Source organism: Cebidichthys violaceus, unplaced genomic scaffold (assembly GCF_023349555.1).
Source record: "Cebidichthys violaceus isolate CVI_PGR_0920_01 unplaced genomic scaffold, fCebVio1.0.p SCAF_4, whole genome shotgun sequence".
Classification (NCBI taxonomy): Eukaryota; Metazoa; Chordata; class Actinopteri; order Perciformes; family Stichaeidae; genus Cebidichthys; species Cebidichthys violaceus.
In genome coordinates this window covers 2,823,918-2,895,572 of record NW_027176594.1, presented here as the reverse complement: position 1 = coordinate 2,895,572, position 71,655 = coordinate 2,823,918, and the positions used below count along the sequence as shown (strand labels likewise).

General features: G+C 43.0%; 4 protein-coding genes across 6 annotated transcripts in view; 2 read left to right on the top strand and 2 right to left on the bottom strand.

Annotated features, from left to right (window-relative positions):
- Nucleotides 1–400, bottom strand: part of cyp4v2a (cytochrome P450, family 4, subfamily V, member 2a) — a 7,006-nt gene extending 6,606 nt beyond the window's left edge. The window contains exons 1-2 of the mRNA XM_068727104.1: nt 159–400; nt 1–9 (exon numbers count right to left, since the gene is read on the bottom strand). The exon at nt 1–9 is cut by the window's left edge and continues 104 nt beyond it. Of these exons, the coding sequence (XP_068583205.1) occupies nt 1–9; nt 159–351 (202 nt within the window). The 5' untranslated portion in view covers nt 352–400. The remainder of the gene's footprint in view (nt 10–158) is intronic.
- An 869-nt stretch (nt 401–1,269) lies between these two features.
- tlr3 (toll-like receptor 3) lies at nt 1,270–5,912 on the bottom strand. 3 transcript variants are annotated; one of them, XM_068727407.1, is made up of 6 exons: nt 5,742–5,912; nt 5,473–5,608; nt 4,327–4,791; nt 4,011–4,205; nt 2,010–3,862; nt 1,270–1,831 (listed from the first exon to the last, which is right to left on the bottom strand). In XM_068727407.1, exons 3-6 carry the CDS (start codon nt 4,777–4,779, stop codon nt 1,600–1,602), a joined length of 2,733 nt encoding a protein of 910 aa, XP_068583508.1. In that variant the 5' UTR covers nt 4,780–4,791; nt 5,473–5,608; nt 5,742–5,912; the 3' UTR covers nt 1,270–1,599. The 3 variants fall into 3 exon arrangements, with proteins under 3 accessions (XP_068583508.1, XP_068583507.1, XP_068583509.1); XM_068727406.1 differs by having other exon boundaries at nt 5,473–5,912; XM_068727408.1 differs by lacking the exon at nt 5,473–5,608.
- A 22,952-nt stretch (nt 5,913–28,864) lies between these two features.
- sorbs2a (sorbin and SH3 domain containing 2a) lies at nt 28,865–70,513 on the top strand. Its single transcript, XM_068727405.1, has 24 exons — nt 28,865–29,389; nt 39,997–40,052; nt 42,897–42,923; nt 43,047–43,171; nt 43,414–44,064; nt 46,767–46,887; nt 47,911–48,086; nt 49,583–49,649; nt 50,545–50,595; nt 50,725–50,938; nt 51,044–51,158; nt 54,134–54,205; nt 55,827–55,883; nt 56,629–56,678; nt 57,533–57,708; nt 58,091–59,902; nt 61,046–61,125; nt 61,439–61,536; nt 61,884–61,998; nt 62,093–62,221; nt 62,714–62,908; nt 67,964–68,001; nt 68,124–68,230; nt 68,675–70,513. Exons 2-24 carry the CDS (start codon nt 40,043–40,045, stop codon nt 68,734–68,736), a joined length of 4,548 nt encoding a protein of 1,515 aa, XP_068583506.1. The 5' UTR covers nt 28,865–29,389; nt 39,997–40,042; the 3' UTR covers nt 68,737–70,513.
- Nucleotides 62,915–65,254, top strand: LOC137885230 (WAS/WASL-interacting protein family member 3-like). Its single transcript, XM_068727410.1, has one exon. The coding sequence runs from the start codon at nt 63,334–63,336 to the stop codon at nt 64,405–64,407; it is 1,074 nt and encodes a 357-aa protein (XP_068583511.1). The 5' UTR covers nt 62,915–63,333; the 3' UTR covers nt 64,408–65,254.
- Nucleotides 70,514–71,655: the final 1,142 nt, after the last annotated feature.

The window sequence follows — 71,655 nt, the reverse complement described above, 5'->3', positions numbered from 1 at the left end:
GAAAGAATTCTGAAACGAAGGAAAAAAAAATCTGCATATACAGTATTTATACTGCATTGAGTAGGCAATTACGTCATCAGTTATGTCAGTCAATTAAAGGTATTGTGCCATATCAGCCAATGGGGCCTCCAGCAGCTGCATGTCGATTGCTTTCTTACCACCTGCATTGGTTTTGAACTGCAGTGCATTTCCTATGAAGGGATACGTCCCGGGCGCCTCCGGAATGGGCTTCATCGCAAACCATTTGTGCAGGTAAGCGCTGAGCAGCCTGTAGGTGAGGTAGGTCAGAGTAGCAATGAAGATGCTGATTCCAAGTAACGGTATCGAGTAACTGCCGAGCAGTACTGCCATCTTGTTTAGCTGTGTGTACGCACGGTGTATGTGTGTGTTTTAAATAGCAGTACCAGGCTGTGAAGGTGTTGACGTGCCTTTGCCCCTCCTTTTCTCTGCAGTCAACCCTCCATCTGCTCACTGGGTTAAAGTTGGCCCACATGGTTATTTATTGCTGTTCACATGCCTATAAAAAAAGAATTGTGCGACACTGAACATGGGAGATAGGAGGTAGATAAACATGAGTATAAAATGGGGAGAAGAAAAAAAACAACAGATTAAGATGGTAAATGTTGACACAAATTATGTAATAAAGATGTTAATTATTTATCTGACTGACCTTGATCAAGACCTGATTGGTTAATAAATGACAAACAAGATAACTGGCACATAAGGCTGATTAAAAAATATTTTACTGTGGTAAAAATGTATGTATATAATAATGCTAGTGTGGAAGCTTTAGATTTGTCCTGTGCCACTCTGTTGTGTGGTGATTGAAAGGTCTATGTGTATTTTAATGCTATTCGCTTTAATCCATTCTGACCTGTGTGTGTGTGTGTGTGTGTGTGTGTGTGTGTGTGTGTGTGTGCGCGTGTGTGTGCTCCTTGACACGACACTGAGACAGTGTCAGTTTGAAGCCTTGGTGAAACAAAAAGCACATAAAAAAAGTAAAAGCCTTGTCTTTACGAGACAACACATTTTGGAGATTTGTTTTCTGCGTTTTTAGAAAATAAATCTTTTTTCCAAGATTGATAAATGCAATACTATTATTACATGAAAGATATTCTTTCAGCTAAATTATACATTTAAAGTTGTGCCATCACATAACGTGATCAAGATATATAACTTCAAATATCTTCTTTATTTAATTACTTTAGGGTTAGACTTTTCAATGTAAGGGCCAACGTTTTAGCGATTGAGGGGTAAAATCATTAAAACTTGCACTTGCAATATTTTTTTATTTCTAAACATGTTACAATGTACATTACAAAATGTATAATGTAAATTACTAAATAAGGATTGTCAAAATATGACTGTTCAGCTGGACTTTGTTTAAAACATTGGAGAACATGATGATTTCTCTAGCAAACAATAAATATACAAAAAGCCCACTGTGTATGCAGGCACACATACACAACACCACCTGTCGCTCGTTATCATTTATACAATAAGACTGAGTGCGTATTTACAGCACAATATTCACACAAACATCATTGGTCAATATTATTATTACAGAGTGAATTTCCAATAACTACAAATGAAACACATTCACTCCTGCAATCGATTAGTCATGCCAAGTGCCATGAGGAGCTTCTGGTGAAAGGCCGGCACCCTCTCCTTATGGACGGGCCAGTCCAGGACGCAGCATGAACGCAACATGCCCCTACGGAGGAAGAGTGAGCGGGACAACTTGTAGTCGTGGACGTCCTGCAGGAAGACCAGAACCACCGAGTCCCTGCTGTCTTCAATGACCTGGTGAAGTGCATGATGGGCTTGAAATCTGGATAAGAAAAGAGACGAGGGCAGGAGTGCAAAGAGACAATTGTGAGAACTCAGTATGCAACCCAGACAAAATATACGACACATCACAAAATTCTAAATTACATTATTAGAATTTTACTCAAACTTATGTAGAATCTAGAATAACATATAAATCAAGTAGCGTAAGTTTGATTTACCTCCTACACCAGGGATCTCTGAGAAGAGATTCAGTGACGACAAACAAGATCTTTCTGGACTTTTTCATATTATCCACGATGGATTCAAGCTTTAACATGCCGGGGACAAAATCTCGATCCTCCAAGCAAAACCTGCACGTGTCATTCTCTAAGGGGACCATCCTTCTCTCCACCCAGCTACCGTCTTTCTCCGCGTGGATGACGTAAGCGTCGTACTCAAATTCCCTGCCCTCTTCAACTTTGGCGTCGCTGAATCCTAATGTGCGATTTATCAATATGTTCCAATAAAACTGGATCCTCCAGCCGTGGAACCGCACCAGAAGCGCCGTTACCATCAGCATGATGACGGCAGTGCTGCTCAGTATGTAAAGAGCCTGAAATGGGGTCATGTCTTTGCAGGAGAGGGTGTCAAAATCCATGACAGAGCGGTTAAAGTAAGCTAGTGGGGTATTGCACAAATACTGGTCCCTGAGACCCGGCACGCTTGCCACATGTGTGTTGTTCAACCATGTCACGAACCACAGCATGCTCTCACACGTGCAGTCAAATGGATTTTTGTCCATGAGAAGCAGGCTGAGGTTGCTCATAGGAGTTTGGAACACTTCGGGCCTCACAGCCGTGAGCAGATTCTTCTGTAAATTCAAGACCTGCAGTGAGCTCAGATCATCAAAAATGGAGTCCTTAAGACTATTAAGGAGGTTGTTGGCCAGACTGATTACGCGGAGGTTACTCAACCCTCTCAGAGCTTCTGCAGGGATCTCATCCAGCCCGTTACTATCCATCTGTAAGGTCATCAACCTCTGTGTGTCTTTGAGATACAACACTGGCCCACCGAGGTTGCCGCTCTTCCACAAGCGGGCTAAGTTATTGTGTTGGAGCTTCAGCACTTTCAGGTTCACAAGCCCCTCCAGCATATTCTCTCTTAAGTTAGCAATGTTGTTGTTGCTGAGATCCAGAACGGTGAGGTTGGGCAGGGGACTGAATGGAGAGGGATCCATGTTCACTGCTTCAGCTTTGAGACTTCTTTCCAAAGTCAGGACCCTCAGATTGGGCACATTCACAAAGGATGTGGAGGTTAGATCGACTGTCTGGTGGTTATTGGACATGTAAATCTCTTCAACTTGGCCCAGGCCTTCAAACTCTTTGCCAGTGAGCTTTTGCTTGATAAAGTTGAAATCCAGAAGAAGAGTGGTAAGGTTTCTCAAAACGGAGAAGCTTCGAGGATTAATCTGTGCTATAGCTGTCCCTGTTAGATTTAGCTTTCTGAGAGGCGATCCCGCAAGTGAGACTAATGTCTTGTTGGTGATGTTTCTGAGCGAGGTGTAAACACTCCAGCTCATATCGAGTTCCTGAAGACTTGTCAAGCCTGTAAATGTGTGCTCTGTAATTTCATGAATGGCAGTTCTCTGCAATATCAAACTCTCCAGGTCACTCAGTGGTTGGAAGGAGAAATCGTCGATAATCGGGGCGGGGTGACCTTTTTTAGTCACCAGAGCTTTTGTCAATTGGAGTCTTTTCAAACTTTTGAGCCCTTGAAATGCTTCCTTGGTCAGGTGTTTGATGTTGTTGTCTGCCAAAATTAGAGTCTGAAGTCTGGACAGCCCCTTAAATGCGCCTTCAATTTTGCTCATGCCGTTATGGGACAGATCCAGAAAGGTTAGATTTGTTTTCTGTAGCCCTGTAAAGGTTGTGTTTGTGAGCGTGACCAGCTCCGTCTTCCGAAGAAACAGGGCATCGATGGCTGTCCCTGACAACTCCGAGCAGAGTTTAGGAATAACAAGCGTGCCCATTTTACTTCCATCCATGATTAAAGTACGTAGGCCTGAAATGGGCTTAAAGCAACCAGGCTCCAACTGCAACAAAACATAACACAGAGGTCTTGCGGTGAGACAAAAAAAGGGAAACAAAACAGACAACTGAAATCTTCAAATACTACTTCCTTACACTGATTCCAATTTTGAAAACACCATTTCATTTCCCATTTCTTGGTAAGTTTCCTACCGTTTTCAGCGGCACGTATGACATGTTGAGGACTTGCAGAAAGGACGAATTGCTAAGAAACAAGAAGTCCTCTTTCTTCAGGGTGGTGAAGTCATTGGATGCCAGATCGAGGCTCACGAGGCTGGGCAGCTGAGGCTGGGAGCTGAGCTTGGCTGACTTCAGCTTGTTCATGGACACATCAAGAACTTTCAGGCTCTGTGAACATTAAAAGGAGAATACAAATGTAATACATGAGAGGCATATCGAACAACTGTGAGGAAAATGAGCCAGCTATTACTCCAGCTATTACCGACCCAACTCATCAGTGTAACTGTACCTGTAGTGCAGATAAGGGCTCCCCTACAAGCTGCAGCTTATTACTAGCCATAATCAACCATGTTAGATTGGTGCAGTGGCTCACGTCCACCTTCTTCAGCACATGCACTTGATTGTGTTCCATGTTCAGTGTCTGCAGCAGAGGCAGTGTCTGGCACAAACCCTGTTCCAGCGTAGTGATACTGTTGTAGCCGACGTCGAGGTGGAGGAGGCCTGGGTATGGGGTGAGTGACACAGGGGGAATCTTCCTCAGTCTGTTGTGAGACACATCCAGGCTGGTGATGCTCTTGGGAAGGTCCGGAGGGACCGCACTGAGGCTGAGGTGGCTGCAGTCAGCTCTGCCGTCTTGCACATGGCAAGAGGTCTTCTTCTGGGAGGCCACGCAATTGCGAGGTCCCGTCATGACATAGCACATGATGATCACCGCCAGGAGAAGGGAACGTGGGGCATGCATTGTTTCAAAAACCTTGAAAAACAAAAGAAAGATTAAAATATGCATAAGCCTTAGCCTTTTTCTTTCTGGGCAATTTGGGGGCAGCACAACAAGAATAGCAAAGATATAATATAATCTTAGAAAGATAATTTGGCAAACAAAGGAAATATAAGGAGTATATTTCCTTTTTCTCTTTTAGCTCGTTTTAGCTTTGTCTGTCTTCTGTTTGGTGCTGAGCAGTTATTATACAGAGAGGGGTTTTTTTAGAACTTTTTCCACAACATGCCTGCTGCTACTGAGAGTGACTCAAAACAGGAAAGCTGCGGGCCATAAATAATAAAACAAGGAGCTAAAAGATGCAGAAACGCTTCAGAGAGGACAAGGGGAACTGAGTCGGGTCAGGCGATGATTCGCTGTTCATCAGTAACAACATCTTTCACATCATGCATTTGATCTTTTGTTAATATAAAAATGCTGAGTGGTGCCGCTTTAACAGACACATTTGTCATCATTGTGTGACTCAATATTGAGGAAAAAGTTTCCACAGAAATCTCTCTTCTAAAGACATACAGCAAGCTATATTATCATTACTATCGCAGTACACGAATATGATTTATTTCTATGACTGCATAATCATAGCACTGAGCGTTACCTTGACACGTCACCATTTAAGTCTGGCTAATGTTTTGGATATAAAACCGGCAGAGTTCTTACCAGATTGTGCCTTTTACATGTCAGACTTCATCGACTTGAAACCCAAGGCGTTCACTTCCAGCACCACAGTCTCGTTTGCTCGGGAGCGCAGACGAGACTATTGGAGCTTGTAGTCAACACACTGCAGCCATAAAGTCTGACAACACGGAAAAGAGCAACTGGCAGCTCCGGTTTCACTTCCACATCGCCTAGAGATACTGTAGAATTGAACTGTTTCATGCATGAGGATAAACAGAAATACTGGGAAGTTGAACAACATTCATACTCACTTCCTTAAAGCCAGACGAGATCCAGCCTAATTAAAATGATGAAACATCCGAAGTGTCTGATGCAATAGACTGAATAGTGCTCTGAACATCAGCAAGGGTTTGGTAAGGCGTGGTGTAAACAGGCTAAATTGTGGTTAGGCACAGTAGAACGAACAGCCAGACTACCGGAGAAGAAAAACGTGTTCTGTACCGTAATATATATATGTGTTTGTGTGTAAAAAAAAAAAAAAAAAGGGCACGTTGTTTCCAATTGCCTGTAAAAATCTTGCAAAGATGTTTATGACTGTGTTTTTACTATGAGTAATACATCAATTTATTTGTAAACAGTCGTCTCATTATGAGGTGACATTTAAGGATTTCGCGGTGAAGACTCAACGCTGAATGGGACAAATACCGTAAATGTAAGAGTAGACATGCACGATAATTAATGTGGAGGAGCGAAACTGGCTGCAGGTTTGCTGTAAATAGCAAACCTGCAGCCAGTTTCGCATAGCTCTAAAGCCTCTGAACATGTGAATCTGCCTAGGTGACGCACCTCCGTCATTAGAGTGTGTATTTCTGCTGTGTTATATGATATACCACCAGCACCAGTTTCCAGAATACATATGATAAATAGATAGATAGATAGATCTATCTATCTATTTATCACGGTCGCGGTCTATGTGTCAGACTTCCGGCCAGGTGCATACTGACAAGAATTAATTTGCCTTCTATCTGTCACGTGTCACCTTATTGAAGATCAGTTTACTTTGGTGTTGTCATTTCACGCACTCCTTTAGACCAACTTCTAAGTCGAAGGAAACAGTCATCGTTCAAGTCACATGATGATGTTTAATTCTTCGTTTTATTACATTATATAACGTTAAATACCCCCATTCAGAACATCAGAGAAGTGAAACTCAAGGGAGATAAACTGGACAAAAACACAACAGGGTTAAGTTGAAACTACCACTAGAGGGCAGCAAATTCATTTTATTGTGCTGCTCAACATCCCTGCAATAGACACTGAAGGCCATTCATGATGCTTCTTACTTGAATAGCATGTTTCATATATTTCAAGTTTTGTAACGAAAAGATACACCTTTTTTAATACAATACATAATGTAGTAGCATATGATCTGATATGTTGTTGCTTACTTGGAACAAGCTTCTCTGCTTTTTCTCCTCTGTTGCAGCGTGGCAAATTAATTATTATAGGTATTTGTAGGATTTGGAATTATACGTAACTTTTCGGTGATTCTTACTTTATTTGGAAATGCACAACAAGAAGCAGCTTCTTCCCAGTCTGAGCTTTGGCCAGAGTCAACTATATATATGCAATATATATATATACGTATATATATGTATATATATACGTATATATATATATATATTCGTATATATATATATATATGCTCTGAATATCTCATTTAGCACCTATTTCCCCTAAGAAATACATTGCAAGTAAATGGAGTGATACTAATTTATCGAGCAGTATCACAACAGTTCTAGGCAGCAAGTGGTGTATTATTGAGATGGTCCAAACACCAATAAATCTGAAGATAACCAATAGCCATACCCATTTGGAAAGGTCAGCAGTAATGTAAAAGCAGAAATGACCTTCTGCTCATGCTAAATGAATCATGAACTGGAACCACAGTTGATCAACAAACTGCACTCCTGAAAGCCAAAGCAATTACCTTCTTGTAATTGATGGGTAAGTGATGTGTCATTGCATCCTTCAGGCTGTCTTTTCAGTTGAAGGGAAATTCACTTCAAACAGAAATACTTATTTTTTTCATAGTGCATGCTTTAATATCCTGTTCAAAGTTCATTCACTGAGCATGCCATTCACTGAAATATCCTCGATGTCATTTAAAATCTTTAATCATATCATACCAACAGCCACTGTGAACCAAAGTGTGTTAATTAGCTTGACATCAGCTGTCGCACAACAGAGCCTTTATCCCATCAGTCCCAAGAATGCCATTAATCCAAACCAGCACTGGCACCATACAAAGCCACACTGTGTCAAAGTGCTGTTCAAACCAATTATCTATTTCACCAATATCCTTGATGAGCTTTGATTAAAAGTCTATCTATATGTGCAGCTTTTCTTAAATTCATTGTTCACATCTTATCACATTCTGTACATAGTGTTTTTTTTAAAGCCTCCTCTAAGCTAGCATAATGACTCAAGGAATGAGCCGCTCTGTCTGTCCGCTACTTTGGTCCAGACGGAAATATCTCAAAAACCATAGGATGGATTGCCATGAAATCTGGTACAGTCATTCATGCTCCCGAGAGGATGACTCCTAACGCCTTTGGTGATCCCCCATGTTTTCTTCTAGGACGACTGTGAGTGTAACATTTGTCCTTCAGGGGGTTTTGCAACCACCCACCTTGGTGCAGCCCATGTTCGAAAATTCGAGCAAAGTGACGTCTTAAAAAGCCCCTACGGCAGATATAACACGATAAAGCTCATGGGGTGAGGAGGTGGAGGAAACATGATGAACTGCTTTCTTTTTTTGATGGAGAAAATGTGATGCAATTATTGTTATGCATGCTGGTTGCCCACCTCATGACGTTAACATTTTTCTTCGTCCCTGCCCCTCAGACACTTCTTAGTCTTTTCTTATACATGACCAAAATCTAACACTTATATTAAATCATGCTGGATATTATAATATAACAATATACCATATTTGTGATTGTTTCCTGGATTGTACGTGTCATAGAATTTCCTGCACACTATCTCTGACATGTGCCTATTTAAAAATGAGTAGTAGCAACCTGTGTTTAGTGTCTTAACTCCTGTTTTGACATAGCATGTGAGCTTATTTCTGTTTACCCCTGCACACTCTGTTTGCTAATAGATTATTGATTATGTGGAGATTTATGGAGAGAGAACGCTGACTCTGTGGCCTTTTAATTTCAGCACATTTTCTCTCTTAGGAAACTGGATTAATACTGTGGATGAATACAATTGTGTTGCATATCTTTGTTTGTGATTCTTCAATATGCAATGCAGGAAACCGTACATTGCCCCAAGAAAGGAGTTCTCCATTCACCCTCCATAGATACACAAACACAGACCTGCATGCACTTTTATATCCTCTCTCTTTTCCTCTTCATCCTCTCCTCAGATTATTAGAGCAGGTCCGTCCTGGGATAGACCTCAGGCCACCTGATTGGTTTAGCCCGGTGTTAAGCCAAGGCAGCTTACAGGGCTTTGTGCCAATGGCTGGATTGCTGAAGACCGTAAAAAGTGGAGAGCGCTAGCACTGTGGTGGTGGAGGAGGTGGACAAGTTAGTAATGTGATAAAAAGAGACGTCAATTTCAGGGGCTAAATTGTGTGCACTGTCAACATCTCATTAGGGGAAGGAGGTAAACACTGGCATAAAAGCTGACAGGAATTAGATGCACATCAGATTCTCTCAGGAGAAACACAACCTACCGGAATGAGGGATTAAAAGTAAGGCGAAACACCCCTACTGTGCTGTGGACTGAGTGACAGGCATTGCTGTACATGTTTCACTTCAGCCCCAGAGTGGCTAGTGCGCGTCATGCGTACGTGTGATTGAATGCACTCATGCAAGAGGGATAACTGGGGGAGGCAGCGGCTCCATCAATGGGAGTGTGTGTGCCGCATTCTTCATCTCATCGGCTCGGGCAAATCTCCTCTGCTTCATTTGCAGACTGAATCTCTGGAGTGTTGGAATGCCTCGAAACCAAAGGTGAGTTTGCCCTCTTGGCTCTTCACTGTTGTACATGGTGGATATTAACCTATGTTATGTAACTCTCTGCATTACCTCACAAGGTAATGTCATTATCAACTCAAATCCTCTCTTCACACTGTTAAACACTCTCACATTGTGTGCCTGTAAGTTTATGTGTGTATTTACCCCATAAACCTCATGGATGTTAATGGTGTTAATTGCAGTCTCACAGCAGTGCATTGTAATGGTCTGACGTAATGGGCATCTGCTGTATATGAGCAGCTCAAGTGAAAAAAACAAAAACTAGAGCAAGGAGTTCTAAAAAAAAAAAAAAAGCTGGGGAGCAGTGGTAATTTAAGTCTTGTTAGTTTGACTGTGCACTGATATTTGAATAAAAGGGGGGTTAAATGCCTTGATTCGTCTTCATCACATGTGTGACGAGGAGATTTTAGATGTTGAGTAGGGAAAAAAGGTACACGCACATACAAGGAGCGAGCAGGCAGTAGCATCAATGTTGTAGTATGTTCTCTCTGCCCTCTGCAGAAAAAAAAGACACTGCAGCATATCTCCCCCTCCCCAGTTTGCTGAACAATGATGTTTGGAGGTCAGACGCCCAGCTCTGCTACTGGTGTCAGCCACTGACACACAGCTTGTGTGGTTGTTACACCTCAGAGGAAGGGAGGGGCGAATGTGCATTTTAACTTCAATCCAATGCTTGAGAGAACACAGAACAGAACAGGATATGGACGTATTACGCTTGGTGTTCCTTATCAGATTTAGTCTTTTGTTAAGGACATGAACACACACATTACGGAGATGACTCCACTATGTGTCACACGGCACACAAGATGACAATGTGTAAGAGTCCGGAGAATGAGCATTCACTGACATTTTACTGTGAACAGATGTAGCATTCTAAGGAATTGTGGAAGCCTTTATTCCTGATTGTGATCAATGAAACCCACATGGAGGACTAACTACGCTACGGAAAATGATAGAATGTCTTCACATCAGTGAAAACATACACTGTCAGCTGCAACTGTTGTGCAATTATCGACACGTCATTGTGTCCTTTTTTTTTTATTTATTTGAGCATTAGCTGATGGTATGTGCTTCTCATCACTGACTAGTGCTCACAAAGTGCTGACTCAGGTCTCTTCCCACTATAAGTGGTCCCCAGGGGTGACAGGATATCAATACTGAACTGGAATCAGCAGCGTGGATCTACTACTGTGCTGTTAACTCTCTGCAGTGCAGCTCTGTAAAATGCAAGGGGAGACAATTCAGTGTGTGGGGAGCGCGGCTGGAAATATGGCAGATACAGTGAAAACCTCATTGGGGCTGTAACTCTTTGCAGTCGTTCAATTAGGTAAACCAGTGTAGCCCATAAAGAATCTTTACAATTCCCTTTTCTCTCTCAGCAATAGTTAAAAGAAATAACATGTATTACATTTTTACAATTATACGAAATATAAAGAGGTAAGGAAATCTTTGCATTAAGCTATAACCACCAAATTAGACATATCAACTGTTTCATCGCTAAGCCTTTTTGTGAAGATGTACTGCATGACATGTATATGTGTATGTGGACATATACAGGACCCAGAGATTTCGGCCACTTGGGGGCAGCAGAAACAAGCCGTAAACACAACATTAACACATAATCATCTTATAAAGTTGAAATGGCTGATATCCTAGCAAACAGTTGACTATTTACACAAGAGATGCAGAGTAACAGCTCTGGGCACTCAGCAAATGTTAGTTTAATGGTCCCTCTTTTTTTAGCTCTGTTTTGGTCTCCTAAATTTGCTAAATATCTGGCTCTTAAGCTAAATGTTCCGCTATGTTCATTAGCTATAGTCGCTAACCACACTTTAAAAGTACACAGGATTAAGGAGCATTTATAGTGCCTTGGCTCTCATCATGGCGACGTCTGAGCCAGTGGCTTGCAGCTAATGGTGCTATAAGCGCTAACAGTGCAGAATATGGCAAAAGTGTTTACCCGAGGGGTAACTCAAGGGTGAATGCTACGCTTCCGCGGCAAGCTGAAACCGGCATATGAGGCCGCACAGAGTGGTGGCTGTGAGCTTGCCAGGCACGCTCACATGCACGAACATGCACTAACAGCACACCAATCCCGTCAGGCTATGTAAACAAAGCAAGGAGAAATTTGAATTACAACACACACAGAGGGAGAGTTATTTCATTCTCTCCTCAGGTAGACATTACTCCATATCTTTACGCAGCAAATAGTTGATTGCTTTTATATTGATGCTTTAATCCGGCTTATAGCACCTTTGATAAATATTAAAGGAACAATAGTTGGGTGTGTATGTACACACCCATTTGATGTGTATGTATCAAATTAAAACCAACATACTGTTGGTTTTAATTTGAACCATTGAGAGACAACACATTTTCATTATCATATTTACTCAATTTTAGTTTCTTACAACATCTTCCTAGGGCTTTATGATGAGATCTAATTCGTGCCTGCAGTTTACAGACAGTGCCTTGAGCACTGTCCCCCTGTTTTGCAGAGACATCTTGTGTGAAGCGTTGCCACTGCGAGACCATGTGCTGAAGGCTGCGAAACAAGTGGCCTATTCAGAGGGAGATTACACCCTTCTAACACCAAACTGATTGCATGGAAGGCAGGCAGAGAGAGCTTTGTGCCAGCACCTTAAGCTTTGGCTTCAACAATCTGGCAGTACCAACAACCCTGTCAGTGATAGTTAGCAGATGGGACTTAATGCCTTCTTGATTTAAAAAAAGCCATACGGTTTGAGGGAATGTTTGAGGTGCAATGGTTCCTTTGAACATACAAATATCATAATTAGAAGAACTTCTGCAGACCGGCATCATTTCTCATTTCATCAAGAACAGTATTAGCTGTCTTTCATCTTCCTCATTCAGGACTGTCGTTACGTTGCACAACGCTCAGACATAGTGTTTTAATTACCACTGGCTGCAGATGATTTCACATTTTTTCACGTGATTTGTACGTGCTGTTTAATTATCACCACTGTCCAACAGAGCACGGTATCTTCAATGAAACAAACAAAGAAATAAACCAAATAGAAAAGAAAAGTCGATGTGACCAAACCAAATATAGCAATAAGATACTATTTGATAGGATTTAATAGATTTTAGAGTTGAAGTAGGTTTCAGCTGGTAAATAAATAAAAAAACATTCATGCAATTTTTCCTCCGTCCACTAATAAGTTCATCCCCCTTTGGCTAAATACACAAATATTTCCCTGGGTCATGTGGTTAAAACTGATTTAGCGATTTAGGTCTCTTTTGATGTAGCGGAGCAGCGCTGCTACCAAAGAAGGAAGAGGGAGATTCATGGGTCACATTCCTCATCCTAAAAAATTCTCAGCCTGAGATCGCTTTGCCCCGCTGCATGCAACACGTTCAGCAGGACAATTTGTGACTTGTACATTTCCAATTTTCCCATTTCCTGTTTGTGCTAAAGCTGTGACACAACATACTGGAACTTAGAAGTGAAAGGTCGATGATAGCTTTGCCACTGTGATAGCAGCATTTTCTCTGCTGCACATAGAAGAAATAAAACGAAAACAGTACAGCGTTATTTTTAACTCGAGCCCATTTTTTCAATCACGTTTTAAACTATTGTGCATTCATTGTTTTTTCTCTGAATCAAATCAAATGAACTTATTTGCACCACCATGTACACAATTACGTACCACTATTGTATGTTTGGCCTGGATTAATCTCCTCTTGTTGCCTCCTAATGAATGTCCCTTCTCTCCTCTCTGGCGATGCAGGTCTGATAGGATTAATAGAGCCATTACTTAATTACAAGCCAGAGAAAAAGCTGAAAATCTATGAAGAGGATTTACAGCTTTTACAATAAATCAAGGATAGAATTCTGAAGCAAATCTTTTCTTCTTTTTTTTTGGATAAATTATTTCCCCTAACAGGCTCATTAGCAAGTAGATGATGGAAACAGTGAATGCGGTTGATTCTGCCAACTCTGTACGAGCAAATGCAGCTGGTTTCTCTGCTGCTGATATGGAACATCACAATAATTACTCAGTATGTGAACATGGGTGGTCGCAGAAATGGGCAGAAATATATTAATATATATGCAGCTGTTCATCACAAAGCTTTTGTTAAAATCTGGTAAATAATTCTTTTCTAGAGATTATTTGTCAGGACTTTACAGGACATTTTCAGTGACGATGTAGCTGGTATGACTCTCTAGGAAACACTCATATGTTCAATTCAATTCAATTCAATTTATTTTTCTATAACCCAAAATCACAAATTACAAATTTGCCTCAGAGGGCTTCAGATGTTCCTCTCTATGTAAGTCTGACTTCAAAGACATGCTGTCTATGGCTATAATTTACTTATGAAATAATTTCTTACATGCTTATTGTAGAAGTGATGCGTCAACTTTTGCAACTAAACCAAACTGCAAATCATTTTCCAGGACAACTCACATTTTTCCAGTACATTTTACTTTTTTTTTTACTTTTGTTCAATTGTTTTCAAATTATTTTTTGTTAAGAACCGTGTTTAATGGTGCATCATGTACCTTTAAAGATTGAAACCTTGGGCCAAGATAGTTTGGGTTATTACTGTAACTGTATTCATGCGTGGAAGTCCTGCTGTGATTTAATGGAAACATACCTAGTGTGTCTCTCAGCCCGTTTCTCAATGCATTCTGGGATAGGCTATAGGAGTAGTAATAGAATATCAAAAATGTGAGAACTGGATGGATAGATCAATTGAGATGGTACCTATGATGTCCTCTATGCTTCAGAACTACATGAAACTCCATCTACTCTAAAGATAGAATTGTGTTTTGATGGTGAATGAATATCCTAGAATTTGACTTAGCAGCACAAATTCAGCTAAAATAGCAGGAAGTAACACCTGAACATCTCAAGTGAGACATCAAGCACACAGACTCTGTGCTCTGCCTTCCCTCCAAGATAAACAAGCATGGTATCTCACAGAATACAATGATCACAATGTTTGTCTTGCTACACTTGTGAGTGTTTTGTTTTGTTGTGTGGTGTCACTAGTGTGGAAGCTTTACCCACAAAGTGAAAGAGCATCCCCACCTCAAAAACAAAATCAGAATTTGGGTCTATTCAGCTATTTATGATGGCATAATAGGATGGCACAATGTTCATGTAGAATTTATGTATTGTGGATTGTTCTGTTGTAACCTTTTAGAGGCTGAATTACATTTTCATTCACAGCTTCTGCTCCATGATGCCTTGAAACATTATCGTTGGCGATGCACCATTAACTCAGGTGAATTTAGTGGGGCAGTTGATACTGGGCTGAATTGTCTTTGTGAGTCATGAATCACGCTTAGGGGTACTTTCAAAGCACATTATCAAATGTTAAGCTCGTAAATTCAACATGGAGAAAGAGTCAGGATCACTGCAAAATGTTAACTGTTAAAATTTATACTTGAGGCAGATGAACAACACATGCATCATGTATTGCAAACTAGAGATTCATTGTCTTGTTTGAGGAAATAGTTTGTGGTTTTGTTGCGCTGTAGTGGATTGCTTTATATGGTAGATGTGCTGCTCTCAATGTCTCCATCTCCTTTACTTTTGTTGTCTTGGGACATAATACACAATAAAACACATTTAGTTTAAATCAAGAAAAATGTTTTTATTTGTATTTATTTATTTCCTTTTTAAATGTTAGGTAAATGCGAAGTAAAAAGACAATAAATTAAATAAATAATTGACAAAGACAGAGAAGAATTATAAGATCTGCTACGTGATAGCATCTCTCTGAATAATCCATCAAGACTCCACATTTACAAAGTCAAAGACACTCCCAAACACATCTCTCCTGAGCTGACAATGAGCGTATTTTCTCACCAAACACCTGACAGTGTGAACCTGAAAGGTTCAAAGACGGCATCTTGTGACACAGTCTGAGCCAGCTGGCATATCCACTAGTTGACTGTCATCACATCCTCTTGAAGATGCTCTTACTCTCCGTGACATCACTTTGTATTGTTCCCTGCATACTTTCTGTCTCTGTACTCAATCTCATTCCACTTACTCGTAGTCTCCGTTGTGTTTCTCCAGCACTACTCATCTATTATGTTTACTTACCTCCTGCTCTTCTAGTGAGCATTCTAGAAGACACCACATCAGCATCCAGCAACATTTCATCAGCCACAACACAACTTATCAATCCACTCAGCAGTCACACAGGAGAGGCCTGGCTCACCAACATCAGTGGAGGGTATTAAAGTGGATGAAGTGCAGAGTAATATTAGAAATGTGTTTCAGAGACAGAGTCTATCAGTAATTGTGTTTGGAAGACACACGCAGGGGTGAAACATGAAGGGGTGTGTTGCATAACGAGCGTAAGCAGCTCTGTGTTCGCTCCATGCCCCGATAAGGAAAAGCAGAGAGGTGTACGAGGTTATGAGCTCCGAGGTTATGAGCTCCGAGGCTATGAGCTCCGAGGCTATGAGCTCCGAGGCTATGAGCTCCGAGAGTAAGATCAGATGTTTCAATATCAGGGTTGCCATAGTGGATCATACTTTATGTAGAGGTATCACAATGACCCCAGATTTGATCAAAACCATGAGACATGCATATCGATGCTGAAACAAAATAAAGCTTAACTTACTGATGTATATAGCAGATATGATGTTTACCATGGTCACCATCTTAGTTTAGTGTGTTAGCATGCTAATATTTGCTAATTAGCGCTGAACACAAAGTAGAGTTGAGGAATACGTTTTGCAAGTATTTGGTGGTAAACGAAAGTATTGGACACATTGGGCCTTGATTATTAGTTATCACAGCTATAATAGTTCATCCTGAGGGGGGGAAGGTATGGATGCATCAACCACATTTCAGGGCAATCCATCAATCAATGTTTGGCAATTTCACATAAAACCTCACGGAGGCAATAGAGTAAAAGACATGGGATAACCAAAGTCACTTCATCCTCTGGGAACCATGAATGTCTGTACCAAATTTAGTAGCAATCTATCCGATATTTGTCGAGATATGTTCGTGTGCATCCCTAATATCTTGGGGATGTTTAAAAGCATGCATGGAATGTTATTAAAAAGATGATCCTACACCTGGCAGACACCAAAATGTTTGGTTATATTTCATCCAGCGCTATTTCAGGACAGATTCCACTTTAAATGGAATTTCACTTAAACTTAAGAGTCCTCGGGTCGAAACACATTTGCTGTTTGTGTTTTAGAAATTAATTTTTTTATCAAAGCTTCACACAGGATATTGCAAGAGGGAGAAAGGAGCAGAGAAATTAGCAGTCTGGTTTCCTCTAATCATCCTCCTGCTCTACTGCTGTAATTACGGTGTTTGACTCATTACACAACTTCAGCCTCTGTTGGTGGGAGCTGCCCTCTGAATGTTCCACAGCTGCTGACTCCTCATCTGAAGGGAGTAAAACAGCAAGGCACGCCAAACAGCATATTGTGCCATGCAGATGTGCTGAACATGAAATATTGTCCCTAATTTGAAAGTAACTGCTGTCAGCTGACACCTTGAAAAAGAGAGACTACTTAATATGAGGAAAATGAAAACCTATTTCAGTATTGTCCAGTTTACAGTATTGCATGTTACTGTTACATTTAATGGTCTCAGAGTCTGTGTTTTTCATACATGACTCTGTGACTCTATGCTGATTTCTATTGTTATGAATTCATCAATGATTTTTGAGTTGACTCTCACATATCGTTGTTTTGGTCTCCACCTGCTGAGAGAATGTGTTTCTGTTTAACTTTCTTCAACAGCTTGGCACTATCTTTGTCTGTGTGCACTTTGATTTATGAGAATGGAATTTGGGAGCAGTATACAACCAAAACAATGGCCTAAAACAGGCTGAATATCTCTGTAGCGCTGCAGAGTAGGGTGATAATTCTCTGTGACTTTGTCACTATGAGCAACCCTTTATATATTGCACACATCATCTGATCCATTGTAGACAATATTGATGAGTGGGGCTTTAAAGACCAGTTCAGGCAGACCACAAGTAGAGCCTGCCAGGAACAACGCACACTTCTTTTCTATTTAACCAGCTAAGTCAGCAAATGTATTCGTAAGACCTGTTACAATACAGAAAATATGTGTACGACAAATATTAGAGGAAACTAATTTACTCTCCTCTCCTTTCTCTGCCTCGAGTCTCATCATTTCTAACATCCTCAGCGCTATGGATTACCAGTAATTGAAGATTATTAAAAAGCTTCGACATGTATTTGGAATACAGAAAGTTATACATTATTTATGATGTGTTATGAATGGCTATATGAGTCAACCATCACTTAGTATCTTTTTCCGGTCTAGGATGTTGCAAAACGTTATTTACATTTCAGTTCATTAGAAATAACAACGGCAGTAGGATTCATGGCCAGTATTTCATCTCAATATAACTTTCATTTATGTTAAATTGCTGTTATGCAGCTTTGGTTTATCTTTTACTAGCTACAGATATTACAGAGTCACCGTGTCATTTGTTATTTTCTTGTCCTTCAGTTTCTCTTTTCCACCATTTTTCTCTGTTCTGTTATGTCAGCCTCTCCACAACATCCATCATAACAACACAGTGCCAGCTTTAATGTTCAAAATGAAGACCCATGTGTGACACTGGGCAATGCTGACTCTCTTTGATTGATGGAGCACAGTAGGAAGGCAGAGGGCAGGGTGAGTCTTGGGTTAGATGAAGTGCAAATTGTACTTTGGTGTTTGAATGATGCTTGGCTGACATAACTCAGCATTCCATCGCCTTCACTCCATGATTGAGAGGTAGAGATTAGCCCTGTTAAAATAACATGGAAATGTAAGCCTGGAAACATTAACAGACAGCAAAGGGTCGACTTGCACTTCAGTGAGACTGCTAAATAGAGAGATGATGCAGGACAGCAGCCTTGTTCTCTCACGGATTTGCTGAGGCATTTCACCTGGTCAGCTCTCAGACATCAAAGCTGGACTGGAATATAAGTGAAAGTGGCATTAAGTCATTGCCAGACAATGTCCTCGTGCACTCATATGCCATCCACTCATTCAGCACCACTGTGCCACTTTAACATTGACCAGACGAGTGAACCTCAGTATCAGCTGTTCCAAATGTGGATCTCTTTGGAAGGCATCAGTGGAAAGATGTGAGTCGAGTGCCACTGCTCAGATAAAAGAGCTATTTTTCTCACAAGATCCATGTGTCAGCCTGCTCTCCTTTATTGTGGGCTATTCTAAGAGGGGCCATGAGGTAGTATTGGGTATTAGATAAACAGACATGATGTGGATGATGATAGGTAGCTGCAGCCATAAAAGCATGACCCATGCCCGATGATGTCAGGCCCTGTAAGATAAGGTTCATGTTGCCATCCTAACATGGAAATACTATTAAGGGAAGCATCATTACACATTTGAATATGGAAGGTCTGGCACAGATCAGGATTGTAAGGTCAGCTTCAGTAGGCTTATATCTTGCATCGAAGGCCAGCTTCTGGATCGCATTCACATCAACACTTGACTCCACTAGATGAGTGTTGCTCACTGGTGGTACCTCTACTTCCTATGCGTAAAGCCAAAGTGACAGAGGGGGTTGGTGAAGATGCCTGTGACTATATGTAGTGACACAGTTCAGGAGGCCGAGTGTTGGCAATGCAGTTCTGTCGATCGTTTGGTTTACCACTTTGAACCAGACTGAAATATCTAATTATTGCTTTACATTTTGTAAAGACATTCATGGCCCCTGACATGTCAACTGACTTTTATGCTAGCGCCACAATGAGGGTAACAACAGTGAAATCGGATTGACATTATATTTGATATTTGGTAGGTATATAAGGAGGGAATTCTAATATTTTTTTGTGATACCTTAACTTTTAGCGCAATCATCAGGTCAAGTATTTTGATTTTTGCAAAACTTTGCTATACAGCTATACCCAAAAATAAATGACATTCTCATCACAGCTGTAGCTTATGTTTAGCTAGCTCGATGACACCCGTGAAAACAGAGAATTAAACATTTCACTTGCTAATCATCAGGATGTTAGCATTGTCATAGTGAGCATGTTAGCGTGTTGACGTTAGCATTTAGCTCAAAGCTACGCTGTGCCCAAGTGTGGCGTCACAGAACCACCAGCATAGCTCCTCTACACAGCTCAAGACACAATCACCGTACAACATGGACCTGAAGTGTAAAAATGATGCTTTGGCTTGTGGTTACGTGTGTACATGTGGACATGCAGCTGTATTGATTGAAATAGAAGGGTATTGCTACATGTGTGTGAGACAAATGACTGAAAAAACGCTGCTGACACACCTCCAGTGTAGACATGCCAGTCTTGTTCTGTAATGTGTTTTAACGTCCTAAGATCAACCCTTAGTATTTCTGCACCTGTAACGCCAACGGACCACTTCATGCCATACATATAGTATCGTCATCATCCTCTCGGCCTCGTCAGAGTGGATTGCTAAGAGTATTTCTGTGGATAACATACCACCTATAAAAAGGCATCTACATGGCAACTGTAAGGTCAGTAAGGGCTGTCTGTACTGTAGACAAGAGCTGGTGATAAAACACCAAACACTTGCATGCGTGCGTTTTAACACACTCACAGATGTGCTCTCGTTGACACTTCGGGAAAAGGTCAGCTAACAATAACCGTCTAAATTTGTACACCTTTATGCATATGTCAACAACAAAATCACACTTCAGCTTTAATTAGTTAATTTGATTAATTATTTGTCAATGTAACTTAATAGTTCTCTATTTGACATTAAGAAAATTATATCAAATATAATTTCTATGTGAAGATATGGAGTAATGTCTACAGAGAATGAAGTCGCTCTCCCGCTGTGTGAGTTATAATCCGAGCTTCTCTGTGCTTTGTTGACATAGGCGGGCCGGCAGCACATGTCTATTAGTGCATATTAGTGCGTGTTAGCGTGACCCTCTGGCGAGCTCACGGCTGCCGCTCTGCACTGCACTCATATGACGGTTAAAGCTTAAAAGTGGTTAAAGGCTGGCAGTACCACGGTTTTGCACTCTGCGGCACATGTTACCACAGTTTCACAAGTGTAAGAACTACGGTGGCCTTCAGGTATCATAAAAACAATATAGGCTCTCGCCAGAGCCAGTGTTTGGTTTGTCCATTCTGGGCTACTGTAGGAACATGGCGGTGCAACATGGTGAAGAGGACCCGGTCCCTAAGTTGATATGAAAAGCTCCCTCTAAGCTAACGAAGACACAACAATTCCTAGTTTCAGGTGATTATAATGACAACATAGTTATGAATATCACATTCCATTTCTGCTAATAGGTCCCCTTAAATCCTACACACTGTTCCTTTAATGTATCATTAATATCTAAGATGACATGTAAATGAACCGAAGTCCCCAGCATTAAACAGTAAAACATGTTCAGTAATATCCACTATACTAAATCAAGTCATATTTGAATCCTAATACTTTTTATATAATTTTAAAACCAGGTAATAAAAGCACTACATCATTGAAAAAAAGCAAACAAGGTCATTTATCAGTTTAATTACGTGCAAGTGGTTTGATTATTAGGATTTACATAAAGCAGTGTTATGCTGCTCTTAGTTGATTATATGAGCAAGTTTTACATAATCACAAAGCCGAATAGGTAAACACATTGTTGACACTATTGCGTAAGCTCAAAAAGGATAGTATTTGCTATACATTTACACAAGAACGGATGCATTCCTTAAGTGACATTTTCCTAAGGTGAAAGGGTTATATTTTTGCTTTGTATTTGACTCAATATCAACTCACTAGACCATCTCTGACAGCCGTCTAGGTTTTAAGAATTAATAAGTAATAGGGCTTCTGCTTTCACTTTCTCCTGCAGATGCTCAGCAGTCTGCAGATCTGTGTCTCTGATGTTGCACTGAGACTTCACATTTAGGATTTGTGCAGAAATTAGATGGACGGATAGATTTTGCTCTGAAACTGTTGTTTGATCTGCTTCTTCAAGTGCGCCATATACAAAGGTTTCATTCTATTTCATTTGAAACAAGGGAAACAATGTGTTAAACGTGTAAAGGTCATGTCTTCTGCCATGGTCACAATAACCAGCACATAGCTATAAAGGGCTCCCATCCAGTCTGTAAATAATTTAACAGCTTGGTTTGTGTGTGAGAGAGAGGAGGAGAAAAACAGACACAGAGAGGGTGAATTCCCAAGTTAAGCCATCAAAAATCAAGACACGGTCTGGTTGCTTTGCTTAATGAAGACAAATTAATACAGTATTGACACAGGGCAACACTTAAGGATACAAAACCATAATTCAACTTCTGGCATTAAAGACCTCACAGCAAAAGTTAATTTAATTTAAAATGTTCTGCGTAATAAATCATGCCCGAGCTGATATAAATCAACACCTCTTAGAGTTTAACACGTTAGGTTTCTGCAGCCACAGAATGATGTCAGCTCTCTGTCAACAACTGAAAAATCAACACTTGCAGGGTTTACACTGAACAATTTCCTGTTCGGATGCACCACAATGTTTAATGGTTGGAAGAGGCTAACAACAGAAACTGATTTATCCAAAACTGCTCACAGTACTGTAGATATAAGCTACTGGGATATATCTTATAACTATTATCAAATAACAAAATAATTGCTTCAAGCAATAACTTCTACAAACAAAATGTCGACTCTACCTGATAATCTCTACTCAGTGTTAGTTTTCACTTTAACAGTGTGGCTATTATTTAAATAATAAAGTAAAAGTTAATGCTTTTTTGGCCCATAATGCAGGTTAACTTGAGGTTTATCTTTTCCAGTTCTGTATCATTGTAACCCCATCCTCAAAACACAAGCCTACCTAAAACGTCAAGCTATAAATGACTTGTCATTTATTAATAGCTCAACATTTGCCTTCAACCAGTTTGATGACAACATGGTATGCTGCTAGGGAAACACATAGACATTTTGGCAAGGCTCTGTCTTTATTCCCAGCATGGCTCTGTGGATCACTCTTTGATCCCGGCTGTATTATTGTCATGTTCTAGCCATTAACACACACAGCATGTAGCCTCCATAAACTCGCCACTGCTTCACTGCTGCAGATGGAAGGTACAGTGGCACTTTCCTGTTAACAGCGGTGAGCTGCACACGGGCCGACTGTTTGTTGTATGTCTTCTGTTGTGTCGCGAGCACTGATTGAATTGGCTACACGAAGACCCAATGGGAAGCTCGCGGTAGACTGTTGCTGAATGAGAATAACATGAGGCCATTTTGCGCACGAAGCTACGGCATCATTCAATAATAATACAAGCGGAAACGGTCCATTTCTGGATAGACGCGGTGTGGGACTGCGGTGCGACTGTCGCTTGTAGTAGTAAAAACAAAAAAGACACGCTGTAACTACTTGTGCAGCCGCGCCGCCTCTTCCTTTGAGGTTTGTGTCGTGGAGGAAAAAAAGGGGACAGAGCAGCTTCACCGCATTGCTATCCGAGCCCGAGTGACCCCCCGAGAGAGGGAGGTGCCTTTATAGTTAGCTGACCGACACCGGGGCAACATCCATGCGCGTCGACAAACAGGTGTACGGTTTCATCACACGGACACTGGCGCTAGCCTCCGAGCCGCTGTATAGCTCCTGTGGTCGCTACAATTGAGGACTGCAGTGTTTACGCATGGAAGAAGCTGAATAACCTGGCGATATGTTGCAGAATCAGTCGAGTGAGGCGGCAGTAGCTGTAAGGTAAGGTAACGTTACGTTATGGACCGTGTCAGCCAGTGCTGGTGTTATTAAGGTGGCTAGTATCTTTTCCTCCGCGCCGCTTTTAGCAGCTGCAGCGGATACCAACCCAGAGCTGAATAACCGAGCTGTTCTGAGGAGGTAAACAGGCTATTTTGGGAGGTTTTTTTTAACGTGCGTTACAAGCAACACTAGTTAGTTGTATTTGGCGAGAACAGGGCAAGTGAATCAGCTCATCCGGGACGCGGTGAGTCGCCTCTGTTTCCACCAAAGTGCATTCCAGCGGATTGTTGTTTCCAGTGCATTAAAGGGAGATGAGGTCAGGTCTGGGGAGGATGTTAAATACCTCAAAAACCACAAGATTTTAAGCTGTGTAAATGTTGCTTAACATTAGTAGTAGCCCAAAGACGGTCAGGACGAGAGATGTATACATCAACAGACATGCTGCTTGGTAGCAATACGCATTAATTGGGATATCCATGTTTAACCTACATCCCAAATGCTTAGGATAATCTCTATTGTTTGCCTGCGCTTCACCAGTGCAGTGCAGTATTGTTTGGCTAGTGGTGAAAAAATAAACTCTTAGTTTGGTCAATTATGCAGGTTTATCTTCATTCATATTTGACCATTTTATCGATAGTTTTTTTTAAGTTTTGTATTGCAATTTATTACACCAAAACCAATATTTGCATGTGGCATTCAATCTTATTAAGACAGCATGGATGAAAACCAGTGGCTCTCTGACTCATGAATGCTACTGCAGTGGTGTGTTTCATGTCATATTTTAAGACCACTGTTGCTGTGTTGTCATATTCTAGATCTGACAGACAGTAGTGAGGAGTAGTCGTCCCCTGTGTGTCTTTGGTGCTGCCTGCTTACTGATAGAAAGAGATGATGTAATGAGGGGAAAAAAGAAAAGAAGAAAAAGGGCCAGCAGCGATGGATGGCACCCGAGTCCCAATTGAATGCTGGGTGAACAGGGAGAGTGGGGAGGTGTCCAGGATGCACAACGTGTAACACTATCACTCCGGGAACCTCACACCACTCCTAGTGTGGCCTACCTGGCCCCTGTGTGTGTGTGTGTGTGTGTGTGTGTGTGTGTGTGTGTGTGTGTGTGTGTGTGTGTGTGTGTGTGTGGGCATTACTGGAGCGTATCTCTATGTATTTCTTTGACTGAAATACTTGTGTCTGGGAGAGAGGAAGCGACACAGCGGGATGCAGTATGACAAGCAACAGTTGGCCGCTATCTGTCTCACGAGGGGCCAATAAACAGACTCTCATAGAGGCTTAAATATACACACTTAATGGGGGATCATTGCGTTTTCGCTTGATTGATGGCCAATGAGCCAGAAAGTATGTCTCTGTTAGCGTCAACTCAGTTGCACCTGCCAGTTTAGAGTTACTGAGAGGGCGACTGTGTGTGTGTGTGTGTGTGTGTGTGTGTGTGTGTGTGTGTGTGTGTGTGTGTGTGTGTGTGTGTGTGTGTGTGCATGTTTGAGTGAGAGAAGAGGAAGAGAGAGTGGGCGGAGGAAAGGGGATCAAGGCAGGCCATCAGGGAATAGGAGACAGCGATACATTTTTCTCGTGAAAGTACAGAATGTAACAGGGGCTTACTGTCATAGTTAGGTTTTTTTTCTCTCTTTATTTCACTCCATCTCACACACTTGCTCTGCTGCCCTCGTCTTTCTCCTCCATCTTCCCTCCTCTCTGCCCGTCTTCAGAGGCTGATGTCGTGGCTCAAGTGTTTGTTTTTTTTAAAAGCTTGTTGCTCAATCATCTTAGTCTCACTGATTATAGCTGCAGGATTATAGCTGATTATAGATCACCATCTCTAATCAGATCTTGCATTTATGAAGTGTTATAATTGCAATAACATAAGAATGAGCACAAGGGGAAGCAGCTGATGTGCCACACACTGATGTGGACGCCTGGACATTGTGCATACACATTTCCAAATGATCAGATGTGGAGGCATTTAAAGGCAGAGACAGAAACGGGGATACTGAAGAATCTGCATGTTATCAAAAGTGTTTGCAAAATTAGTGCTGACAAACTGTCAACAGGTGGTTTGATATTTCAAAACTCAGAAACATGTAAGTAATAAGGTAATATGTTAATATGAAGAAAAAAACGAATGTACGGGTACATACAGTACTTAAACATGTCCCGACCACCCAGGATCCTAAATACTATTTCTGTCCAGTGAATTTGAATGTATCCATTTCAGGCGGCGTAAGAATAAACGCAAGTTTATAAAACAGACTTTACAAGCAGTCTCTGAGCAGTCAAGGATCGAGCCGTGCTTTAAACTAATTAGAGACTCAATGCAGAGGTATTAAGGAATCTATCCTGCTAAGTGTTGGAATACTACCTGGAGTACACACAGTAGGGCACAACCTGCTCCGCTTTCGATGATGTTTGACGAGTGTTTGCCGCCTGCTTCCTGCAGATCATGGCTACTGGAGGAACACATGCAGAATTCAAACAACATGGTTTTTAGAGTTTCTCTTCATTGCAATGAAAAACACATGCAGCACCGCAATTCTTTGCCACTGTAGTACCCAGCCCATCACAGATCAAGGCAATTCTGAAATGTCTTGGGTAAAGCTATGTGCTTTATTCGATTTGTTAAGAACAATACAAACGTGATACTATTTGAATTATTTAATGTAATGGAGCACAATGGGTGTTGTGCTGTGTTGGGATTCTCTTAATCAAAGACTGAATGAATTGTTTATAACTGTATGAATTGTTTATATCTACAGTGATCTGTAGGGGGAAAATGCTTCTGTTTGACCTCAGAGGCCTTAAACATTTTGGGATTATGGTTCCCTGGTTTGAAATGTATCATAAAAGGCTTGCATATTCTTAATTCACACCTAAAATTTGTATTCATTGGATCTGCTAGCTCATATTCCGCTGCATCGTGTGCCGTACGAAAGCAAACGTTGGTATCGTCTCTGTTGAGCGATATATATTGATGGATGCATATTTCCCTTTTTATGAACTGCTCCCAGGTTTAAGTGTTTTCCAGTAAGCGACACTTAGTAATGTGTACATGCGCAGCTCTCCTGCTTTTTATAACCTGCCACTTACTTAACTGGGAATGGCGGGACCTTGCAGAAGCTGATAATGAATTAGGTGTTGAAACTGTACTGGCGAGACCGTGTCGACGCGGTCCACTGTAGTCCGGAGTTGCTCATAGGTCAAAGTGTCAGTGTGTTTGAGTGTGAGTGTGTGTCGGTCGCCATAAAAATAGTTTGCTCTGGTACTTAAATGAGATCATTCCTAAGCTGCTGCTGCTGCTGTGTCATGTCCGTTTTAATTGTTTTTTATAAATCTTTGCTTCACGCGAAAACGTAGAAGTTGCTTATCGAAGTGGAGTTTTAGTGCATAAGCGATGTGATCCAGAACTGTAAAGCCACATCGATCGGTGATGTTTGCTCAAGATGTTGATGGAGATTTTGTCTTGTCATCTTTTGTCACTTAGGTTAAAGGATAATGTCTGAAGTGAATAGATAATATCTTGAATAGCGAACTAAACTAATACTTGATTGGTCTCCTGATTCTGGCTCCAAAGTTGCGTCATTAGCGCCTGTCAGTTGTCAGCTTTTCACCATAGCTCCGTGATCCTTGGCTCGTGGTCAGACATTTCTGGGGGCCAGCTGCTTTTTGACCACGTCTGCAGGCCCACCCATCACTGTGTTGTGCTGTGGGAACCCCAACGCCTGAAGCCCCAGTCATTGGTGGACACACAGTATAGCTGCGGGAGTGCTACTTATTATTTGGAGCCATCTGTGACCGTGTAGCTTGGATTTCTACATTACCGCTTCCTCATTGATCCAGAACATCTCGACTAAGGCCATTCCATGTTGGATTTAAAGGTTGGCAACACGTCGACACTTGACCGAGCGCACTCATGAGTTTAACGTTTTACCTTTTGTGGGTTCATATTCCCAGCTAAAGATATCGGGTCACTCGTATGAACAGATTTGTTCTCAGGTGGCTTTTATGAGTGATTTAGGAGAACTTGCTGATTTCACCAACTTTCTTGTTTTCAGAATGTTCTCAAACACAATTTACAAGTGGTCCAGTTCCTCTGTTGTTATCCAAGCCTACATTTTTCACTAACGGATTGTATGTTTCATTACTTTGAAGACATTTTGAGTTTGAAAAAATCTTATGCAAATTACACTTAAAAATGAGATTGACATTATCCTGTTTGACTTGAATTGTAGGCTACTATGATCTTGAATTTATTCAGATAGCCTGAATCCCCATTAATTGGCTGTTGATGCTATTGTATAACACTACAATATCAATATGAACATGTCAAACTGCAGGACGTCCTGTTGCAGTCATCGACGTCTCACCTTGCTGTGGTGAGACGTTTTTCATATCTAACCACTTCCAGCCCTCAGGTTGACACGATATTAACAGCGCTAGTTATTTTTCCCCATTCCTTTGCTTTAGCATGTCCCTTAAGTCCACTGCTGACGCTATTTAACATTGTGGACTTTCCTTTATTGATCTCCGGAAGCAGAACTTCAATATAGGACACACGGGGCAGGACGCGTAGCCTTATGTGAGATATGGGTGTTAATTATGCCTAATTGTAATAAAGTGTTCTTTTTAATTGAATTCGTTCTCATCAACACACGCTCATTTACGCACAGGTGGCATTCGTCATGTTCACACCGCTCATTTACTGACGTGGCGCTCTCATACGAGCCCACTGAAAACATTCTTGCCTTTGGTCCATTGTTTGTGATACACTTGCAACGATTGGTCCATTTGCGATGTAGACACAAGCGGCTAATGGAGCCACATTACCATACATTAATGGATTTCCTTTGTAGAGACCGCCGAACTCTTCCTGAACCCGACCACACAGTAATTTGTTAGATGTTGATTTTTTGTGCCCGTTTTGTTTATTGTCAAGTATGGGTGTGAAGGGAGGAGGTGGAAGTGATCTAAATAGCATGTTGCACAGTAGCTGCCTGGTCGGTTTTAGGTATCCAGGCTCCAAATGTGAGACGCTAATAGCAGTTGTTACATCATCATTCTGGGAATAGCAGGGAGTCTGGGGCCTAGAGGTGCCTCTGGCTGACCTCCCTGCTGCATATATTCAGCCTGTGTGTGTGTGTGTGTGTGTGTGTGTGTGTGTGTGTGTGTGTGTGTGTGTGTGTGTGTGTGTGTGGTCATTTCCAAATATACAGTCCCATATGGATTACACAGCAGTAAGATTATTAATGACACAGGTGAGTGGACACATAATTAGTCTGTATATATTTACAGCCCGATGTGACGCCGGCTGAACGCGGCGTCTGCCTCTCCGTGTGAATCTCGGGAGAGAGCCGCCTTTTCCCAGGCAATCAAAAGTGCCAGCGTCAGAAAGCGAAAGAAAATCTCATGCGAGAACCATTTGACACTCCTGTCATTTTTTTTCTTCTTTTTTCTTTTTTTCTTTTTTTCTGCGCGGAGTGGTCCACTTGACATAGCCCCACGCTGACGACACTGACTGCTGTCTGACATTAAAGCCCAGGAGGAGAGATGGCCCTCACTCTGTCTGCTCACTCCCACCGCCATCCCGGTTTCATTTCACCGTACATAACATGTCAGAGATGTATGGACCGGATTCATTTCACACCATAGAGTTACAATCTGTTTTACAGTATGTGTGTGTGTGTGTGTGTGTGTGTGTGTGTGTGTGTGTGTGTCTGTCCTTGTGTGCATATGTGCGCGCACACTGTGTATGGTATGCACTGGTATGCATGCATGCAAACATGTGCGCGTGTGGTAAAATAGAGATAGTCAAGCCTGTCTCTTAGCCCCCACCCATCTACACCAGGGGGGTAACTTTCCAGTCCCATAGACGAGCATGCCTGAGTCTGAAAATAGCCGTATCTGATCACTGCTTCACCCAAACGGGGGACTCTCTTCGCCTGTCACTCCCACTCTTTGGCTCTCTCACTTTCTCCTCGTTCTGTTGTCTCTGTGCTCCCCAGGCATTAAACGGGGCAAGATCTGGGAATAAAGCTTGACCGGGCGGAGAGACTTATCCCGAGCGGAGGATAGAAGACGAAAAAAAAAAAAAAGAGTAAAAAAATCTGAATATAAGAAGAGGAAGAGGGAGGAAAAGGCGCGTGGGCTCACAGCTCACCTATACCTGACTCTTCTTAGCAAGTCTCCAGTCTTTTGGTTTTATGACGGTAAGAGATCCATTTCCTCCGCTTGATGGACTGTTGCACCTGCAGGTCAGGCTTTTAGGGTTAAATATCACAAACGATACTCGGACTGCAGGGTTGCATTTTCATGCCAAAATACAATATTTATTAAATTCCAGTTTTTGAAAGAAGATTGAAGATTTAAATTATGGATTGACTAATACAGGTTTAATTTACTTTCCTAACTCATGAAAGAGAATTCATATAATATATGTATGTATGATTTATGAACAGTTGAGTTTCAAAAATGGCCTTTTTAATGAACCGATTGAAAACAAAAAACAGATCATGTATTGCTGTCTACTCCTTCGTGATGCTTTTACAGGGACTGCAGTTTACAGAGATCGGAATAGATTTCACAATCCAATAACACCAAAAGGGAATTGTATTTATCTGTTCTGCCAAATCCCACAATTACAGACCGAGAGTAGAACTTTTGTCTTCCGTGACAGTGAGCACGGGAACTGGTGTCAAATAAAACAATGGTTGCTACCGCGGTCACCTCAGAAATAGCATCAGCAAATTACAGTTTTGTGGATTGAAAAGTTTTATATGTCAACTCGAGAAGATTCATTCAGGCTTGAGGAATAAGAAACATGTTTGACTTTTCAACTAAAAAGGGAAAGTTTAAATTAAATGTAGGCTTACACACGGCAGAAATTCCCTTGAATCAACTTGAGTTGATTTTGATCTTTATATTATTGTGTTTTGTTTCGCTAAATGTCGAGAACTTTCAGCCTCCTACAACTTCCTGTTCTTTTTCCCTTTTACGTCTTACCTTTCCATGATTTGGCCCCGCAATCCCATTTTCTTCCCTCTGTCCCTTTTTACATACTTCCATCTCTTGTTACACACTTTTTCTTGGTCTCTTCTTTCCCACTCAACAAAAGCCATGCTCCAATCCCTCCATTAGGCCAGTCTCAGAGGTGTTGAGGAATGTCACCTTGACCCCTTGGGTACACAGTAAGGGGTGGTTCCCAGCCTCGGTTCGCAGAACGGGCTCGCTTGGTTCCCTTTCTCCTGGACCTGACGCACAGTGGGGCACTTTGTCTGTTCCCTGTAGGCGGAACGTCCCAGGGCAGCCCATTTTTCCACGGTAAATGTCACATTATTAGTACCATGAATCATTAATTCCAGTCCCGCTAAAACTTAATTTCCTAACAGTGCTCCTGTAAAACATTTTGGTTAGCGAAATAAGCCACACTGTTTGGGAACAGAGGTGGCTTGACTGCTTGGCTGGATTATTACAACCTGCGATGTGGGTTTAGGAAGTAGTTACTCTGCTGGAGAGAGACCAAAATAAGTCAGGTTTGAACACAGATGTACTTATTTACACGTCCTACAAATCAGAGAGCTTATAGGGCTGAACAGAATGACTATTGTTTCGCTGTTAGCAGCTTCAAACCTTAATTCCACTGTTACTGTCTCTCTGTTTGGCCCTCCTCTTCCTCATTCCTTCCTGATACTATGTGTTTGTTTAAAACCTGATAACCAAAAAGACAAAGACATTCAAAAGTCGCCTTTGCAGAATAACACATGGCTGTTGAATTACAGTCTCTCTTTCTCTGTCCGACATACAAAATACCTTTTTAAGAATATGTCGGCTCATATCTGCTGTCATTAGATGCCATATTGCTTGTAACCTCAAGCATCAACAGAGGTCTGTCAGTGGATTGAGGTTTCTGTAGGTCCATGACCATCATGGCAGTAGAAGCATAAGAGAAATCAATTAAGCCCACACATTAAGTTAAGTTGTTTTTAATCTAATGAATAGATGTCATTCCTCACTGTCACACCTATGGTGACTTGATTTCAACATATTCAGCTCTCTGAGATACTTCCTGTTGTGATGGTGAAGTTTGCCATTTCTCTTTAATCGCCTGGTGAATTGGAGGAATTGTAAAATGCAGACTGGTGACGTTCCCTCATGCCCTCCCACCCAGAGTACATCAAAATTCCTCAGATGGATTTCCACGGTGATCCGGACCACCTTAGAGGGTAAAGGGTCCTTCCTATTGGCAGTAAATATAGCACCCCTGCTAATCAAGTTCCTCTTATCTTCACGCTCGACACTTAACACTGGTACCTGCCTGGGGAATCCAGACTATGTATGGGGGGGAATGTAATCTTAGCCACAGCTGATAGCCATCCTGCTTTAGTGTACCCGCTTGCGTCAAACGACTATTTTCAAAATGTTTTTCTCTGTTTTCAACATTCGAATGTTACAAAAGAATGGCAAAGACAAACTTTGGATTATATTTGCCGATATATGTATCTTAAAAGGTATCAAAGCTTTTATTTATCATCAGCCACTCATTCTTTCTCCTGTCGAGGTTTAATGATCCACAAGGCTTCTTATTTTGCACAAAATTAATTTCCACCACAACAGTGATTAATAATAAGCAGTGTTTACCTCACTCACTCTCTAGAAAGGAGTGTTTACTGTCCCAGTAAAGTCTGAAGGAGCTAATTTCGGCATTCCTGAATATCTCTTCTCCATTAGGAGCAGCACAGCTCTCTCAATTACCAGATATGCCACGTTCACTTAACATCTTAGGCCTGATGCATTGGGACCAGATTGGATTCAAATTGGAGTGAAACACAATTATCCAGACTCGTTAAAGGGACTGCCGTTCAATGCAGAAGGATTCAGTCATGCTGGGACGGCCCATACTGTAGGGCACATAAATCAGCATTTGTCATGAAATCTTTTTCTTAAAGACCTGAACCTGTTTTTGAAAAGTGCTATTTAAAAGCGGACGCGTATTCGGTGTCATCTACAACCTTTTTGCTGTCTTTTATGACCCGTCTAAGCCATGTTACTCCTCTTACTTTGGACCCTATATTCACTCGGTAGTCGTGGCATTTACCTACCGGAGATTCCGGCTCTTAAGAGGGGGAAGTGCTCGTAAAGATCGTCATGTCCGAAGCATTTTAAGAAATGGCTTCATCATTGCCGTTACATGGAGCCTGTGCTTACTACAAGAAAGCGTAACATTCACTGGTTTAGCTTTTCTTCACAGAGTTTTTTTTCAGTTTTGTGTTTTAAGGTGAACACCAATTCTTCCTTCACTCGACCATTTGAAAAAGTCGATCTCTATTGCTTTGGCGTTCAGCACCTTGCAGCGCTGTGTGCCTCTATCTGCTCGTCCTTTCGTGTCGTCGTACCTCGGCTTGTACTGGCTGGTGCCGGTGGTCTCGGCTCGTAGCCCGGGGTTCGATGGCGTCGCGGCCTTTATCGCCGAGCTCTACATGTGGCATACGCATCTCGATGAAACCGTGGCAGGTCTAGAGGTGTTGTTTACTCGCGATGTTGTGTGTCCCCAGACGGCTTTAGCCAGACGGCTTATGTAATACTACATGCTAATATTGGCTCCTTTCCGTTTTCGGCCCGTGTTTGTTTCTTTCAACATATTCCTTGTGGGTCCCTCTCATCCTCTCCGTGATTCTTTCGTCAGTGTTCAGCTATGTTTTGGATTTGCCATTTTCTTCTTCGCTTGTCTACAATATTAATATTTCTTCATCTCCGCCTTCTTCTCTGTGAACGTCAGAGCAGTGTAAAGTGAACTCTTCTTCTGTGTAGAGATGGTAAGACAACAAACCCACGAGTTGTCACATCCAATTCATTCTTCTTCCCCCCCCACAGCCCCGCACTCCCAGCGCCGGGGCCTGAGTTGCATAATTGCATTAGTGCTCTCAGGCCGACGGCTGTGCTCGTTAGCGGGGTTGTGATGCAATCTGCAGAACACACGGGCTTCTGTTGTTAGCAGTATGGGCAGTGAGTGGGCACGCAGGGTCAGCGTATTGACCTCCACTATTCCATTCATACAGCTGCAGGGGGGTCTGCTAATGAGTGGCAAGGTTGAACAAACAAGGCTGAGAGCAGAAACTTTGTGTGGTGCTGGAACGGTTACATGGAGCTGATCAATGACTCCTTATGAAAAGGCCTGCATCTCACAACAAGTAGCGTTTATTTGTGTCAAAGAAAAAGGTTCAAAACTTTGTATGACGACTCATTTTTAAACCATTAGTTATGCTGTCAGAGAAGGTGGGTTTCTCATTTTTAGAAATGCATTAAAAGCACCTATTGTATTGATTTTCATATAAACCTTGGATTGGTAGAATATCACACTATTTCTGACTGACGGGAGAAGGTGGCCTAGACTGTAATTATTTATTTGATTTACTTGATGAGACCATTATGGTGGAAGGTTGTTTTCTTGCTCACTTTTCTAAGGTTTCATTTTCTGTGACTCTCGTGAGCCTTTATGACAAGTTTGCCTTTTTATACAAAACATATAAAATAACTTCTTCTTCTTCTCTTGCTTGTATGGAAATAGAAATTCCACAAATTCAGATGCATATGGTCCCACAGTGCCAAGCACTGTCTGTAATATTGACCCTCACTCTCTCTGAAGTTATCACAGCCTCATTATTTAATAATGTATCATCGACATGAGTAGGTCCACTGTGCCATGTAGTTCTGCTTCAGTAGGTCGAGTGGCCGTAGAGCCAATATTATTTTATTAACTTGGACCAAAATGGAGGTTTGGGAAAGGGAGACAACAAGTGACAAGTTGTCTTTGCTGCAGCTGATGTAACACTCGACTGCTACAGCGAAAATATCAAGTTCCTTCTGCTTTTATCTTTCAGTAAAGAGTTACTTGACTGTCAGCGTTTGATGATCCAAACTTTAAAATGAAGACGGATGTGAAAGTTCACTGCGTTTCAGCTGTCCTTCATTTCAATTCATGTGAATTATATATTGTTGACATGTTTACTTGTTTGGCTGATGTCTAACATGAATACTTGAGTATTTGAAATACTTGAAGCTGTACAACACAGTGTCCACTTAAAGCATGCTGGGTAATAACCTATAGCTAAACTCTTATTTTGATTCCCAAGCCTTTGCTGTTGTTTTTCTTTCTCTAACCACAACCCTGCACTCCACCACAAAAATAATTTGGCTCCAATTCAGGAATGAAGTTCTAAATTCTGCCTTTTTTTGGAGGGATCACTCTCAGGCCGGCCGCGTCTCGACAGAGATTTATGTTGGATCTCCGGGGACATTCTGTTGCCTTGTTGAAAAGGGATTTGTTCTCTCTGATCCCCCCCCCCCCCCTTCTCACCGATTGAATCGTTCTTACAGAATATTGCACCAGGTGTCCGTTGAATATTTCTTTATTTGTAGTCTTTAAAATATCTTATCAAGCTTTCAGCAGCTGAGAATCATTGGTACACAGACCAGCCGAACATAAAGCGTCTATCTGATGACTTTTCGGTTCGGCCTTTAAATAGATTTTCTAAGGAGCTTAATCTGTGAGTGTGTCTCAGTCTGAGTGACCACTCCAGGGTCAGGACCCTTGGAGCCATAGGCGGCTTATCTCCGGTGATTGTTCACTCTCTCCTGCTGTCCCCTCACACACACACACACACACACACACACACACACACACACACACACACACACACACACACACACACACACACACACACACACACACACACACAAGGACTTAAAAAGCCATTCTGAAATCAAACAAATTAAAGGAAATTTCCCTATAGACGTCCATCCATAGCCATCCACAGTAAGGACCAGATTGAAAAAAAGTTTTGTGAAATTATTAAATATTGTTTCATCAGTATTCACTGTTAGCGTTTCCCATGGAACGATGGTGACATCATGGTTAGTAGACACTTGTTTTGATGCCAAGGCAGACTGCCAGTGACTAATGGCATCCCGGCCAGAGCATTGTTTGTGTTTTACTTCCCTTCCTTTTGTGTTTCCATCACACTGTCTGGTTCACATATTTCACCACGTTTATTGTTTTTCAGGACATTCTTTCAGTGTAACTTTTCTTAATAAGGACGTGACACGTAGTGATATGCTTTAACCTCATTGACTGAGTTTTGCTTTGTCATCTTAATGCCGTCTACACACAGATTCTATGAGATCATCTAAGTAGCACAGATATAGATTGCTCACCGCAAATGATCTCATGTCTTTGGTATTGAATTTGTGTCTACAAGAGTCTTTGTCGAGGTCAACGATGTTATTAAAACTCTTGTGTTGTGGAAACATCCCATGATGTACGTGGGAGGAAAACGGCAATACTTTCTGCGGATGAGCTCAAATCAATAGTAGCATTCTTCTAATAAAGAAACAATGGATGAGCCTACTGACGCACTGTAGTCACCACAGTGTCTTGTGTTTCAAAAGGATTCAAAGCTCCAACCCTTTAAGTCCGCTGATATGAACCGAACGGGTGCCAGTCGGCCACTCGACAGGCTAATGACTCTTGATGGGCCTGTGGTGTTGGACATCACTGCTTTCTGTGGCTTATAGCTCTGACTCGGGTATTTGCAGTCCTACAGTTATTACACTCCGTTATTAGAGGCACCCACCAATGCCTAAATTACAGTTGGTAGATAAACCACGGCTAAGTAAGAAAGTAAAGACACTTTGGCCAGCAAAAACTAGGACAAGAATTTAAAACAACTCTAAAATGAAGGTCTCCTGTTTGTTTTTCTTTTATTGTGTGAAGATGAAATAGCTCTCAATGTAGAGGAGAGTCGTGCGGTAGAGGCATTTTAAGTTAATTCATTCGTAGAAACGATAGGATAACAAGTGTTTGGTCTGTTCGCGTTCATCCCCACAGTTTGTAAATATTACATTAAGCAGAGAGAAGAGCTGCCTGAGTATTAACGGCAACATGTGGTGCCCCTCTAGTAAACCGTACACTGCGATATGCACGCTGAAAAAAATGCATGAGCTGCTAATGATCTATCTCCGGCTTTAGAGAGGGGGGCTGCCCATTTTGTGATTAAAAGCTTAAAAGGCCTGAACGGATAGCGAGAGTCACTTGGAGGTGTAGAGCCTGGCGGGGTTCCTTCAAGTGTTGCAGCCATAACATTACACCACAGCCACAGCTGCTGTGTCGCCGCTGATCTGTCCCCAAGAAACATGATCCTGTTTATAATCTGACCATCATTTGGACGGCGACTGCCTGCGACGCCAGACCCATGATTTACCCCCGTGCATGCGTGTGCGTGTGTGCGCGCATGTGTGTGTGTGTGTGTGTGTGTTTTTTCAGAGATAGATTTACGAGTGCGCTCTGGATGAGTTGGAGGTCTTCGGGGGCTGAAAGTATCCCACGGTGCATGGCTTGATGTAGTAGCACAAGTAATAATATTTCCTCTTGTCCAGCGTTAACCGTGTCTCACATGGTGCCAACGAAGTAGTTGTAGCTATATGTGGGTGGACGAGGAGCAATTATTGATTTTGATTGTTGTTAATGACTTATTTATACAAAAGGACGACGCACAGTTCTTACAAGTTGCACCTGTGAAACTTTTTCTGTGACGAACGTTGTTGACAAATTAAATTCCAAGTACGACACACGGCCTCTTTATGATTTGCACTGTTCAATTTCATAAAGGGGTCGTTAAAGGTTTTTGATTACTTATCCAGGCAAAGCTTTTGTCAGCTGTTGCGTATTCATTAAGCATGTTTTGATTGGACGGATACAAATGAAACAAACATTTGTATTTTGTTAACAAAATGCTTTGTGAAATAAATGAACTCGGGTGGCACAGGATATTGTTTTCTTATTGCCAGTGTTGGGCTTTAACATCAAGTTCTTTCCCTCCTAAGGGAACGCCTGAGCCCTAAAGCGTGGTTGATTGTCGCCGTAGTGAAGAAGGTAAATGGCGCGTGGGGCGGAGCTTGGTCGGGCTCCTCTGAATATTTGTAACCTACGTCTGTAGGGATTATACAAAGAATGCCAAATCGTTTTTAGATGCTTTTTCCAGCCAAATCAAACTGTTTGCAAGATTTTCAACCTTCATTATTAAAGACCATGAATAGGAGATGTGAGTTTACAGATAATTACAATCCCTCCTCAGCATTGAGGAGGTTGGTTTATCGCTACCTACAGTCTTTGGGCATATCTATGGGTTACCCTCGTTGTCTTTTTGATTCTTCACAGTTCATTTTGTTTGTACATCCTCTGGTGTTTCGGGGAATAATGCAGCAGAGAGTATCAACTTCTCAGTACAATCTCAGAGCTTGCTCGCCGCCTGCGAAGGCCACGGCGCCAAGCGCAAGTATAAACAGAGCTGAACTTTGTCTGTTTGCTTTTTTTTACATCTGTTTGTGTTAATAGAAAACTACATTTTGCAAATAATCACAGCATACTGAATGTGAACCAACCAATGCTCCTCAAGGTATTGTGTCACCACGGAAACAAAGCGACAACCTTGGCGTACATTTAGTGTTCTAATCATAGCCGGACTTACTCTGGACTTTTGAGGCCGATGCTGATAAAGATATTTGCGAGTTTAAAGAAGTCAGATAACGATATACAAGCCTAACAGATAGCGCCCAAGCCTAGTGTGGATGCCTTTTTCAACATTTCCAGCATGGTCAAATACGTGCCAATGTTACGCCATGCGTCTAGTGCCATTCATCACCAGAGCCAACCGCTGAGGCAGAGTATACATGCATACCATCTCCAAAATAGCCACAATTATCAGGACTTTGCCTGTCAATGTGAAGCCCAGAGTTGTCATAGTGTTGAAGCAAAAAAGCCTAATTTATTAATGCGTTGTCGGGGTTTTTGTTTTTCATACCCAGAGCGGAGTTCAGGCACAAACTGTGCGTGCTTTCATCATCACACAGACTTCATATCTTGGGAAGATCACTACTACACAGATAGACGAACACAATGTCTGTTTACCCATCCAGACGTAGACTTTATGTTCTGTCGCGTCACAGCATTTGTACAGATTCACTCACCCGGGGCGCTGAAGGAGACACAGCCGAAACATCTGTTTATTTTACTGAAGGCATAGATTTAAAAAAAAAAAGGGATTGATTTGAGTGTGCAAACTTTTCTTGTACTTCTAGTTGTACTTTAAATATGCATTGTATGTTTGGATTAATACTCCAGGCATGGAATCAGGTGAACGCTCTGCTCTATTGTAACTGAACATATTGGTGTACAGTATTAGCAGCTGCCAGATTAACGGTATTGGTTTGTAATAGACGAGAGTATTCCAAGGGAAACAGACGCTCTCTCTTCCCACGATTAAAATCACTTGAAATCACCGATAGGCGCTCGTATCATCAGCAAAGAGTTCTGGAGCCTGCAGCTCCTGTACATCACATTCTCAAAACCTCACAACAATATCTACGTGTGTGTGTGTGTGTGAGTCAAGGTTAACCGTGTGTGTGTGTGTGTGTGTGTGTGTGTGTGTGTCACAGTTATTTACATACCAGACAAGTGTGATCCCTACCGCAGCCACTGCAGGCTGTCACTTGCGGTATCCGTCACGCTACACTAAGTCCCGCGATGACACACATGCGCATGCATTCAAGCGGCGATGCACCGCTCTTGTTTTTGCGCCTTTTTGGCTTTTGATGTGCGCCCTATTCATATCAATCACGCACCCGAACAGTTCCAAGAAAACAAAGTCTCTTTATAGCAAGAGACAGGCATCCCACAGAGGTAGAGCTAAGTAAACACGGCATTCTATATCTATCATGTCCATCGTTTTTATGTTTCATCTTTGTGCTGTGACACATTGGCTACGGTCATTTAGTCTCTCAGCTGGGAGGAGTTATGTTCCCACATTTGGATTCCATGGCTTTAGGCTTTGGCTTAAACAGCTCTGTGAACATGACAGGCAGCGCGTGTTGATTTAATTCAAACGTTTACTTTTTTCTGTGCAGTGCTGCGTAGTAAATCAAGTCAACTAGAGATTAAAGTGATCACTTTATTTGCTGCACCAAATCTCAGACAGTTGAAGAACACTCTTGAAAACACTTTTCGGTACATTTTACCTGTCGGATGTCTGTCCAATATTCTTTGCCTTGTTTTTAAAGCAGTTAATCAAAAAATGATCCTGTTATTTTTCCCTATCATTCCTAAACATCTGGATCAGTATCTGTTGGTGATACATAGCTGTGCATGACTTTTTTCTAACCCTCCTGTTCTATTCAGGGTGCTAGGGGCCAGACTTTGGCAGCACCTTTTTGTTGACAATCACATGTCCCCGCCATGCCATTCACTGCGGGTGAATCAGTGAACAAATGTGGACGGTTTGTGCTGAGGTCTTATTGACACTTTCATTTGCCTGGAAAATTCACAGGTGCAGTTATCGGTCACCGGGAAGTCTGCACTTTCAGCCTTTAGCGCAGCTTTTCTCAACGTTGGAACAATGAGATGTGTGAAAGCTCAGTAACAATCGAGCCCACACTGTCTTCCCTATTCCTACACATCATTAATCTCTCCAGACCTCTTCTAAGTAATGTGATTTGAATCAAAGTGACCTAGTGGGCAGTGGGGAAACTGGCAGATCTCCAAAATAAATGCTTATATTTGGGATTTGATTCAAAAGAGTTCATGCGACATAAAATGAGATTGCCTCGTGTAATCGCAACAGCTGAATTATTCATTGTAGCAGTCTCAGGAGGATTATTTTGTAAATGTAAATCTCTGGAAAAATCCAAACTTTGCTCTGTTTTAAACTAGCTGTTTAGACATTGATTGTATTTCTGAAATACTTTGATTTTTTTGCTTGTTTTACAGGAAAGTGTGTCCCCCTGCAGTAGATCAGTAAGAAGTGCTCTTCAATATGAATACAGGTATTTAACAATGCGCACCTGCACACACACACAAACCAGGCACTGTTTCAAATTGTTTTTGTTTGGCAAAGCAGAATAATAATATTTTCATTTTTGCAATAAAAATTGTATTTCTCATATTACAAATGAACTTAACATATTCATTTAATTTGATACTTTACAAAAACATCACTATGTTTCCACATTTCAGACCTTGTAGCTATTATAAAAGCTGCCGTGTGCGCTAGTTTTCCCTCTACCACAGGCATGAGTCTATAACTCTGACCCCGTGTCACCGCTTTGGTGATTGTCCATTTTGGGCCGTGTTTATTGTGACTGAAAGCACCAATAACTATTGTCACCCTGTTGCTTTTCAACCGCAGTGACGTGTTCCTCCCTCAATGCATTCCCAAAGCTTGGCAGTCGTCCCGAGCTAAAGTGTGTATTGCAGCTGGAGAATCGATGAGTGATCACCACACACCACCGCTCTGTGGCTGCACTCATCTCAGTTGTTTGCCTGTATTTACAATAGAGAAGATTGACAAAAATATGTGCTGAAAGACGACCAATAAAGCCACCAGAGTTAGACCAGTTGGACGCACAGATTTGAAACCACCTGTATTGGCCAGTAGCTTCAATTGTAAAGTCATTTAAGAGTTTGCTTGGTACTTCAATGTGGAAAAATATGTGTGGAAACCTTTGTTTTAAATCTTCAAACTTCTACAATTACAAATTATTTGAAATTCTGCTGTGCAGGCTCTTTTAAACGCATGTGCTTTGCCTCCGCCTGTTTGCGTTCGTGTCTTCGCGTCCGTGCATGTGCATGTGTGCTGCTGCTGCTGCTTCTGCCTCTGTGATCACCTGCCCGGCTGTGACTTCTCAGATAGCGGAGGATGCTCTCGCAAAAGCTCGGCCTTGTCGCTCACGCTCTCTCCCATGAAGAGGGTCCAGAGCTCACCAAATCTAGGCTCAGGTACTAACACTCACGCAAAACACACAACAAATGAACCCGTTTGAATAAGAAGAACTTATATAGAAGTAGCCACGTCCGGTATTGAATTGATTTAAACTCTCAAAGCATGAGGTAAGTCTTTAAAAAGTCACGTTTGGCCTTCATCACCCCTGATATGGCTTGAGCGTACAGCCATGGCTGCCTCTGTATGCTTAAGCAATGTTTGGACTGCGGGATGCTATTTTCTTTTTTTTTTGTTGCTTAATCCTTTCATTTTCTTTTGTTGAGTCTCTCCCGTCCTGGGCTTGTTTTTGCTTCATAACTTACACTGTACCTACCTGTTGGTGAATCTTCCTTCCTTCTAGAAGCTCTCCCGTGTCATGCTCTCACACGGCTCCATCTGCCCCTCTTTATGGGTAGTTTACTCTTCTCTTCCTGTTGTCCAAGGTTGTTTTTGATCTAGTACTCGTTCTCCTCTGTCGAACATTGACTGGTTAGACATGACGGCGCCGCTCCGTTCACCCTGGGCTCCTGGAGAACGCGGATATGTTCTTGTATGGGCTTGTGTGTCGACTAAAATGGCGCCATTCTGCTTATTTGTTCCTGATCAGTGGTTCAGCAAAGTTACTGTAGATTCCTCCTAAAATTGTTGCCTATTTCTTTTCACGCATGATTTTAAATTACAGGTGAAGATGAATAACTGAAGAGATATTTCTTTTTCTTTTTTTTTACGTAGCAGGGGTGAGAGCATAACTTTGAGTGTCTTCTCAGCTTCCAGAGGCTACAGCTTGTCAGCATCTAGGTTAACGGGCCGCACCAGAGTCTGCATTCTAGCATCGTCAGCCTTCTTTTAACAAGAGCAGGGCGCTGTCTGAAAAACCGATGAGCGGTTTGTCCGATATGGAATGTTTAGGAGCAATGGTGGAGCTGATCTAACCACCGTGAAGCTACCAGAGCGTTATTGTGCAGGCGTCAGCCTCTGAGGGACCCTCGGCCTTGGCAGGGGTGTGCAGTACACTCAGCATTGCTGTTTAGCATACTGTTACACCTGGAGTTCACACTCCAAAATATGCAACGCTGGTCCCTAGAAAAACAGAAAGTACGCTCTGGGGTGGTTCCAACTACAGGCGAGGGGGTAATGGAGGTTAAGGAGCCCGTTCCGTTTTGTTCCGGCTCGAGCCATCTCCACGGGTAAAACTGGCCGTTTTATATTGCTGTGAGCTAGCTAACACAACCAGCCATGTGGAATCAATCGACGGAGACGGTCATTATCAGAATAATTATCAAGTGGTGAGTGCACAACCCACAGAGCCACAATAGCCACATTTATTGGAAATATGCCAGGGGCGGAATGAACCGAAATGACTCTTTTAAGCGTGGCTCCGTGCACAGTGGTCATTCTGCTGTGTGGATTTTAATCTTCATGTTCAATAATGGGGCTCACGTTAGTGCGCTCTGGAGGATTGTTTCCTTTATTAGACCAGGGAGTGAAGTGGTCTATCGAGTCTCGACGTGCATGAAATGCCTTAAGCTCTTCTCCTCTCCTTGTTTTCACTTCACACAGTCTGTCGTCCTTTCTCTAATAGAGCCAGAATCCGATGGAACATTTGCACCCACTGCACATAAAGAGCAGCCTTCTGAGGAAAGCTTACTCTCGTACAAAGAATCTATTGATACGTCTTTAATTGATGCTGGTAATGTCCATGGCAACAATATCTAATATGCGAATTTTGTGTAGTTTTCATTTTTCCGTCTTCAAAAGTTCAGTTTATGTCTTTTCAGAGCTTTGTGACATGAAGACGACTTTAGATGTAACCCTATGCAGTAGTGTTGTCGTCTTTGGTAGGGATGAACGTGACGACCACGCATTCACTCGTGTCACTTATTGTCGCTGTGTCTTCTCTGTTCCCCAGGGAGTGATTCTCACTCATCAGACTTGGGTAAGTCTCTGTACCTTGTGTTCAATTGGAGGTGAGACTCTTTGGAGGAAATAAACACCCCATTGGAGACCAGAGAACTTAATCTGCAGTGTGTGATGTTCATATTATCAACTCCATTTCCAGATTCGTGGCGCTCTCGCAGTGCAACAGATGGCCTTAAGAATGGAGACGCCAGCAGCTCGTCTCTTGCTGCCAAAGGCTTCCGCAGCGTCAGACCCAACCTGCAGGACAAAAAGTCCCCAACACAGGTAAAATGTCTCGCACATCACACTGACAGATGTTGGCATTAAAGCTGTTACAGTTGAATGAAAACAGTGAATCAGTGGTCTGTGTGAACAGTGTATTCTAGTATGATTTACACAGAACCATGCAGTAGTTCTTACTATGTATTTGGAACAACTTGATGATTTGTATCAAGCTTTGCACTGATTCTTTTTCTTTGTTGTTGTTTGAACTGACGTTGGTTGTTGCTTTCTAATTGGCCAATAAGGATATCAGTCATGTGCCATTGCCACCCCCCAGAAGAGAGAGTTTCCACTTCTCACCCACGGGCACTAATCCGCCAGACTACAGCTCCCTTGTTGCCCTGGCTAATGATTTTACCCCCGGGACGCTAACATTCACGCAGAATGAGAAAGCCGTTTTGAAAGAGTCCTACACTATTAGTAGCACATCCTCTTACTCTTACTCGGAGACCAATGCAAACTCAGTGCAGCAGGCACACCAGTCCACTCCCCCCGATGACATTAGCAGCTGTAGTGCATCTGCCACCACTAATTCACAGGCCCAGGAGCGAAAGGTGTCTTCCCTCAAACTAACCCCTGTCACCATCCCCGACCCCCCGGCTCACCGCAACTCCTGCCTTCACCCCCAACCTAAGACCCAGACCACGGGTTCCCCTCCGCCTACTTCCCCGCCTCCACAAAGGGGTCCCACTCCGCCTCAACCCCCGACACAGATGGCATCGATCTCTGTCCTCTTGGGCCCGGAGGATCTCAAACATCCGCCTTCAAACAACATGGCGGAGCTCAAGGTCCCAGATCGAGCCCCGGACGAAACCCTGAGCCCAGCTCCAGCCCAGGTGGAGATAACGAAGGCTCCTCCTCCAGTTCCACCAAGACCATCTCCTGCAGAGCTGTTGGTACATAACTGACTACATCACGTAACAAAAGCAGCGATCGTGTCACTTAAAACACGACATTGCTGGGTTTTTGTCTTGGTGACGTCAAGAGTGATAAAAGGGTAACACACCGGCTGCGTCGCATTGTTTGACGCACACTAAACGTCCCACGCGAACTGACAAAGTAGTCAAGATACTGTAGCCGGGATGTGCCAAATTCAGAGGCTAAATGTGATATAACTGCTGTTTTTCTCGTGTCATGACGCATACGAACACTGGGTCGTACGACAGCGGTGTTCCACGAAGCCACTAGTGTTTGGCCTCATTTAGGAAACGAGAACCGCGGGTGTTTTGACGCACGTCATACTGTAGGCTGCTTGTGTGTGTGTGTGTGTTGCTCTTTAGTTCGTTAGGCTCGGTGCTGCCATCTGACCGACCAAACTAATTTTTGTTTTTCATAATGTGTGAACTCATACTGTTTGTGTGATAACCAACTATTTCATTTCTTTCAAAGCACTGTTACTGTCTGTATACTGTATTTGCTGCCTTCCACAGAGTTTGAACTAACAGACCCTCTTCGATTCACAGCATTAATCCCTTTGTCAGAAGAAGATGCTGCGGCCTGGTGACACCTCAGTGCGGTTTCACAGCAGCATTTCACCTTCTGCTAGGCTCACGTGTTGCTTCCACACATCACTTGTGACATCGTGGCAAATGAGTGACATCACTAAGCGCCTCTACTGCTTTCCTCCTTTTCCAATCAACTCCCTCTCCCCCCCTCCCCCCTCCCCCCCCTCCTCTCAACACCAGGGGCCTCCCTCCCCTGACCCAACAGCACCGCACTCCCCCTATCGCTGCCACAGCTCAGAGTCACTCGACTACCTGTCGGGCCTAATGCCCAAGGCTCTATCGCCCACCCCGTATGTTCCTAGTGGAGCTGGTGCAGCCAGCAGGCCGGGCCTTCCCACAATAAGCAGCATGAGCATCGGGGGCTGCGTGTCGTCCTCGGCGTCCCCCGTGACGGTGTCCGCTCTCAGCCACTACTCGTCGTCCACGGCGGGTCTGCTGGACGAGCTGCAGATCTGTAGCCTGGACTCACCCGGCGCCTCGCCCACGCCATCGCCCACCCTCAGCCATGTCTCTACCTACACGTCCACTGGTGGCCCTGATGATGCGCTAACAACCTTTGCGGCCTCCACTGCTGCAGCAGCCTCTGTCACTAACGTAATTATCCCAACAAGTCATTGCTATAACACACAGATGGTACCCTCCCTCCCCACACTCATTTGGATGGCTGAGCCAAACCTTCACAAAATGTGTTTTCACTACCGTCTTTTTACCTTTCACTAACCTTCAACTACAACCTAATGATCCCTTATTATATTAATGTTTCTCTACTCATTTTATCACTACGTCTTTGTGCTTGTCTATGTTTCCCCGTTGTGCCTTTTTTGCTATTGGATGCAATGGTACTGTGTCTCTTAAGGCCCTGTTCATATCAAAAATTCATGACGAGACAAAACCATTTTTCAGAAAGGTTGTAGCAGGGTGAAGTTGGAAGCTGTTGGCTGCATGTTGTTGGCATCATGAACGACTTAACTTGTCCAGGGAGCAATGGAGGGTTTGATGATATAGCATCCGTGAGGACTGCAGATACGTTTCCTGTCGGCTTATTCTTTTTCTGTGGGAATAGATGCAAGGGAAAGAGTGGTGCTCCCAGGCACTAAACAAGGAAGAAGTTAGAAGTAGGATTAACACCGTTTCTATACAAGGGACATAGTGTGAACAGCATGTTAGCAGATTAGCAGCTTCAGTGTCTACCCCAGGTGGCATCCTCTGCTTTCGACAGCCAAAGGAAAAGATGAAACTGGTTTGGTAGCCCTCAGAGCCCAACTCAAAATCACTGTAGTATTGTGGGAAAAACCCAAGAAAACTGAATTGAACACAAAAAAAAAAAAATACAAACGTTTTGCACATAATGCCAGAATAAAACACGAGCCATTGCTTTTGCGATTGTTTAAATTAAATGTGTCTTAGACGTGTATTCCATACACTGGCAATGTGTGTGTTGCTTTAATCTAAGTTTGTCACTCTTAAATTGGTTTTGGAGCTCTCATGAATCTTTGATCGAAACACACTTGCCTTCAAATTAAAACGCTGTGTTTTTATCCTATTGTCCAATGAAATTACATGTGCCTGTGTTGAATGGGAGAGCGTTTTTTTCAGAGGAGCCTCCCATTGTGTCTATTGTCTCGTTTGTCACAACTAATGTATTACGCAATGTATGTGAATCGGAAAAGACTTGTGTTTGCTTACCGTCGCTGTTTTAATCTCTTCTGTCTGTTTTTGAAGTGAAGTGATTCAATAAGTGTCCCTTCCCCTCACTAACTGTTCTTACATTACACAGTCACTTCAGATTCAGCAGCTCCTGAATCACATCAGCCCCAACATCTGTCTACATGTACATTCATCTCCAGAATAGCCTCCACTACCTCTTTTAAATGCACACATTTACAGCAACATGAAGACTAATAATGGATTTCTAAAACAAATTATTCTTTTGTTTCGCTACTTGTTTTTTTTTTATATACTTGCACTCATAATCTAATGTTGGAGGGCAGAGCAGCAATATTCCCTAAAATGAAAGGACGTGTGCACGTTATTGCTGCCGTTTGTGATCGGTAGTGACTGATTTTCTCTGTTTTCTTGTGGGTCACTCTTAGGGCCAGGTCCTCTCTCACGCTATGAATGGAAGTGCTCCACAGAGGCCCCTCTCTCCTCTATCCTATCCTCCTCCCCCCACCTCACTCCACACTGGGCTCCAGAGACAGAGCCGGAGTTCAGGTGAGTCATGATCTTTTACCCCCTTTTTATTTGAGCCGAGGACACTTTATGTTTTTATTAGCAAGTCTTTGACAGGAAGACAATGCCAAAGAAAGGGGGCTTGGTAAGAAAGGCCCCAACATCTGCTGATGAATAGATGGGTTGAATATCCTAGCAGCAGTATTTTTTTATAAGTTGTAGTTTGTTAATAGTTGATTTAGGTCAGCCAGAGAATAGTGCGTTCCAGTAATTTAACCGGGATGAGACTAATGTATGCACAAGTGTTTCAGCATCAGCCGTGGAAAGAATGGTAGGAATCTTGTCAGTGTTTCTTAAGTGGAGAAATGCAGTCTTACTAATATTGTTAATGTGTTCCTCAGATGATTATTGAGATCAAACGGGACACATAAAAGCTTTGTGAAATTGTGGAATCAGCTGTGTTTAGAGTGAGATTTATTTCCGATCTGTTTTAGACCATGAATCAGCATTTCAGTTGTTTTAGCATTTGAAAAAAGGAAGTTTGATGACATTAATTATTTAATATGTTATAATAATTTTTTTCAGTTTCACCAGCTGAAGCACGATTAGTGAGGTCATTATGCATTTGTTGGTGAAATACAAGTACTTGACATGTTTCACAACGTATTTAATTCACAACCAAAAAATCAATAACCCGTCATTGGTTATGTATTATATTTATGTAGCCTGATGTGAAATTATTGAAGTGCTAAAAACTTCAAGAATGTGTAAATCTTTTAAGAAGCCATTACGGGATATTTGTGAATTAATCTTCTCATTATTGCCCATATAAATAGTTAATGGCACATGTATTTGTTAAAAGCCCAGGATGTGATAGGTGTAGACCTATTAGTAGAAGACAGAGCCATTCAGTTTGTGGTGCACAGTATAAACTGGAGATGAAGGCTGGTTGTTCTGCTACTGCTCCCATCTCCAAGTTAATCTTAGTACGAGTCAGTGTTGATTCTGTGTGATTATTAGTCGGTACAGCTGACATTGTGTCTTCCTCTTTCTCTTCATATTCAGAGGGCAGCGAGTCACTTACCAGAGAGTCTGTGGTGCTGGGCCACACCAGCGTCAGCAGCACGGTGCCCATCGCTCGCTTCTCAGAGGAGGAGAAAAGGGTGTCCGTCATCAAAGCCCCTCATTATGAAGGCATCGGCCCCGTGGACGACTCTGGCATCCCTATTGCCATCCGCACGGTGAGGTCAAACATGCAAAGAGCTAAACACGTTGGTATGCAGCTGACCGACTCAGTTAGGCACTGTAGCGTTGCACAGGAGAGTCTTTTGACCTATTTTTGCTGTCTTGATATGTGATCAGGTTCACGAGAGTGGATTACTTTCAGCTGTAAGCAGCTTTTGACCCCATATTAAAAGGCCTTTCTCTCTCTCTCACCATCTCTGGGTATCTCTTGTCCACTCCCTCTGCATGCCAGTTTTACAGATGAGCTCAGACAAGGTCTTTGCTCTTGCACTGCAACGTCCTCGCTGCTTACTTGTCAAAGTGTGTGTGTGTGTGTGTGTGTGTGTGTGTGTGTGTGTGTGTGTGTGTGTGTGTGTGTGTGTGTGTGTGTGTGTGTGTGTGTGTGTGTGTGTGTGTGTGTGTGTGTGTGTGTCTGTGTGTTATCTCTGTTAAGGCTTTTCGTGTATTAACACTCCACTCAGTTATCCATTTTCTTGGAGAGTGGCATTTAAAAGCGAGCCAGAGAAAGTAATGGGGGGGAATGAGAGATGGGCAATAAAAGCGAAGAGAAAAGGTGGCAAGAACAAAACAAAAAAAGCTGGAAAAAAAAGGAAAAAACAGATGCTCCTTGTTGTCGAGCAGACAAACATTTTTGCGGGCACTTTATTCGGTAACCATGGAGAGTGAAGTGGTAATTGGTCCGTCTCCCGGCCGTGCCAATGCTACATGCTCTGTCACATTCACTCCTTCACTGTGGAGCCAAACGGCCAGAGTCCAGACACGGTGTTTAGCGCTACTGAATAAAGGGAGGATTAAGTCTGCCATTTGATAGCTCTTTTTTGAAGTGGCTGTTGGATCTGTACTGTATACACAAAGACACGCATACCAGGGTTTCTCCTGGATTTTCCAGGCACAGCACCAGGAGCTCCCACTTTGCTTTTGTAGCAACATGGCTTCTGTGTCCTCGATGCTGCGAAACCAAACCTGCTGTCATTGATTTCTTCACGCAAGCACAATTAAAAACCAAAACAAACTGTCATGGCAGTTCATCAAGTGGTTCTTCGCCAGCCGGCGTCCAAACATATAGCTTGCTATGATGTCATTCTGCTAGCTTCTGCTAGCCCACAAGCTAATAGTCAAGTGCGGTTTCATGTGATGGGTAAGCTTGTCGCATCTAATCGGAGAGATTTGTTCATACGTCCCAGAGTTCAATGTGACTATTTATCGAGAACAAAAAAAGATTTAGCCATCCTCAAATTGTATGGAGAGTGTCTCATACAATAAATCTTTATAAATAATTTATTCATGTCTCAGCATGAGTTAAATTCTCGGTGAGTGAAATATGTATCTCTAGAAAGGCTGAGAGTGTGTTTTTTTTTTTTTTTTTCTCTGCTCAGTAAGTACTCAGTCCCATAAAAACAGTGGGAACCCTTCCTACCTTCTAACTTCAGCTATCGAGTTTATGTTGCATTTCACGGCACATAAATCTTTATGACCGTTTCTCTCTCCACAGACGGTGGATCGGCCTAAGGATTGGTACAAAACCATGTTCAAACAGATCCACAAGGTTCACAAAGCAGGTACGTCTGTGCTGTATCCCACTGAAAGGCCGAAATGTCCCATTATGTGTTGTGAGTTAGTCATCAGACATTAGAAATAGGCCAAGCACGCTGTGTACCCGTGTGTGTGTGTGTGTGTGTGTGTGTGTGTGTGTGTGTGTGTGTGTGTGTGTGTGTGTGTGTGTGTGTGTGTGTGTGTGTGTGTGTGTGTGTGTGTGTGTGTGTGTGTCGGTTCTTATTAAACCAAAAGACCCAGAGAACCTCAGAGCTAGAACTCATTACATGAGCGCAAGAGGACTCTGGAGAGGAGGAGGAATTGAGAGAAACCTCTAATAGACACAGAGCTGTCCTGGGAAATCTGTTCTAATTTGATGGGCTTGACAGTATCACACACAGTTCAAAGCTTTGTTTGTTCTGAACTGCTCAGGCTTCTTCTGCTGCAGCACACAAGCACACACACACACACACACACACTGTTTCATGACTGTGTGTGCCGAAAAACATCCACAGGCCTCTTGTTGATGCATCTTGGAGCATTTCCATGACAACTCGTATATTCTAGGTGAATTTATAAAGTAATATTCCAGTCCCACCAAAGTCTACAAATCTTTGGAGTGACTCCATGTAGGTTTAAAGAGTCTAACAAATGTGTAGTTTCATCATGTGGCGAAAACAACCGTTTTTTAATAACTTTGCCTCTGTGAGTTGCTGTGGCCCTTCTTGTACCTCAAAGAAAAGATATATTGGAAAAACACTGCTGAGCTTGTGGATGGACGGAGGTGAAGTGGTTCATGCTGCTTGGCTGGTTTTATTGGAACTTGTATGACTGTATTCAAGCGGACTAAAACTGCACTCTTGTTCCCTCTACACCGTAAAGTTTCTTTGACCAATCACTCTTTGTTCCCTTCTTCTACAGATGATGACTATTCTGACACATACAACGCAACATATGCTGTCATAAACAACGGTGAGAGACGCTCTACTCGCACCACAAAAGTTGCTTATATTCCATTTCTTCCCGACTCATTTGTCTCCTCCTGTCTGGCTTGCGCTGCCTCATTACTTCTCCCTCCTCTGTCTCCTCTGTCCTAAACAGATGACTACAGCCTGTCATCCAACGCCACCATGGCCCACCCTGCTCCCCGGACACATACGTACAGGCCACTCGCCAAAAGCCCCTCGGACAACGGAGGGCATCCGGGCCCTCGTGAGCCTCCGCCGTCCCCCGTGCCCCCACCACCTCCGCCCATGCCATCTCTCCTCCAGCTGAGGGCCAGAGACAGCGACCGTGAGAGAGACTCGCCCGACACGTACGAGGAGCTTTGCCTTATCTCTTTGGCGATTCATTTAAAGATCGATTAACTTTGTTTCGGGCTGTTTTCTAAGAAGCATGTTTTGTTTTTTTCTTGCACCAGGAATGAATGGGGTCCTCCTAACAGGAAGGTGGACACACGAAAGTACCGCGCAGAGCCTAAGAGCATTTTTGAGTATGAGCCTGGAAAGTCCTCCATTTTGGAGCATGAAAGACCAGTGAGTATATTTTAGAATGTTCTTTCAACTGATTATATTTACATTCTTCTGTTTAAAATCCACGAAGGGATTTCTGTCACTTTGTTGCTTTTTCTTGTTCAGTAAAAGGTTCATTCTGTTGCTAAATAGAAGGTTCATTTTTGAAGAGGTAAACGACTAAACATGAAGTGAAATAACACTGCAGAGCTACGGCACAGAAAGTAACTGGATGGTCAAATTGAGAAAAGAGTCTCAAGCACATGCACCTTCCTTGCTTAATGTATTTTCATATTATGGGCTTTTTTTTTTGCATGGACTTCTTTCCGTCAGGCACGGCGTGGGCGTTAAAAAGCGAAGTTTTCCAGCGCCGCATCCTCTAGTGACTGTACTGGCTGTTCACTCTGTGTGGGGTGAATGACAAAGCCGACAGCAGAGATAATTACTGTGTAGAGCTAGAGATGGAGGCTAATGGAGACGGTGTCGTAGACGTTACGTGGGAGAAGATTAAACAGAAAAAGGTATTCGTGAAGGTTTTGCAGACGTTTAATGCGATGACTGCAGAGAGCTCTCTCAGGGTTATAATGCATGAGTCAGTTCCTGATAAGGCAATGAAAGGAGAAAGCTGAAGAGTAGAAGTGAACCCACGCTGGCTAATCTGCTGTCTGAGACTCCGTTTTAGAAGCTAAAAACTTTTTTCCACTGTTCATGGTAACAAATGGCTCCCAAAAACATCCTGTTCTGTGGTGAAGTGTCCATTTGTGTCCAATTATGAGGCCACAGGAAACAAAAATGCTTTTCTGCCACTCTGTTTCTTTAGTTTCTTTTTTTTTTTTCCTGCGCGCGTCCACAGAACTTGTGTGAGTGGCAGTTTCTGCTCTCGGCTCTCGCTTATTTACAGGGTGACTCATGTGTCTCAGAGCTGTGTTCTCTTTTTAGCAAGAGAGATGTAACGCCACAACACCTACGAAAACATCTCCTGGCAGTGTTTCATTTGGCATGAAGATTCCATTTCCATGTGGGAAATGGGGTTAGAAAGAGCAGACAGAGTAGTAAACCGACGCATCATCTCTACAGTTAAAACATCAGTAAAATGAATCGGCATCTTGACTGCAGTGCAAGCTGAAGAGTGTCAAACAGAGACAGCTGTTTGAGTTTAAACGTCCAACTGAAAAAAAGAGTCGATGATTAACGTGCTTCACAACAGTCACTGTTGTTTTTTTCTATCGTCTAGTTTTGTTGCATGTAAATACTCGCATCCTATCCGACAGTTTATTGCAGCTTGATTTGATATGAAAATGTATCTCTGTGTGTTACAACACAAGTGTTTGAATCCATAATGTCTCATCAGGAAATAAACCTCTGCTTCCTTAAAGGAAATCCAACCATCGTTAACATGCCATGCAAAATAGTGGAGGACATACAGTATGTTTTCAGCCAATGACTTTGAGCAACATTGGATGGCAGCTGACACATGATTATTTATTAAATGAATTAGACACAAAGGGGTTAAGTGTGCTGATGGGGATAGCTTACAGGGGGAGAGTGTGGCACATTTTATGGACGGCAGGACAACTCAGGTTTATTAGTGTAACACTGCAATTCACAGTGCTTTACATAAGACATAAAAAAGGCGTTAAAGTAATATTTCTCCCATAAAATGACAATTTGTAGATTCATTACTCACCCTGTGTTACCTTGAATTCTTGAAGAAAGCTCTCACACAACTCATGCCGTGTAATCCAAGTCTTATTTATCCAGTCGTACGCGCCCTTCTTCCCAAACACACACATCTCCACTAAAACCTCACTATTTAAAGGACTTTCGCATAAACAGTCTCACACTCGGGGAGTCCATATGAAACGAGAGGGATTTAAATATTACGTTTTTTTTGCCAAGATGCATGTGTTTGGGAGGTAGGGAACATATGACTGGATAAAATGAGACCTGGATCAAACGCGGCCCCCCCCCATTTACTTCAATTCATCAAGACTTCTTCTCCGTGGAGGCTATGCAAGAAATACAAAGTTTTCCTCAAGAATTCAAGGCAACGCGGGGCGAGTGATCGATACACAAGGGGCGAAGTATTCCTTAAAGACAGGATTTAAAAGAAAAAACAAGGTAATCTAAAAAAGACGCATAAATAGTCAAATAAAAAGATTAGTTTAGTGGTTTATAGCACTGTCCTCCCTTGATGCTTTATTTGTTCATCGATAAAAGCACACAAGTCATAGTAGTCGGCATGTTATCTCTGATCCGGTATTTCAGTTAGCTGGCTGACTGAAACCACACTGCTCTCACCAGTGAAGTGAAACTTAGTGCACACCCATGTGAATAACCCCTCGTGTCTTTTCCAAACAGTTCTTCAATGTGTGCTCCTTCCACTTCTCCTTAACTGCTACGAGTACCTTTCACTGTGCCATTCTTGACATACTACTGTGTACTCTTTAATATTCCATCCACTGAGCCGGCTCCAAGGTGTGGATAATGAGGTTGGCCGTTAAATATGTAATGCTCAAAGTAACATCCTGATTTTCATTATCTGTCAGCTTCACTGAGGCTTAGAATAAGGCAGCGGTAATGTGATTCTGTCACGGGATTCACAGCCCTGTTAATCCATACGCACATGAAATGAATGAATATCAGTTGAGAAGGGCCGAGGTGTTGAAAGTGTCTGCCTCTTTGGTCTCCATCGGTGGGAAGAGTCGGGCTGTGAGTATTAAATGATTTAGTGTCTGATAACGTGGCACTATTGTACACTGCCGAACAAAATAGTTTGGATGCCCTAATGTTTTGGAATAAATGTTAAAGTGGTGAAGCAATGATTTGTCAGTAGTGAATTGTTTTTTGCATCACCCCATCAGCCATCTCCCCATGCCACGTTCGTCCATTCCTAACCATGAGGTCCATGTCTTTCTTTGTGCGTGACTTCTTTCCACACTATCTTTCTCCTGTCTTTCTTCTACCTCCTCTCTCTGTCACTGTCACTGCTTTCCCAGACCTATGATGACATAGATTTAGAGAACGAGCCTTGGTATAAGTTCTTTTCCGAGCTGGAGTTTGGGCGGCCGGTAAGTCAGGGCCTTAGCTACCCCCCCTCAACCCACAACCCTGCCATAGGCAGACCCCCTCTTTCTCCACTCCACCCGTCATCTTTTCATTTTTATTTCAGTAGACTGGGTGGGGCTAGTTGTTTGGGCATGTGGTTAATTGTTGGGTGCTGTGACCCCCCCCCCCCCCCCCCCCCCCCCCACCCCCCCCTTGTGACGGGCTGTGTTTTGTCTCTGCGTTGCTGGGTTTCTTTGGTCTGGTGGCTAGCAGGCACTGAAAAGTTCACGCACAAACCTGGATCCTTTTTATTTCAGTTTGGTGCTGCAGCTTGCCCAAATATAAGCAGGAAAAAGTTTTAAAAAAGACAGTGTGCTCCAGATGAACCGGTAGAGCTGCACAGAACAGTCAATCATAACATAACAGTAGATATGCAATAGATGAGTTTTCTAAAGATGAAATTGTGTCTGCGCAGTTTCTTCCACATCTCTTGCACACGCTAACATCCATTCCTCGTCCTCGTATACAGCCGTAATTATTGATTCATTGCTGCTTGTAGTTTTGTTTATTTTCACTATTGGTGGAGCGATGCTTTGCATATGTACAAGCGTAATGCTGCAGCGCCCTCTGCTGGATGTAGGTAGTAATAGCGTCCTAGTGGCTCAGGGCAGGGATCGCCTCTAGCCACAGATCTGGGATCAAATTACCCCAACCTGAGTGATTTACTGCGGTGTCATGCCTGTGTCCATGCCACAGCATGACATCAGGTGGTTGTTTGTTGGGCTTATTCAAAGTGTTTCAGGTGAAAATGTCACATCTGGTGCTGGCATGACTTCCCAGAGTCGTGTTTGCTGAGTGTTGAGATTTCTACCTGCAATATTTTTGAATGTTTCACACCACTGAATAAGCCCGTAGAGCGTGGATGGTTTCCCTACATGCACCGACTGGTCCAGCTGGGACAGAACCTCACAGGATGATCAGTGTGTGTTTTTTGTTTTTTTGAGGTGACGAGTCACAAGAAGTTTTGACCGACTGAGTGAACAGTTGTTTATCTGCACTAGTAACCCAGCACTAAATCACAGCATTTGACAGTGCCATTCACTGCACTCTGAAATAGACACTGCAGCTTGTGCTTCACTCTGCTTTCTGCTTCACAGCTTGCTCTCACACTCTGCATGTGTGTGTGTGTGTGTGTGTGTGTGTGTGTGTGTGTGTGTGTGTGTGTGTGTGTGTGGTACATGAGCACATTTTTGTCTTTGTGTGTGTGTTTGTGTGTGAGGTATAAAGGTTGATTTAAAAGGCAACATTGACATACTGTAGTTTTAATGTTGTTTTGCATAGGAATGAAAGATCAATAGATGAAATAAGAATGTGCATATACAGTATAATGTGTGTGTGTGTGTGTGTGTGTGTGTGTGTGTGTGTGTTGAGTGCGTGCACATTAGTTTTGTGAACTAGTCCATCTCTGGTTACTCTGATTCTCTAACGAGTGTCGCTCTCTCCACATGTTCCTCATTTTTTTTGGTTTCTCCCCATGATGTCACCACTGCTTCTCCTCCTTCACCTCATTTTCACCTTCTTCCTATTCCTCCTCCTCCTCCTCCTCCTCCTCCTCCTGCTCACTGCTGCTGCTTGGGGCTCAAGCCTCCTAAAAAACGGCTGGATTATAATCCAGACATCTCCGCTCGCCAACGTATTGAGGTAATCTCACATTCATGAGTGTTCCAGTAGTGTTGTTAATCTCACAGTTTCTAACAAGTCAAAGCAATTGAAATCTCTTTTACTTAAGGAAAATGTAAGATATGATTTCTGAAAGTGAGTGTAATGTAGTGTAGCATCACGTCAGTGTGATCGTATGTCACAATGTCAGCCATCCACCACGAGATGAGCATGATGTTGCTTTGTAAAGACAGTTGAACTTATAGCTTTGAAATGCTATTAATTTCTTTGCATGGGGTTGTATGAAAAACATCTGTCTCCTCGGACATTTTATGATCTATTTTTTGAAAATATAATTCACTGGAAATCTTTTTTTTATATATTTCCAACATTATGGAAACCTCAGAGAGGCCATTGCAGTTAAAGTGTATCAACCATTCTTTACCACTAAGACCCATTCCGGCTGATCCATGCCACGTTTTGCAGGGCAACATTTTGCCCCCAGAGCTCGGCTCATTACATCCTTTGCTATTTCACCTTTGCCGTCATCCTCCAGAACAGCCCAAGAGAGAGCAGCAATTTATCCTCACCGCTTACACCGGTTGGCCTCTTCCCGCTCAGGTGTGCCATGTGGAACCAGTATCCGCCGCACCTTACACCGGGGGAGCGTTTTGAGTGTGGCACAGCAACAACAACCGCATGCGGGCTGTGCATTGTGAGCTGCTCTGCCTCAAGTCTTTGTTCTTGCGGACCTCACTTTTCTCTCTTGTCGTCTGCCCTATTTCAGACATCCCTGCACATCGCTCCTGCTGACAAGGCTCCTGAGAGACCTGCAAGGTAACCTCTGTTTCTTTTATTTGCCTCTGCATCTTCCCCCTCCCCCATCCTCTCAGCAGCAGTGGTCCTTGTTGTGATTCAGCAGGGAATCACAACTGCTCTTTCTTGCCTTGACTCTGGTGCAAATAGCCTCTGTGTCTGTTATTAATAATGCAAGGATTAGTGTTAGGCTTTATTTTCCTTTTTGCCACTAAAGCAGGGCGCTTTGCATCACCCTTTCACTGACTGAGCCGGAATAAATTAACCCAGCAAACCTATTGATTCTGCCCTTCACCTCCTATCCCCCCCCCCCCCCCCCCCCCCTTCCTCCCCTTGTCCTACTCCCTTTCACCAATGGCCTGCTTATTCAGTCGCAATTTCCTCGGTGAACAGAAAGGGCAGAAATGGGATGAATGGGCCGTGTAATTCATGGAAGCGACATTGAGTGCATTTGCTCTGAACAGAAAGCCCATTGGGTTTTTAGTCATTTAGGATGAGAGAAGTTATGGTATCTTTCCCGACACAAGGATAATAGCCTAGTTTTTTGAAGGATAAGCTTAGATATACTTAAACATTAGTGCATAAATGACTGTAAAAGGGTTTAACATGAAAATACCTAAAATGTTAGTACCAATTTATGTATAGTTCATTTGAAAAATAATGTATTTTAATGTTTTCACGTTGTTCATGGGGATGCTCATTATTTATCTGATTATTTATGATATTTTGGAACATGGCATGTATTGATGATACCGGAAACATAGTAAATAGTATGTACTCGTAAGACATTACTGAATTCAATTTGCCTTCTGCAAACGCATGCATGCACCGGTGACGGTGTCTGGTGTGGTGCTTGATGTCTGACTGTGTTGCAGTGCTGCCAGCGACTACAGGAAGAGAAGGAAGTCTGAGCCGACAAGCTCCCAAGTGACTGCTCCGTCTCAGAGCAGAGCTGCGACTTCCCCTAAACCAGTGGACGCCTACAGACCCAGCAGCAGCCTGAAGAAACCGGTGGTTCATTCCTCACCATCCTCGCCCTCCAGAGCCAAAGGTACACACACACACACACACACACACACACACACAAACATCTCCTTTTCACTTGATTTTTTGGGGGGTTTTGCTCCTTCTCTTCCCCAGACGTGTTTACTTACTTACTGTATCGCCTGAAAATCAAAGAAGATTTGTTGTCATTTTTGATTGTGATGTTTTTCATAACGCAATGTCTGTCTGGTGAGGTCATAAGTCTCCTTGATTCGTATTGATGGGAGTCTGAAGAAAGAACATCAAATCCTCTTTTTTCCACCTTTTACTCTTTTTTCCTCCCACTTCTCCCTCTCCCCAGCTCCTCCACCCTATTTGCTGGGTACTATTGCTAAACATTTCCTCCTTTTTCTCTTTCACCACGCTGCTTTTTATTGGACATCTGAAAGGTGGGGACGCATGCAACATGTATTCAAACAGTTTGACCTCCCCAGGTCCTTATCATCTCCCCCCCGTCCCCTCCGACCCTGTCCAATTCCACGAGGAAGCCAGCCAGGAAGGCAGCTCCTCCTCCAAGCAGTCTGTCTGTTGTAAGAACAGTTGGCGGACGAATTGCCAGGATGCTGAGACATGGAGCAGTGCAGATGAGGTACCGCCTGTCCCTGGCAAGCTCAAGTCACGCAGCTGTGATGACTTACTCAATGATGGGCATTCTGGCTCAGGCGGGCGCAACGCCACCCGCTCAGAAAGTGCTGGGTCCCTGGTTTGCGATGGGAATCCCTCAGGTTCGACTGGATCCATCTCCACTCGCTCGTTGCCTCGCCTCCACCGGCGACGGGCACACGATTCACCAGGCTTTCTCCAGCTCTATCGCAAGATGCACCAGATCGACCGAGCTCATCTCATCCCATCTGACGTCATCCGCTCGGTCCGCGCTCGCATCCTGGAGCTAGAGCGCCAGCCTCACCTGCATCGCCATCGCCTCTCCCCTTGGACACCCTCTTGGGGCATGGAGGTGCCACGCGATACGGTGCCAAACCGCATTTCTGCATATGAGCGCCTTATTCAGAAGTCCAAATCCATGCCCAACTTGGGTGATACTGAGGTGCCTTCAGGCACCACCACGCCAGGCGGCTCGTCATCTCGAGCCAGCAGCGGTGGCGGTGTCACGCCAAGTTTTCCAAAACGTCGTTTTTCCATCGAGTCTTTACTAGAGGAAGACAACAACGGCAACAGTGGAGCAGTTCCTCACACCATGGACCACCGGCATCAGCCTCGTAGCCCACCTGAGGGTCAGCCTCGTGTTGGGCCGGAGCCCAGCCGTGGGCGCTCCATTCCTGCTCCTCCTGTTCCTCAAGGCCCACAAGCCAACCCGGACTACTCTGACAGTGAACAAGACGCCGTTGCGTCAGACCTCAGCGACTTCATCCAGGTGGAGGGTTCCTCATTTTGCAGTGAGAGTGACTTTGACCATTGCTCTCTGACCTCCTCTGAGAGCTTGTACGGCTCTTCCAACCTTCACCACCACCACCTCCGTCATCAGCACCACCATCACCACCACCACCACCCTGGTCACCAAAGTTTAGGCCAGAGCCAGGGCTACCAACACCGCCACCTCATCAGCTCCTGCAAAGGCCGCTGCCCGGCCTCTTATACCCGTTTCACAACCATGCTTCGCCATGAGAGAGAGCGAGCGCGCCAGCAGCACCTGAGACCTTCACAGCAGAGCCGCGGCAGCCATTCCCAAATCCAGAGCTCACAGTCCCAGCAAGCGATGTCCAAGCTGGCCTTCCTGGTCAGCCCAGTGCCTTTCCGCAGGAAAAAGGGCTCCCCGCCTACCTCCAGAAGAAGCAGTGGTGGCGCAGATCGAGGTAGCAGACCCAAGTCCAAACAGGCCATTTATGAAGCACTAGATGCAGCCTTGAGAGACATATATGAGCACATTCAAGCAGAGCGAGGCCACAGAGGAACTAGGGCACCCGACGATAGCATCCTGAGGAGAATACTGGCCGAACTGCTGCCCAATGTGCCTGAACGAAGCTCCTCGTTGCGGGGGAGGAGGGGCTGTTGGCAAGGGGGGCAGTCCTCTGCATCTTTGTACCCAGATGGGAGCCCCACTGAGTATGCCTCACATAGAGGGGATCCCCCCACACCGCGGCTACAGTCACCAATCAGTGCCTGTTACGGACGCCAATCAGACACCTCAAACAATAACGAATATGGAGAGGAGCAGGGCAATGGAAACGGTCTCTGTTATTCAGGTGGAGATAATACACGTATAACACCTCCATTATGCATGTGTACACTTTGTCATGTAGCCAGTCATACCAGCACATAGTGTTTTCTTTGAATAAACACACGGTAATACACATGTACACATAATCCACGTACATTTACCTCAATGTCTCTTTCAGCATTGCACGGGCTTGTTGCCCTATCCCCCTCATCGGTCAGCCGATGCATTCATTACTGTGCTTTTCTGTATATGAGATTCAGTAAGAATGTTTACTGTAAATTCTCAAGTAAAGCCCGGTGTTAAAATATCTGCCATTCTTTTGTTCTGTGATAAGCTAATGTCAGTGAAACTAAACGCGTCCTGCTGCTGTTTCACATTAAAGGTCTTGTCTCTAAAATGGGAGGATTAGGCTTTTTGAGCTGCTGGAAACCTAACTTGAAACATTAAAAACAAGCTGGATTGACAGTAGCTTTAACGAAACAATGGCAGAGTAGGAAGAATTGGAATTAAATAGTGAGGGGGAACAATATTTCTGATAGAAGCAGAAAATCTGAGTAACAGAATGGGTAAGTTAGAGCAGTTCAGAAACGGGTAGATTTCTTACAGGACTAAAATAGATTTGTCTTAAATGAAGGCCTGAGTTTTACTGTAATTGAGGCAAATAATTACTTGAGAATTCACAGTTTATTACTCTGGTTGAAGTTAATACATGTGAATATCCCTCTGTATGTTTATAATTTGATTATTGGTTTGGTTATATGATTTGTCTGTTTTGCAGATTTATGTATGGAGTCGTCTCTCTATCCCACAGTCATGCTTTCCTTCAAGCCATTTGCTTGTACTATGTCCGTGTTTGTATATTTCGTCATTTTTGAGCTGTTTCCCCCTCGTTTCAATTTGTGTTTCATCAATATTCAACTGCATGTTTCATATTGTGGGAATTACAATCACCTTGTTTTTTCCAGTGAAATGGAAATAAAACAATCTTTTTTTGACCCCAGAGCTTTCATTCCCTCATTTACTTGTTGGAATGGTGTCATTTCATCACTGTACCGTTCACTACTTCGCCAAAGCACATTTTTTGTATTGTGAGCATGCATCATGTGATATGATTGTGCTTACTGTGGTAACTCCTGTTACCTTTGTCACGTGTCTCTGCTAATCACAGACCAGGATGTCTCCAGGTGTTATTCCACCATGGATGGACGCCACACTCCCCAGAGTAGAAGGCCTACTCCTGACAAAGAGGTACAACATTGAAACAACATTTTGCAAGTATCCTCAACACCAACATGCACTTCATTAGGAGTACTAAGTCGTTTTTAAGTATCTTTTTTCTCTACAATAAATCACAAATAACACCTGAGTTTTATCTTGGCTACACTTAAATAATGTGGTCGTTAAAATTAAATTCAACCAGCTACTATTTTATATTTTTTTGTCTTTTAGCGTCACAATGCCACAGCACAGTTACATTTTCTCACAAATATGAACAAGCTTTTATTTTATGTTTTGCCTGGTAATGCTTGCCGGCTTTCTTTCTCTCACTCTCATCTCCTAGGTCTCCCATAAACAGATGACACAACTTATTCTGTTCTCTCTCCTCCATCAGAAACAGCCTGCGAGAGCCATTTATGATTTTAAGGCACAAACAGCTAAGTGAGTACAGTAAATGCACAGAGCACGCACAAGGAAGCTAGCCTAAAACCGCGAATGCCTAACTGCATCTCAACACATCTCGACTCATTGCATTTAAGTTCCGATTTCAGATTTGTGTGCGTTTTTTTTTGCATAAAGTTTCTTTTGCTTTCTAAGAAGCTTCACTGTCACATCTTACCACCACACCTGGATGGCTGTAACTGATCTATTTCATGCTTTAAGTGAATGCATGAATAGAGCTTATTTTGGCTGCTTCAAGTGGCTGACGTTCTGCAGCTGATGCTGTTCATATGAAAGGAGCTGTGCTGTTTGTGTGCTGGCACTTTGATGACATGAATGTGTTACAGGGAGCTGACATTTAAGAAGGGTGATGCAGTGAACATCATCCGGCAGATAGACAACAACTGGTATGAAGGAGAGCACCGTGGACGGGTTGGGATATTACCCATATCGTATGTAGAAGTAAGTGTGCTACTGATAAACTGTATGCCAGTACTATATCTGTGCACCACTATATGTAATTTCTCCCTTACTTTCCCCGCTCTTACATAATCAGAGGATGCCATCGTCAGAGAAGCAGCAGCCGATTCGTCCTCCTCCGCCAGCACACGTCCGAGAGATCGGAGAGGGAGTAGCTCGCTACAACTTCAATGCTGATACGAATGTGGAGCTGTCACTGAGAAAGGTAGCCTGTGTATTGTGTGTGTGTGTGTGTGTGTGTGTGTGTGTGTGTGTGTGTGTGTGTGTGTGTGTGTGTGTGTGTGTGTGTGTGTGTGTGTGTGTGTGTGTGTGTGTGTGTCAATGAAAAGCTGCAACAATGTAACAGTTCCTCGTGAAAGTATCAAAAGATGCAAGAAGTTCTCAAAAGAAAGAGAAAGAAGTAATCTAGATGTAAATAAAGCGTGAAAATCATCAGGTGTTTGATGTGTTTGATGGGATTCAAGCTATTGTTTATCTAAAGCCATTGGACTAATGTGATGATTTTGAAGTTGCTATGATCACATGAAAGGTATCTGCACAGACGTGTGAGAGGTAGTACTGTGGAGTTCAACAGTGCTTATAGTTACTGTTAACAATCATGTCTATTGTGTGTGTGTGTGTGTGTGTGTGTGTGTGTGTGTGTGTGTGTGTGTGTGTGTGTGTGTGTGTGTGTGTGTGTGTGTGTGTGTGTGCGCAGGGTGAGAGAATAATTGTGATACGGCAGGTGGACCAGAACTGGTACGAGGGGAAGATCCCAGACACAACCAAACAGGGCATCTTTCCTGTGTCATACATCGACATCGTCAAGCGCTCCCCGTCCAAGAGTTCCAGCCACCATATAGACCCACATGGTTACCCTGGACACAGGACACCGAGCTCCACACCCATCAAGGTAGGGGGATCACTACAACCTTGTGACAATAGAATACAACAAACCAATGAAGGGTTTTAAATGTCCGACCGGCAATTTCAAACAAATTAGATTAAAGCACTTTGTAAATGAATTGATTGATCTGATCTAGTGGATAATAACAAAAATTACAAATGCCAACAAACATTTTACCTCCTCAAAAAGTAACATGTTGCAAAAAATGTCTCCAGTTTAGTAAAATAGTTTATGTTCATATATTTAGATAAATACATCATCTACAGCTCTTCATTTCTGTTCAGCCCTCAAATGACACACACACACACACACACACACACACACACACACACACACACACACACACACACACACACACAAAAAACACACTCTCTGTACTCTCTGTTCCACTTTTATAAATTACACTGTTCCTTCTTTTTCACTTCACCTTCATGGAGCCTCTCTACCATCTACCTCCATCCTCCACCACTCGTGACCTCCCCTCCCATCACCCCCCGTTGACAAGGCTTGACCTGCAAGCTATCACCAGCGAGTGGCTGTCCCTCACTTTGGACCCTTCAGCGTCCACTCCAGCTTGCTCCCTCACAACCACCCCCGTACCGCCTACACCACCCCCCCTCTCCACTGACCTTGCACCTTTCCTAAAGGCACAGGAACCTAAGGCACCCTCACCTGCGCCATCAAAAAGAGTCTCCGCCCTGCCGCCCCAGAGATTTTCCATAACTTCTCCAGGGAGACTCACTGTAGGGCACACCACAGTTGCCCTGCCTCTCTCTCAACTGCCTCTTCTTCCTCCTCCTCCTCCTCCTCCTCCTCCTCCTCCTCCTCCTCCTCCTCCTCCTCCCCTGCCTCATCCCTCATTTGCCTCTCCACTGCCTGACTTTTTACTGGGATACAACAGTGGCAAAGAAATAGCTCAACCGTTACATATTTCTAAGCCAGAGATCGTGTCCTGCACAATGCCAGAACCAATAAAGTCACCCACGCAAGTTCCTCTGCAGGACAAGTCACATGCGGACGTAAACAAAAGCAGCAAAATCCCTGATGTTAAGCTGCAGGTGAAAGACCCTTATGACGAACTGTTGTCTATGATTCTGGAAGGTTCTACCAGCACAAACTTTTCACGATTGTCTCCGGTAGATTCCCCAGCAGCTACGCTAGCCAGTGAATCCCAGAGCAGGTTTAAGCTAAAAGCAGAGGAATCCCATCAGCCAGCTGTGAAGCCCTCCGCTGTAACTCCAACCAGCGACTCGGCTGGCGTTCGGTTAGATGTGCAGTTTCACAAGCCTGTAACAATGGAGCCACTTACCACCGCTTGGGGAGGCCAGTCAAAAACCCTGAGCGAGCAGCCAGCCGAGCCTCAGGGACCGCCATCGGTGAAAGGAAGGGGATATACTGAGTTGTTCATTGAGGAAGACGGTGAAGATAGAGAGGACACAGGGGAGGATATGAAAGGTTTTAATGAGGGACTCAGTCCACAGGTAGAGCACGGTGTGAGCTTTTGAGGGCAACTCTACAGGGCCCTGGAAGTTAGATGGAGGGAAATGTTTTAAATCGTAGAAGAAATGCACCTACATGTGCCTTCTCTGACAAAAGTTTGACACAAAGGTCAATGTACTTGTGTCACATAACCATTTGGGAAGCTTAAAAGCTTTTACAGGGAGGCATTATGTTCAATAACTAAACTTAATGATCAAGCGTTGTCCATGGTGGCAGATGTTCCCTGATAATAATGGAGACTGAGGATTACATTGAAGTTTACCTGTTGTTGTTGTTGTTGTATAGCCTCATCTGCAACAGAGGTGAATGTGAATCACTCCCTTCTTATCACATATAACAGCCACTCAATCATTTACAGGCATAGTGATGCGTGATGTAACTTTGTTTGCGTCTGTAAAATGTGTCTCATTAAACTGTAGCAGAAAGTAGTGTACATACCATGGACATGCTTTTCCTACTATGACTATGAGTGCACTACGTAGTAAATAGGGGGAGTGATCTTGAATACAGCCAGTGTGTGATAAAGTAGTGTCCATGATGTGAGGAATAGTAGTTTTTTGACTATGTTTTTTGACTGAGCAGAGCAGACAAAGGGCAGATAAAATGAGAGGTTTTCTAAAGGGACCCTGGTGCTCAGAAGCACTACCGCTTTTGTCCACAGGGACCGCCAAAATCACCACAAAATCTAAGTTGCTTGTAGTAACTTGCATCAAAGAAGAAATATGCATCGAATCTAAAGTCTCAAAATATCACTATTGTACAACTGTATACATAAAAGTAGATATTTTTTTCAAATCATGCATTTTTCCCTCCATGTCCTTTCTGGGGCTCAATAAAAATCCTCAGCATTTACCTTCTGTGTTTCATCTTCAGAATTGATGTGTGTGTCATTACCTCCATAGGCTGATGTCTCTCCCTCCACTTTGACACGTCTCCCCCCCTCCGGCCTCCCCTCACCCTCAATACCACCACCTCTAACCTCCTTACCTCCCTCTTCCTCTTCTACTTCTTTTACTCCTTCTTCATCTTCTACTTCTTCTTTTACTCCTTCTTCATCTTCTACTTCTTCTTTTACTCCTCTTTCAGCTTCTACTTCTTCTTTTACTCCTTCATCTTCTACTTCTTCTTTTACTCCTTCATCTTCTACTTCTTCTTGTACTCCTTCTTCGTCTTCTACTTCTTCTTGTACTCCTATTTCATCTTCTACTTCTTCTTGTACTCCTTCTTCATCTTCTACTTCTTCTTGTACTCCTTCTTCGTCTTCTTTCTCACGGTCACAACAGCAGCGCCATAGCACCGCCCCTCCCACTCCCCCTGTCTCCCCTCGTCCCCCATCCCGTCCTTACCTCATGACATCGCCGCTACCTTCTCCGCCTGTCTCGCCACCTCCCCTCCCCTCCTCTCACCCTTCTCCAAAAGCCCCTTCACAGCACTCCGTCACTCACCCCTCAAGCTCTCCCTGTCTTTCTCATCTGGTCACGTCCTGCCCCGTCTCAGTGTCACCTATTCCCTTTCCCGCCCTGACTCCCCCTAAACCCGCCTCTCCTCCCCTCGCCACTCCGCGCTCTCCCCCCACTGTTCCCCTTCCAGGACGTAGGTCCCCCAAGGTGAAGGTAAAGCTGGAATGTTGAGACGATGCCGTTGATTGAGATCATGTTTGTGTTGCCAAGGATGATACCTCTCTCTAACGATTTATGTCTTGACATTGCTGAAGCTGAGACTATGGTTGAAGTGATCAGTCAACTAATCAATTGACAGAAAATTAACGGATATCATGTTTGAAGTCGGTTTGACCGTGTGTTATTTATTCAGGAAAATGCTATGATGATTTGCTGCATTTTCTCTTTTTTATAATCATTGTAAATTGTCTGGGAAAAATGCACATCACAAGTTACTAATCAACAGATTAACAGATATGAAAAATAGCCGTTTGTTGCAGCCGTTTCTGAGACTACGTCATGTACACTAACAAACATTGTGCACTATCATGTTTGTGATATGGTGATGATTTATCAGGGTATCCCTGGATCCTCAAAAACAAAAATGCATTGAATTAATTTATCTAAACATAAGGCTTTAAGTGGTATAAAATGCCTTGTGACTCTTTCAAAAGTCTCCAAAATGCTGAGACATGGGAAGTAGGATTTTATGATTTTTATTTCTGACATTACGATTTATAATCTTATACATATATATCTAATAAAATATCTATTTTAAGAATTTACAGAATGCCTCTCGCATTAACGTCACGCAGAGCAGAGTATTGGAACCAACGATATTCAGATTTGCTGCCGGGTTGCAGAATTTGCTATTCAACCAAGATTTTGCGGCATGGCTGAAACCGTTGTTACCAGGCAATGTTTGCGAGTCGTGATGCATTTTTTTGCAAGATGCGTTTTGGTCGTCGTATAGTTTGATCTTCAATTTAATTTTGAGTGGAATTAGTCAACTTAAAAAGTCTTACATCTAACTTGCCTTAAGCTGTATAACCCAAGCCCCCAGGATGAGCGCTGGGCTTTGAAGCAAATCTCACACAGTGGTTAAACCGCGGAAGAGCAATTTACGGGTTCGTCATGTGATGCCATGTGGCCCAAAACAAAAACTTAAACCATAGGCTTACAGTGGGAGAGAGACTTCTGCAACTCAGCGGGTATATTTCTTTTAAGTAATACAACTTCGCAGGACGCACTTAAATAACCCTTAATTAAATCATTAGGTCTTAAAAGTTGTAAAATGCACAATAACCGAATCCAGGGTTCTTCTCCTTCCTCCGTGTGCTTGCTCTATGGGCCCATTCATGCAGAAGCAATGCGTAGGGTTCAGTTAACTTTATACTCCGAGTCGATTTTTTTTTTGGCTTCATTTCCCACTGAGCGACTTTGAACAGGGCCCTGCCCCCAACGCTGTATCCAGCTCTCTTTATTCCTCCGTGGCAGGAACCCTGGACGGCAGGGAATACTCTTAAAGTGTGTTTGCTCGTGTTGGTTGACGGTGGTGTGTTTAGGAGGATGTTCTTTGCCGTTTGCATGTTGATTGGGTGATGTTTTACAGCATGTCATTAGCCTTTGTGCTCGTGCATTCAGCTCACAGTGAAGGCTACTGTTGAAGATTATCGGTGTGTTGCTTCTGGTCTTTCTGCCTGTGAAGCAGGATCCAGTTGTTGGTGGTAAACCTCCTCGTAGCCCCATCTTGTCCCGGAGGTCCTATCTGTCCCCCATTAGAGGTCGAAGGGTAGGGGGGCATGTCTTCATTTAACCATGCTCTTACTGTACTCTTGTCTCTACGCAGGAAGGACATCTTTAGAACTGTCCCCGTCATTCATGACATACAAACTAAAGTGTGCTGTTTTTCTAATACAGTGTCGTTTTCCTTCTAAGAAAGGATCAATTGTAGTGTGTTTGCTGTGTTTGTGGTCACACCTCTGGGTATGAAATTACACCTTATTGATCATAAGCGACAACCTGAGACAAGTCTCTCCGTTTAACATCTTCACACCCGATATACAAAGAGCCTTTCAAGTGCAAGATTTTGACTTTCTGTGTGTTTCCGTCTCTCTCACAGCGATTGGTACAGGATGCGCTCCATGGCGGAGGAGATCCGTAAGTTCTTCTTCTAACTATTCCGCTGATTTGCTGGTATGCGAGATAAGTATACATCTCTTGTATGTATCTATATTCCTATGTCTATGAGCGTCAGTTCACCATCAGTGTTCCTAACACAGGTACCAGGCCGTGTACAACTACCTGCCTCGCAACGAGGACGAGCTGGAGCTGAAGGAGGGCGACATTGTAGACGTGATGGAGAAGTGTGACGACGGCTGGTTTGTTGGTAAGAGGAGGGAACACGGGGTCGTTATTGTCTATTAGGCATGCAGTTATGCTACGATATGAATCTGACAGAACAGCTGGGCAAATAGAAGCTGTTGCCGTCTACACAGGGTTGGTGGTCTGGAGGTACTCTGCAAATGTTAAAACATACGGAGACCGCTAGATGGCGCTGTGATCCCATCACATATTCATAACTTCACCGTTGAGGGAGTCAACATTGTCCTTCACAGCTGAGCAGCTCCGACAGCCCTGGGAATGTGTTTGTTAATCTGAAACAGTCTTTTAGGATATAACGTTGCCCTCCTAAGATGCTCTCATGTGCCTCAGTTTGATCTCCAGCTCTGGCGTGTTTCCAGACTGCAGTGAGCTGTAATAACATTAGTGAACAGCTACTGCCAAGTTTCAAGCACTGACGATCTCATTTTACCGCTCTTTGTTTTTGAAGGGACCTCTCGACAGAGCAAGTTGTTTGGAACCTTCCCAGGAAACTACGTGAAGCAGCTATAATGATGATTCCACCCCGCCACCCCTGGCTCCGCCCCTTTCTGTGACAACTTCTTCGACCCTCAGCACAGCACCCGCAGGACGCCACCTCCCAGAGACCTGTCGCACATTGATGTGTTTGCGTGCATGTGTGGCCTCGTCAGCTTCACACAGACACAACCTTTAGCTCTAACTAGCCATCTTTAATGGAAGACTTCTTTAAAAATAATAATGTTTTTTTTTTTTTTTTTAATCTTATCTTTTTATCCTTATTTTTCTATCATGGAGAACCCAAACTTTGTGCTCCAGTCAGCGACCTTTAACTTTTGACTGTGATGGAAGCATATGGAAGGAACTTTGCGAACAGTCAGTGATAGACAACAGGGCACCGCTGTGATGCTTTTCTTTCTGTTAAAGGGCAGTGAGATCACCACGATCACCTCTTTTTATTCTTTTTTTTTTTTTATTTGTCTTCAGTTTGTCTCAAACTTAAAAAAAAACAACACTTGTTACATTTCATTTCAGTGTTCAGTTACAAATATCCCCAAAGACATTCAGTGCAGAGAGTGTTGTAGAAGCAGTATTCTGTCAGCAGGTCTGTTGCAGACCAACTGTGTTGAAGGGATTGCAGCCATGCAGCCGATATTTCAGGTAAAAGGATGTGAAGTCCCAGACTTACATGCGGAGAAGACTTTGCATGTATCGATGTTATGTGTCGCCCCGATGTATTGATTGGATGCTAAGAATTTGGGGATATGACAGACGATCATTATTCATTATCAAGCAATCATTTCAAATATCGCAAAATGTGGAAGTATCATTGGTTCTTGCACTTGCTGTCTAAACCTGATCTAATAGCTTTAAATTCTAAGATTAGGAAACAAAAAAATTGTTTCAACCTGTTGGTTCTTCATCTTCACACTAGGATTGATGCACTTTAACGAAACTTTTAACACAATTTAGTGTTTTGTTTTATCTCAAATTTCACTTCAGAATTCACACAGTAGATGTTATGACTGTGGACGTGACCAACACTTCCGATGTATTGGTCACGTTTGACAAGCGTGTGCAAAGAGGTTACCGACCTTTTAGGTATTATATTTATTAGAGGACAAGTGCTGGTCGAACTGTGTTCATAAGACGATTTTAGAAAGGATGGAACGACACGATGCTTTTCTAACATCCCGCATTTGAAGGCGTGTCATTGTATTGTCTGAGTGACAAACAACACAACAGTTCATGGGCCGTAATGGTGCCGGGTGTCACGATGTTTTATGTCGAGTTATTTAAGTCAGATGCAGGAAGGGATGACATCTTATCAAACACTTGAGTCATGTGACTGCAGCTTTTCCACGGGGCTTTGGTCGTTTCTTTTGAACCTGCTGTCAGACTGAGCGGTTCACCGCTTCATGTTCTATACTATTTGGAATTATCGGCCCTTTCAGCTCGTCATGCTCAGTGAATATGATTCATGTGTTTTTGTTTTTCTCATTGTATGTGTTTCACATAGGATGGACACTGACAACAAAACAATTGTTAAAGCACCTTAAGATATATTTTGTTTTATCATTCACCGTCCTTCACGTCACCCCGTCGTCCACGATTTCAGTTGGTGTGAGGACACTCTGTGTGTGTGTGTGTGTGTGTGTGTGTGCGTGTGCATGTGTGTGTGCGTGTGTGTGTGTGTGTGTGTGTGTGTGTGAGTGTGTCTGTGGTGTTTTTGTAAGCTTTTTGTATGAGAGCTGTAAAATGGCCAACATCCACTTGCTTTATAAAGTCAGCTTTTTCTCACCCACCATCATATTTGGTTTCCTCTCCTTCTTTCTTCACATTCTTCATCAGTGGTGCTAATTTCCACATTTTCAAAGTTATTATTGTAGCCAGGCATGTAGGCCTTTTTTTTCCCCCCTCCAGTTCTTCGTTGTTTTTAAAAGCCAGTGACATATTTAAACTGAAGTTACTGTAGTTAGTGAGTAGAGTTGGTGATTGCTGCCTTACATCCAACTCACTAATTTACTAGCCACGTGTATGTAAACCTCTTCTGTGATGCAAAAAACTTTAATTTATGCATATATAGTGTAGAAAGCATCAGGAACGTGTGCACAGAATGATCACAAACTACAGTGTTGAAACCTACAGTAATCCTCTGGTCTGCCTTTGATACAACGTTAAGAACAGATTTGGATTGAAGACATGAATTTGACTCCTGCTATGTTTATACATGTAATGAAAATGTTAATCTTATATGTTATTGGTGTTAATATCAAATTCGATGCACACTCTTGGACCTAAGTATTTCTACAATATCTTAGCATTTGTTGGATGATTTTATGGGGCTGTATTGCTAATAAAATCCAGCTGGTAGATGAAATATTTCCAATTATTTCGTCCTTTGAGCTTAACGGGTAGACAACGTCAACTGTTGATGACTGAAAAGTAAAATCTCATTTGTGGTGTTTAAAGGTACGATTCAGAGATTTCCTACAATTTTATTTTAAGCACGGAGGTGACGTTATCCTCGTTCAAGTTCTCTCACAGTTCCACACATGGACTGTTGGTGGCAGTGGTGTGCAATATGAGAACAACCGGGATTACCTTGAAAACTCCAAAGGGTTGCAGGTTTTATTTTAAAATCTAAATCCTTGTTATTACTGACCACCAGAAATGTAACTTTGTGACTAATTCACACCTGCGACAAAAGCAGGTGAGCATATATAGAAGAGGGAGGGAACGAGTGTAAAAAGGGAAACTCTAGAGAGAGAGAGATAGTTTGAGTATGAATGCTTCACCATCAACTTCCCTTATGACATCGTCATGGTAACTGCAGAAACAAACCATGAGTCTGGTCCACTTAAAAATACATGCATAGAATGACGCTTTACGCAGCTGATGGATTCTGTGGTGTGATTCTTAATTTTCACGACTGTTTTAACTGGCACTTTG

Excerpts from the sequence above, each read along its gene's own strand:
- tlr3 (XM_068727406.1), bottom strand. The coding sequence starts at position 4,779 with ATGCATGCCCCACGTTCCCTTCTCCTGGCGGTGATCATCATGTGCTAT. Across the intron at positions 4,206-4,326 it reads AGCCCTTATCTGCACTACAG|AGCCTGAAAGTTCTTGATGT; the intron begins GTACAGTTACAC and ends TAATGTTCACAG. Across the intron at positions 1,832-2,009 it reads AGAGATCCCTGGTGTAGGAG|ATTTCAAGCCCATCATGCAC; the intron begins GTAAATCAAACT and ends TTTCTTATCCAG.
- LOC137885230 (XM_068727410.1), top strand. The coding sequence starts at position 63,334 with ATGGAGCCTCTCTACCATCTACCTCCATCCTCCACCACTCGTGACCTC.
- sorbs2a (XM_068727405.1), top strand. Across the intron at positions 50,596-50,724 it reads ATATGCTGTCATAAACAACG|ATGACTACAGCCTGTCATCC; the intron begins GTGAGAGACGCT and ends TGTCCTAAACAG. Across the intron at positions 68,231-68,674 it reads TGACGACGGCTGGTTTGTTG|GGACCTCTCGACAGAGCAAG; the intron begins GTAAGAGGAGGG and ends TTGTTTTTGAAG.